The sequence below is a fragment of the Marmota marmota genome, unplaced genomic scaffold, assembly GCF_001458135.2.
Source record: "Marmota marmota marmota unplaced genomic scaffold, marMar, whole genome shotgun sequence".
In the NCBI taxonomy this organism is placed as follows: domain Eukaryota; kingdom Metazoa; phylum Chordata; class Mammalia; order Rodentia; family Sciuridae; genus Marmota; species Marmota marmota.
Window position 1 is genome coordinate 10,280,650 of NW_026000168.1, and position 57,704 is coordinate 10,338,353.

A 57,704-nucleotide genomic window follows, 5' to 3' on the forward strand; every position below is an offset into this window, starting at 1 on the left:
TTCTTTTGCTGAGAAAAAACTTTTTAGTTTGAGTAAGTCCCATTTGTTGATTGTAGTCATTAACTCTTGTGCTGTGGGTGTCCTATTGAGGAATTTGGAGCCCGACCCCACAGTATGTAGATCGTAGCCAACTTTTTCTTGTATCAGATGCCGTGTCTCTGATTTGATATCAAGCTCCTTGATCCATTTTGAGTTAACTTTTGTGCATGGCGAGAGAAGGGGATTCAGTTTCATTTTGTTGCATATGGATTTCCAGTTTTCCCAGCACCATTTGTTGAAGATGCTATCCTTCCTCCTATATATTATTTTAAGAGAATTATCTGCCATGAATGGTGGTACATGCTTATAATCCCAGTGACTTGGGAGCTGAGGCAGGGGAATTTTAAGTTGGAATCCAGTCTGGACAACTTAGCAAGATCTTGTCTCAAAATAAAAGAAAGGCTGGAGATGTGGCTCTTTGATAAAGCACTGCTGGGTTCCATCCACAGTACCAATAAATAAATACAAATACAAACATACATGAATAGAATTATCTCCTTTCCCATGCAGGACTCTATTCCTGAATCTTTCAATGAGGATGCTATGATGATAAGATTTTGAAACTAATAGGTGGTTTGGTTTGGTTTTGGAATTGGAGATTTAACCCAGAGGTGCTATACCACTGAGCTACATCCTTTAGAATATAGTTTCATTTTATTTATTTATTTATTGCCAGTAGAAATTGAACCCAGGGACACTTAACCACTGAAGCACATCCCCAGCCCTTCTTATTTTTTTTATTTTGAGGTAGAGTCTTGCTCAGTTGTTTAGGGTCTCACTAAATTGCTGAGGCTGGCCTCAAATTTGGGATCATCCTGCCTCAGCCTCCAGAGCCACTGAAATTACAGACTTGTACCACCATACCCTGCTGAAAGAAGAGGTTCTTCTCTAAACCTCTAAGAGACCTAAGCAACTGAGCAAGAACCTGACTCAGAGAAAGAAAGAGAGTCCCTGAGTTCAATCCCCACTACTAAAATGAATAAATAAGTAAACCCTTCATAGATAAAGGAAACTGAAACCCAAAGAGAGAACGTTACTTGCTCAAGACAACATAGTTATTTAGTTTTCAAAGACAAGATTTTTTTTTATTTTTTTTTTAGTGCTGGGAATTGACCCAGGGTGTTGCACCTGCTGGGCAAGTTGTCTACTTTCGAATTCAAGGTAAAACTTTTCATTCCTAGCAATATAACTTTTTTCATTCTCAGAGAGCAACCTTTATATAACACACATGTTATCTGTTTTCTACCTTTGGAATTCTCATCTGATTGGTTTTTCTTAAAATGGGGTTGACTAGTTCAGGTTTTAGAGGGAGGATATTGCTTCTAAAGAGAACTGAGCGGGTTGGGGTGTGGCTCCGTGGTGTAGCACTTGGCGAGAGGTCCTGGGTTTAGTCTCCACAGGACAAAAACTGGTATGGTGGCACATGACTTGTAATCCTCCTATCTTAGTCTCTGGAATAGCTGAGGTTACAGGTGTGCACTTCCACACCCAGCCCTGTTTTCTGATAGGTAAAACTTGGATGGTGTTCAGGGATTTATCCAGCTCTGATGCTGTAAAATGTCACAGTTCTTATGTAACAACTGCATATCTCTTGCCCTGTCCTTTGTCATGCTCATTCCCATGGCTCTGGGATTCCCAACTCTTATCCATTCATATCTTGTAAATGGGTCTATGTATCTGAGCACCTGACTTTGAATTCCCATTCTTCCAATTTAAGCCTAGACAAAATTCAAAGGGAATAGTGTCTCTATAGGACTTTGTACACTACTGAAGTGGCTTTAATAGAAAGTGCTTCCTGATAGGAGCAGTGGCATATACCCTTGGGAGACTGTTGGGAGGCTGAGGATCACAAATTCTAGGCTAACTTGAGCAACTTAGTGAGACCCTGTCTCAAAATTAAAAATAAAAAGGGCAAGGGATGTAGCTCAGTGGTAAAGTATCCCTGGGTTTAATCCCCAGTACCTCAAAAAAAATTTTTTTTCAATTAGTGCTCCTAATTGAAAACATCAAATAAGGGTGGCATCCTTATCCCTGTTTTATAGATGAGAAACTGAGCTCCTGAATTGTGCAGTAATTGTCCTGAGTCACTATTTTTCAGAAATAATAGCTAGCATTTAGTGGGTGTTGATGCCTTGCATGGCTCTAAGAGCTTTATGTGGAGTCATTCATTCACTTCTTTGAATAGTCCTATCTTTATAGCACATGAAGGCCTGAGAAACCAAGTACTTGTACAGTTCACCCAGCTGATTGGTAAAGGAGCTGGTATTGGAATCAGTCATCTGACTATGTAGGCTGTACTCAGAAACTGTATCACCTGCCCCTTCTCTTTTGATACTGGGGATTGAACTCAGGGGTGCTCTACTACTGAGCTACATCCCCAGCCCAGCCCTTTTTGTTTTTATTTTGAGACAGGGTCTTGCTAAATTTCTGAGACTGACCTTGTACTTGCAATTCTCTTGCGTCAGCTGCTGGGATTACAGGTGTGCACCACTACATTCAGTTTTGTCTTTATTGTTAATAAAATGTATTTAACTATACATTAATTAATGAAGCTATACAGTAATGTTTGCAAGATGTTCCCACTTTTGTAAATAAAAGAATGCTTAAGAATGGGGTGCATTGGTGTGATCTCAGCTACCTGGGAGGATGAGGGAGGAGGATCACAAATTCCAGGCCAGCCAGGTGGCCAGGGCAACTTAGAGAGATCCTACCTCAAAATAAATAAAAAGGCCTGTAGCTTAGTGGTACAGTCCCTGGTGGGTTCAAGTCCCAGGACCAAAAAGAAAAAAGAACCAAAACTGATCACTTCAGAGGTACAGGGTTAAAAATGCTCAAAGATGGTTTACTTTTGTTTAAATATACTTCTCTATTTATTTATTTATTTATTTAGTATGGGGGACTGACCCCAGAGGCATTTTACCACTGTGCTGTATCCCTAGTCCTTTTTATTCTATTTATTTCATTTATTTTGAGGTAGAATCTGGTTAAACTGCTGAAGGCCTTGCTAAGTTGCCCAGAGTTGCTAGGATTACAGTTGTGCACCGCTGTGCCTGACTGTTTTATTATTATTCTTATAACCCTTTGGTTTTTATGATAAAAAATAGTTTGTAATTTCTTCTTTTTTTTTTTAATGCGAAATCAAATTCCACAGTTGAGCAGTGGATTTTCCATTGGCTAGTGATTTTAGAAGTGGAAAGAATTACAATAACTGTAGATGAATGTTCAATTCCTCATTTTAAAATTAGCTTGGGATGGGGATATAACTCCGTGGTACAGTGCTTGCCTAAAGTGCAGAGCACTGGGTTTTATATCCAGCACCTAAATAAATAAATAAAATGAGCTTTTTTTTTTTTTTTTTCACTTGTTCATTGTCCGTCTCTCCCACTAGAGCAGAAGTTATGTGATAACCAACACCTACATGCTTCCAACAGCCCAGTCCCAGCAACATTCCCTAAAGCAAAGCCATAGCCTGCTTCTGCTCTTGCCCTCTATATTCGTTTGCTAGGGCTGCCATAAGGAAGTGTCGTAAACTGGGCCGCTTAAAACCTCAAATGTCTCACAGTTCTGGAGGCTAGCCATCTGCAATCTCAGGGTCACAGGGCCTTGTTCTCTCTGAAGCCTCCAGGAGAGGAGAATCTGTTTGCTGCCAATCCTTGGTGTTCCTGGGCTTACAGGTGCCACATTTTGATCCCTGCCTTCTTTGACACATGGCCATCTCCCCTCAGCTGTCTGGTCTCTTTTCTTATCAGGACAGGAGTCATAGAGTGTCATATGATTCCAGTAGGATCCTATATTTCCAAAAATGGTCATGTTCCTTTTTTGAGGGGGGATGTGCTGGGAATGGAACATAGGTCCTCTTGCATGCTAGTCAAGAGCTCTAGCACTGAGCTATATCCCCAGTTCTTCTGATTTTGAGACAAGATATCACTACGTTGCTGAGGAGCTCCCTAAAGTTGCTGAGGCAGGCGTTGAAGTTGCGATCATCCTGTTTCATATTCCTGATTTACGGGGATTATAGGTGTGTGGCAACACAACCAGCAAGAGATAGGACTTAAACAAATATATATNAAATCTTTTTGAATGGAGGGGAGGCACATAATTCAACCCATGAACCCATGACACTCTCCCACGTTAATACTCCACAGATCTGCTTCAGTGAACATTTTTTTCCGGGGTGGGTGGGGACTGGGGATTTAACCCAGGGATGCTTAACTACTGAGCTCCACCCCCAGTCCTTTTTATTTTTTATTTTATTTTATTTTTTTTAATTTTAATATTTATTTTTTAGTTATCGGCGGATACAACATCTTCGTTTTGTATGTGGTGCTGAGGATCGAACCCGGGCCGCACGCATGCCAGGCGAGCGCGCTACCGCTTGAGCCACATCCCCAGCCCTATTTTTTTGTTTTGAGACAGGGTTTTACGGAATTGCTGAGCTTGGCCTTGAACTTGCAATCCTCCTGCCCCAGCCTCTCAGGTTTCTGGGTTTACAGGTGTGCACCACCACGCCCGACTTGAATGAACTTTTAAACATATACATTTCATCTCTCTCCTGATTTCTCATTACATGGAACAACATCCAAACTAGAATCCCCGTTCTGTACTCCATCTGGTTCCTGCCTTTTTCTCCACCCACCTCTTTCCAACCTGGTTTTCCTAATCTCTGCCAGGCACATTGTCTTCATATGCCCCTAATGTTTCAGGCTCCTACCCCTTCAGGTCTTTGCTCTTCCTTCTTCCCAGAATGTGCTTCTCCCGGAAATCTGCCTTGTTCTCTTTCTCACTTCCCCTAAGTCTTTCCGCCCAGGGTTCCAGATCTAAAGAATAGAGTTCACTCCTGCCCACTCTCTCTGTTCCTGTTCAGTTTTCTTTTTTTTTTTTTTTACACCAGTGATTGAACCCAGAAGTGCTTAACCAGTGAGACACACCCCCATCCCTTTTTGTATTTTATTTAGGGACAGGGTCTTCATTGATTTGCTCTGGGCCTCACTAAATTGCTGAGGCTGCCTTTGAACTTGCAATCCTCTTGCCTCAGCCTCGGGAGTTGCTGGGATCACAGGCATGTGCTGCTGTGCCTGGCCTGTTCAGTGCTGCGCCTCATTCTATTCCATGTTTGTTTGTTTACTAGACTTTGTCTCCACTGGCAAGTAAATTCCATGAGGGCCACTCACACTGTCTAGCCACTGGAGATCAAGTTCATACATGCTAGGCATACGTTGTACTACCAAGGTACATCCTCAGCCCAGGGGCACCTTTATTCCCTTACTGGAGATTGAACCCAGGAGTGGTCTACCACTGAGCCACGCCCTCAGCCCCTTTTATTTTTTATTTTGAGCCAGGGTTTCCCTAAATTACCCAGGATGACCTGGAACGTTTGATCCTCTTGTCTCAGCCTCCCCAGTCAATAGGATTACAGGTGTGCCACCTCACCCAGCACAAAGGGATTTTTAAGAAATTCAAAATCCTTGCAGATATTTTTAATTAAATTCCTCCTCCTCCTCCTCCTCAATTTGGTCTTGGAAATTAAATCCCAGGGTACTCTAGCACAGAGCTATATCCCCAGCTCTTTTTATTCTTTTTTTTTTTTTTTCTGAGACAGAATCTCACTAAGTTGCTGAGGCCTTAAATTTCGATCCTCCTGCCTTAGCCTTTCAAATAGCTGAGATTACAGGCATGTGCCACCAGCCCAGCTTAAAATACTTTCTTTTTTTTTTTTTTTAGTGCTGGAGATTCAACCCAGGGATGCTTTACTACTGGGTTACATCCACAGCCTTTTTTTATTTTTTATTTTATTTATTAAAAAATTTTTTTAAAAATTTAGTTGTTGATGGACCTTTATTTTTCGTTTATTTATATGCAGTGCTGAGCATCAAACCCAGTGCCTCACACATGCTAGGCAAGCACTCTAGCACTGAGCCACAACCCCAGCCCCCTTTTTTATTTTTTGAGACAGGGTCTCACTAAGTTGCTGAGGCTGTCCTTGAATTTTTGGCCCTCCTGCTTCAGCCTCCCAAATTGTTGGGATTAAAGTTGTGCCCCACTGCACACAGTTTAAATTACATTTTGAACAGGCAACCCACTTAGGTGGCTGAAAAATCAAAATGGTATGAAAAGGTTCCTGGAGAAGTCTAATTTCCATTCCTGTACTCCATGTAGTTCCCTCTACCCCCACAGGAAAATGTTTTTATTATTCTCCCAGGATTTCATTATGCAAATACCACATATTTCCTTATATATTCATATTTTCCTGTCTTATACCAAAAATACCGTATATACATATATTTACATATATATTCTTTTTTCCCCATCTTACACCAAAGATATTATTATATACACAGTCAGAACCTTGAGTTTCTGTTTCTTGAAAGTATTTCCTGGACATCATTCCAATGGTTTAGAACTTTCTTCTTATTTTTCCTTTACAGCTATGGAGTGTCCCCCCAGAAGACACATCATTATTTATTTATTTTATTTTTCAATTTTTGCTAGTGGGGATGGAACACAGGGGTGCTTTACCACTGAGCCACATCTCATCTGAGCCCTTTTTCATTTTTTATTTTGAGACAGGGTCTTGCTAAGTTGTTTAGGGCTTCACTAAATTGCTGAGGCTGACCTTGAGCTTGTGTTCCTCCTGCCTCAGCCTCCTGAATTGCTTGGATTACAGGCATAGACCAACATGCTTAGCCACAGCATAGTTTATTTTACCAGTTCCCCACTGATTTAAACATTTGATGTTTCTCATCTTTTGCTATTACCAAAAATGTGGGTCAGGGTTTTTAATTTATTTTTTATTGTTTTATGTATTTATTTTTTTGGTACCAGGGATTGAACCCAGAGGCACTTAACCACTGAGCCACATCCCCAACACTTTTTTAAAAACATTTTTTTATTTGTTGATGGACATTTATTTTATTCATTTATTTCTATGCACTGCGGAGAATTGAACCCAGTGCCTCACCACATGTGAGACAAGCACTCTACCACTGAGCCACAACCCCAGCCCTCCCCAATCCTTTTTATGTTTTATTTTGAGACAGGGTCTCACTAAGTTGCTTATGGCCTAGTTGCTGAGGCTGTCCTTGAACTTTTGATCCTTCTGCCTCTGCCTCCAGAGTTGCTGAGATTACAGGTGTGTGTCACCACACCCAGCTCAGAGTTTTTTTATTCTATGCTAACTCTCCACTGCTCAGTCTTTTTTCCCCCATATTTTTTTTATTGGTGCAATATAGTTTACATAATGGTGGGATTTTTTGAGATGTATTTGTACATGCACACAGTTACCACCATATAATTTAAGCCCCCACAAATCTTGAAGTCTTCCCGCAGAGTACGTTGTCGACGAACACTCAGAGAAAACTTGAATAAGTGTATAGATGAGTGGGTGAATGCATGAGTGGACGAATGAAGGGCGAATGAACCATCAATGAGCGAGCCAAGGAGGCACGCAGGATGCAGGGCACTGAAAGCAGTTCAGGTGCAGTCGGCCTGTGTGCTGTGCTGCGGCGAGACCCCCGCTAGGTGGCGCTGCAGGCGGCGGGCGCGCCTGGCCAGGCGGGGATGGTCGCTCTTGCCGTGCACGCCGGCTGCGGCGCGGGGCCCAGCGTGGGGGGTAGGGCGAGTCATATGACCAGCTTGGCTTCCTGGCTCCGGCCGCCGCCGCCCGCCCGTGTCCGCCCGTGTCGCGCCGGGGCCCGAAGAGCCGTTGGCGGGGTCCGGGCTGAAGCCCGCTGGTGTGGAAGTCTTCGTCGCCGTTGTCTCCCGCCGTCCCGTCCGCCTTCGCTCAGCGCCGTCATCATGCTGGCGCTCATCTCCCGCCTGCTGGACTGGTTCCGCTCGCTGTTCTGGAAGGAGGAGATGGAGCTGACGCTGGTGGGGCTGCAATACTCGGGCAAGACCACCTTCGTCAATGTCATCGCGGTGAGCGTCCGCCCTGGTTCGGCCGCCCGCGGGTCGGCGGGCTCCTCCCCTAGGGCTGGGGTCAGGTCGCCCCCTCTGGGCGCGGCGGGACGGGCGGGGGCCTGTGACCTGACCGTCCCCGTACCGGGGGTCCGGAGGCGGCTTTTCGCGCGCCGGCGGCCGAGGTCGGCAGCGGCAGGGTTAATCATGCCTTTGAACGCGACCGAGGCCCGGGGACAGGGTCGCCCGGAGCTTGTCACGTTGTTTAAAGTGCTGTTGTTGTGGGGCTGGGAGGGAGTGCGGAGTCTCTCGGTTTGGCTCCGTGTGGAAGCAGCTCAAAGGTTACACTCCAGTCGGTCGCTCTCCCTTTAGGGTGGGATTTGGCGTCGAGTGAGCGTAAAGAAAGAAGAGCCCTTTTTTTCAAGTTGCTGCTTGCGACCAAGTGGCCCATTGTTGAGGCCAGGAGAGCGGTGTGGGCGCCCTACAGAAGAATTCTGAGGGCCGCTTGACCTCTCTCTGAATTCACTTACTGGTTTCCACTGGTCTTCCTAAGGTCGAAGATTCAGCCGATGGCAGAGGGGAGGGACAGTTCCACCGAGTCCACGGTAGTCCTAGTGTTTATGAAGCCAAGGAGTGGGGTGTGGGTGTGTTTTGCAGAGCTAATTGTCTTATTAAACGAATGGGCAAGATGGATCTTCTGCAGTCAGCGTCACGTTAACTGTCTTGCAAAAGGGGATTTGTCTTCTGCGTGTGCTTCTCACTTGAGAAGGGAGTGCCAGGAACCGAACTTATGCCAGGCCCAGGGAATGGGTGTTAGGGCGGGAAATGGCTCTGAGAACTTACATACAATGCGGTGTTTATTCAGCAGTGGTTAAGTAGGATGGTTATTCGGTTGTGCGTTTTTGGGTTGGGGAAGGAATAGGAGTGAAGGATTTCTCCTCTGTCTTTACTTGGAAAGTTGCTGTGATTCAGTGTTGTCTGGTAGGGGCTTGGACTTGCCAGGGATGAGCTTTAGAACTGTTCTGAAGAGAGATTGTGGCAGTTCTTTCGCCTTTTAGATGACTGTTGAAATCTTTAACTGGCCGTCCAACTGGTTTGGTTACAGGAGTGATTCAAACACTTGTTGGAGAAAATACGTAGCTTGTGACTCTTAGTCCTTGCAGTATAGAGCAACAGGGGTGAGTAAGACTTGGAGGAAGCAAGATTAGTAGAAATCAAATGTCTTTTGGAGAATATTTCATATAAGTATAAAGGAAAATTGCCAACTGGTTTTACTCCTTTTGTAATTTATTATTTTTCTTAAAATGACTGTCTTTTAAATATCTGGTGTGACTAATAAGGAAAAACAAACTTTAGGTCATGTATTCATATTAAAACTTTAATATAATATGAAAAAGGTGAGGCTTTAGCCTGAGTGGTCTAAATTTTCTGATATTTACTTAAATCAAACTTTGACAAGGTTGATTTGTGCAATCAACTGCTTCTTGCAGAAAAGTAGTTGTGCATGGAAAATATTAAAAAGTTGAGTGAATATTTGAGAAACTTGTTGATTTAAGTACTTATATCTTCAGTAAACATTATAACTTAATATTATAAGCTTGAACTTTGATGTCAAGGAACCCTGATTTTGAAATCTGGATCTGCCACAGCTTCCTTGAGTCCTTGCTTCTCATCAATTAAAAGCAGATAATAATATGTTTCTTATAGAATTGTTCTGAGGATTAAATGCAGTGGAAAATGTTCAGTGACTAGCAGTATGCCTTCCCATTTAAGGGGTAGCTAAATGGCAACTATTGTTATTATTTGTAGTGTCTCTATCTATTTAATGCAGAAACAATGAAAAATACTGAGAAAGGCACTCAGCTGTGATTGTTTCCTTTGAATCTCAGGTTGTACCTAAATGCCAGCTACAGTAGTAGATTTAAGGCTGTTGTAAAGTAATCACATCATGCTCTCTCCTTTCACATTAGTTTATTTTAGTTAACAACAGCATAACTTTTGCAGAGATGTTGAATTCACAGTGACACAGTGGTTCTAACTATTAATCTTAGATATTCTCTGAGGTAAAATGGTGTGGAGAGGCTTTGTTAAGAAAATCTGTCATCACAAAAATGATTAGGATATATCAATTAACTTGATGTAATCATTCCACATTATATAATTCATAAAACAATTCTGATTCATTAATTTAAAATAATATTAGTTTTAGAAAGGAGTAAAAAACCTGTACTATAATTGACATTGGCCTTCAGAATGCTGAAAGAGGTACCTTATAAACCTTAGACTCTGATTTTTTTAACCTTTATTTTATTAATTTATTTTTATGTTATGCTGAGGATCAAATCCAGTGTCCCACATGTGCTAAGCAAGTGCTCTACCATTGAGCTGTAACCCTGACCCCAATCTGTGATTCTTATAGAATATATTGAGGGTGAAGAAAATGTTAGTGATTTAAAGGATTTTTAGATAAAAATGATGTATCTAAAGCATTAAAACAATCCAGGTGTGGTGGCTCATGTCTGTAATCCCAGCAGCTTGGGACACTGACACAGGAGGACTGCTACTTCAAAGCCAGCCTCAGCAAATGTGAGATGCTAAGCAACTCAGGGAGACCCTGTCTCTAAATAAAATACAAAATAGAGCTAGGGGTGTGGCTCAATGGTCAAGTGCCCCAGAGTTCCATCCCGAAACAACCCCCGCCCCCCCCCAAAAAAAAATTGAGCCTTATTAAAAATATTTTTTGAACAAATTATTAACTAATCAAGTATAGATTCATCAAATTTAAATATCACTGTATCTATCTTAAAAGGTAAGACAGATTTAATAGATATAATTTATCTTACTCAAAAGGTTTGTGAAGCTGAACTACTTAAAAGTAGGGTTTGGTTCAATTCTAAAAGATGAGGCTGTTAAGTTAAAGTTACAGAGATGTTTAGTCTTCAAATACTTANCAAGCACTCTGTCACCCCGCCCAACTCATAGGGTTTTGAAACTGAAACGATACCTCATTTTATCTAATATTTTATGAAGGAACATTTGATTTACATAATGTTCTCTTTTGTTTTGAACATTGTAAAAAGAAACACCTGTGGACTTTAATTTTATGTTTGTTTCAGGGAATGAAATAAAGCCCGTTGTTAACTATTCTGGCAGTTATTGCATAATAAGTCATGTGTGTTTTGTGTGTAGTGAATATTGAGTAATCTTTGGAACTCTTACAGTTTATAGTATAGTTACCTAGAAATAATGAGTATGAATTTGCCAAAACGTTGTACAACAGATTTTTATAAATGGATAAAATGGATATTGTTATGAAAATTTATCTATACTTTAACAGATTTTGCTAATTAGGAAGGTTAGTCCATGGAAATTAATTACTACTGAGAATTAAGAAAAGAAAATGTGTGGGAAGATTGTAGATATCTGAATCCAGAGTCCTTTTTTTGGGAGGGGGTGATACTAGGGATTAAACCTGTGGTGCCAGCCCTTTTTATTTTTTATTTTGAGACTGGGTCTTGTTAAGTTTCTGAGACTGCCCTTGAACCTGTGGTCCTTCTGCTCAGCCTCCCAAGTTGCTAGGGGATGACAGGCATGCATCACTGTGTCCATCTTTAGTGTCTTTTAAAAAAAGAGTTTGTAACAGCCTTCCTTATTCTAACTTTACCCTTATTTCAAAGAGTGGCCAGGAAGTCCAGAGAGGCAAGTGAAATTCCAAAGTCAGCAATGCTAGGAAATAGCAAGGATAGAGTTATAACCCAGGAAAATGCACTTTCTTCTTTTTTTCACGGCCTCTTTGGATCCAGCTGAGGTTAGAACCAGAGAGCTTATAGTTGGAAGATTTTAATTGTTTAAAAATAATTTTCATGCCTGGTGTGGTTGGTTGTGCACGCCTGTATTCCCAGTAGTTCGGGAGGCTGATGCAGGAGGATCAGAGTTCAAAGCCAGCTTTAGCAAAAGCGCTGAGTAACTCAGTGAGACCCTGTCTCTAAATAAAATACAAAATAGTGCTGGCGATGTGGCTCAGTAGTCTAGTGCCCCAGAGTTCAATCCCTGCTACAAAAAAAAAAAAAAAATCATTTTTGTGTGCTGGTGATGTTGGGCAGTGGTAAAGCACTTGATTAAAGTATGTAAGATCTGGGTTTAATCTTCAGCATACACACACACAAACGCAAAAACTCTTCTCACATATAATATGCTCATCTATTTAGCAGAGCTGGGGATCAAACTCAGGTCTTCACACATGCTTTGCAAGTGCTCTACCAATGAGCTATACTTCCAGCCCTCCAAATTTGCATGGCATTTTTATATTCAGGCACTTTTCTTTCCTACCATACTGGGGATTGAACCTCTGGCACCCTGTCACAGAGCTACATCCTCAGCCCTTTTAATTTTGAGACTGAGTCTTGCTAACTTGCCCAGACTGGTCTCCAGCTTGCCTCAGCCACCTATGTACCTGTGCTTACAGGCCTGTGCCACTGTACCTGTCTGCGTTTAGGCATCTTAAGCATGTGTGTTTGCAAACTATTACATGTAAGGACTTGAAGTATTTGTGTGTATTATATATGTTATATATACACTCATGTATATGGACATTAGGGAAAGGAGTGAATGATAATCAGTGGAAAGGAAGAGTAGTGGAAAACTATGTTGACATATTTAAATAACTGGCTAATAGGCATTGTTGAGTTTTTTGTTTTGTTTTGTGCTGGGGATAGAACCCAGGGGAGCTTAACCACTGAGTTACACCCCAGCCCTTTTTAAAAAATATTTTTATTTAGAGACAGGGTCTTGCTGAGTTGCTTATGGCCTTGCTGAGTTGTTAAGACTGGCTTTGAATTATAATCCTCTTGCCCCAGCCTCCTGAGCTGCTAGGATTACAGATGTGTGCCACCACTCCTGACTGGACTACTTTTAATATATGAAGATTAGAAATATATATGTATATATACACATACACACCTACACACACACACATATGTGTGTGTGTGTGTGTGTGTGTGTGTGTGTGTGCTGGAGAGAAAACCCAGTGCCTTGCTTGTGTTGACCAAGTGCTATACATTGAGCTATATCCCAAGCCCTAATTTTGGGTTTTATAACATGATTTGTTTAATTATTTTGGGGATAAGAATGGCAAAAATCATTTTTAAGGAAAATGTGCTATGGTTCAATTTTACATGTTTAATAAATCTGAAACTTTGAAAGCTAATCTTCCCATGATGTGGTCTTCAAATATAGATTCAGAATGTTGGAACATGAGACATCCCACCACAGATGGTCTCTTTAAAGGGTTTTTGTGTGTGTATGTGTGTGTTTGGTGGTGGTGGGGGTTGCATGTGGTAGTGGGAATTGAACCCAGTACCTCGTGTGCTAGGTAAGCCCTCTGCTCCTAAGCTACATCCCTAGCCATTTATTTTTATTTTTTGTTTGGGACAGGGTCTCGCTAGGTTGCCCAGGACTTTGAATTTACAATTATCCTGCTTCAGCCTCCCTGGTAGCTGGAATTACAGGTGTGTGCCACTGTGCCTGGCCATAGTTTATATATTTGGTTATTTCCTCGTTATTGGACATTTGAACATTTTCCAGGATGTTGCTGTTGTACATCATCAATTTGATCTGCATTTCCTGAGGATGAGTTCCAGAGTTGACATCATTAGATTAAAAAATTTAAAAATATTTTGTGTCAAATGGCCAAATTGCTTTCTAGAAAGTATGTACTCCCACTGAGAAGATGTTCTGAACAGTTTTCTTATATAAAGTTGAACATCATCTAAATACTTCATCCTTTGATATCTGTAGGGCAAAACACATTTAGTTTTGTTGATGAGATAAACTAATATTATGGGAGCAGGAGTGCCAGGGATTGAACCCAGGGACACTTATGCACTGAGCCATATCTCCAGCCCTATTTATTTATTTATTTAGAGACAGGGTCTTGCTAAGTTGTTTAGGCCTTTGCTAAGTAGCTGAGGCTGGCCTTGAACTTGTGATCCACCTGCCTCAACCTCCTGAGTGGCTATGATTACAAGTCTGTACCACTATCCCCAGCTTAAACTAGCAGTATTTTTAAACTATTCTGCTAGCTCTGTTTCTGTGTAATACGTGTTTAAAAGTTCCTACTTAATGTTTCAGCAACTTCCAGGACTGAGGCTTGACAATTCTTTTTCCCTTATCTTTTATTGAACTCTATCAGCAAGTCATATGAATGGAAATTCAGCTTATCCTCTTTTCTTGTCACGATACTGAATTTGTTGTAAACTTATTGGTGAATTATATATTCCAGAATTCTGACATGTTTCTTTGTATTTCTCATTAATCCGTTGGACCTATTACATTGGTCCTATTACATTTACCCCCCCCCTTTTCCCTTTTCCTTACAGATTATCTTTTCTGTGTCAGAAGTTTAAGAAAGTTTGCCAAATAGACTACTTTTTTGCCCCCACCCCCTGCCCTGTAGTAGGGATTGAATCTAGATGTGCTCTGTCACTGATCTTTTTCAGTGCTGGGGATCAAACTCAGGGCTGCTAACATTGTTCACTTAGTATTTAAAATCAGGTGATAATTTAAAGCATTTAGTTTTTCTATGATGTGAAAAAGCCAAACTCTTTAATGGAGTAGTTTCTTCAAAGTCAAAACCACAAGCCATACCTTCTATTATGCTATTTTTTTCAGGTTACACTATTTCTTAAATTAGATATGAGTCTTGTATTTGGATCCAATTTCATAGTTTGCTTGGTTTTATATACCAGAATGACATTCTTATTTCCTAAAAGGAACTTTTTCTTCTTTTTTAAAAATTTTACTTTAAATTTATTTATTTATTCTAATTTGTTATACATGACAACAGAATGCATTTCAATTCATAGTACACACATAGAGCACAATTTTTCATGTCTCTGGTTGTTCACAAAGTAGAGTCTCACCACTCCTGTTTTTATACATGTACCTAGGGTAATGATGTCCATCTCGTTCCACCATCTTTCCTACCCCCATGTCCCCTTCCTTCTTATCCTTCCCCTTGGTTCTATCTAAAATTCCTCCATTCCTCCTTTGCTTCTTCCCCCATGCCCATTATGGATCAGCATCCGCATATCAGAGAAAACATTCGGCCTTTGTTTTTTTGCAATTGGCTTATTTCACTTAGGGTAATGTTCTCTACTCCATCCATTTACCTGCTAATGCCATGATTTTAGTCTCTTTTAATGCTGAGTAATATTCCATTGTGTATATATACCAGAGTTTCTTTATCCATTCATCTACTGAAGGGCATCTAGGTTGGTTCTACAATCTAGCTACTGTGAATTGTGCTGCTGTAAAAATCGATGAGGCTGTGTCCCTGTAGTATGCTGTTTTTAAGTCCTTTGGGTATAAACCAAGGAGTGGGATAGCTTGGTCAAATGGTGGTCCCATTCCCAGTTTTCCAAGAAGTCTCCATACTGCTTTCCAGATGGGTTGCACCAATTTGCAGTCCCACCAGCAGTGTATGAGTGTGTCTTTTTCCCTACATCCTCGCGGCTGGGGTTGTAGCTCAGTGGTAGAGTGCTTGCCTAGCATGTATAAGGCACTGGGTTTGATTCTCAGCACCACATTAAAAAAAAATAAAATAATTAAAGATACTGTGTCTGTCTACAGCTAAAAATATTTTTTAAAATTATCAGAGCCAGGTATACTGGTGCATACCTGTAATCCCAGTTGCTCTTGATGCTAAGACATAATTAAAAGTTTGAGGCCAGCCTGGGCACTTAGTGAGACCTATTGCAAAATAAAATATAAAGGGACGGGGACATAGCTCAGTGGTCAAGCGATTGCCTAGCATGTGTAGGGCCCTGTGTTCAACCTCTGTCGTTGTAAAACAAAACAAAAAAACTCAACCAAAATAGTTTAGGACTTATCTCTAAGAATATATATTTCTACAATGATTGTGCTGGCAAAATAAGATTTTAGATATGTAAGAAGTGATATTTAAGTTTGGAAATGGTGATCTTTTCTCCTAAACTGGGTTAGAAAGGTAATTATTTATTGTAAAAAACTTGGATTATAATTGGCAAAATGATACTAATATTTTTTGTATCCATGTACTTTGTAGCAGTTGCTTTAGGATCTACAAAAGTGTTATTATGAGAATATATTTTGAGCCAAAATTTGGTTGGCGTATGAGTGTGATATGTTAATTTGGAGTATGTTCAAATTAAGTGACTATATGTGTTAGAATGGCATAGAGGTTAAGACTTGAGCCAAACTCTGCAAGTTGTGTTATCTTTGTCAAGTTGTTAAACCCCTCAGTGTGTTTCCTTCTGTGTAAAGTAGAAATAAAGTACTATCTATCTTATAGAATTGTTAACAAGTTAATGTGCCTAAAACACTTTGAACATGTTCAAAAAGAGCCCATCAAAAGTGCCTAGCATGTGTAGGGCCCTTAACTGCTAGATTACTATAGTATAATCTTCTTAAGGGTGGGGATTGCTGTCTCTTTCACTGATGGATTCCAAGCACTTGGCACAGTGCCTGGCATGTACTAGATACTCAAATATTTGTTCAAATGGACAAATACTATTCAAAATATAAGAAAAAAATGTATTTGTGAACTCATGTTCATACTGCATCATGCAAAGTATAGCATATTGATAAGAATGGTGTTCTGGATTCCCACAGATTTGAATATTGATATGTCCATATCACTTAAGTAAATATTCTCTGGTTTATTTTTTACTTCCATAAAATGGAGGTCATCACAAAACTGGTCTAGAGTAGTGAGAATTAAATAATTAACATATGAAAGTGTTTAGCACCATGCTAACATATAGAATGAATTCCTCTAAGTTGCTGAGGGTATTGGTAAGTTGCTAAGGCTGGCTTCCAAGTTGAGGTCCTCCTGCCTCAATTTCCTGAGTTTTTATTGCTGGGGGTATGCACCACCACACACAGCTGTCACAAACCAAGATGCACATGTGTATTGTTTTGTTTTCATGGTTTGTTCTGTGGTTCTCACCGAGCTATAACATGGCTTGTGAGACCTGACCAAACTTGCCACACCTGTGTGCTGTGCCTTCTGGGAGGAAGAATCTTCCTTAGAAATTCATGCTTCTTCTACTGAAATGTCCTGCTCCTGAGGGTCTTCCTCATGTTCTAGTCAGTGTCCACAACCTGCACCATGTGCATCAGTGCTGCCATTGCCATAGGTCACATAGGGCAAAGCTGCCTAGGTTAGTGGTTTTATTTATTTTTGCTGGGGGGAGAGAGTACTGGGGATTGAACTCGGGAGCACTAGACCCCTGAGCCACATCCCCAGCCCCATTTTGTATTTTATTTACGGACAGATTCTCACTGAGTTGCTTAGCTGCTCGCTTTTGAACTCAAGATCCTCCTACTTAAGCCTCCTGACCCACTGGGATTACAGGCATTTGCCTCCCCACCCGGCGTAGGCTAGTGATTTTTGATGGACCTAGTTATGTAGTTTTTCCTTTGAAGAGGTGAAGTTGGATCTGATCTATTTCTTGGTTAGAATAAAATTGCAATTTTATTGTAGAAATAATTCTAAACAAGGATCTGGAAATATGACTTGTATTTTTTTTTATCCAACCATTGACTAATGTCAGGAGCCCAGACAACGCATTTAACTTCTGTTCTTCAGTTTTGATGTTTGTAAAGAGTGAATAATCATTCTGAGAACTTCATGTTCTTTGAGAGTGAGTGCTATTAGTTCTTACACCTAGAACTCTTAGGCATATATCAGAGAGTTAAATAAAAGTATAAAGACTCCAGTATTAGATATTGGTTGATGAAATTTCAGTCTCTTGGCAGAAGGAAACAAAAAAGCATCATGCAGCTTTCTGGCAGGGATATGGAAAGGTAGACCCAACAGGAAGAGCAGCGTTTGGCAATAGTATTTGCCCCCTCTAGTGCTCTGTGCAAGTGTGTGCTTAGAGTGTAATTTTAAATTTTAACCAGGATTTAAGATTAGAGTGGGTTTTTTGTTCATGGCTGCAAGTTTGTAAACCCCAGTAGGTATTCTGCTGTGTTTGGGTTAACTCATTCTCTTCTAGGTGAGAAGTGGCTTCAATGGACTGCATGCAGACTTGCCTCCAAGATATAAAGGGATTTAGTGTCATGCAGCTGTTTGCAGGCGCTCTCTCTCTGTCTCTCTCTCCTTCCCAGCTAATGCTTTTTTTTTTTTCTTTACTGTCTTCTTGAAAGCTCATTTTTTCTGTAGATTTTTTTGTTTTATGCCAGTATATGGACTTCATCATTAGTAGTGCTAAAGACTGAACCCAGGCCTCACACATGCTAGACAAGTACTCTACCACTGAGCTATAGCCCCAGCCCAATGGAGACTCATGTTTTCCCTCCATAATTAAGCTGTTTCATTCTAATATTTTTGGACTTCCTTATTTTAATCTCATTTGTTCAGTGACTGAATTAATAAATTAAAAAAAAATGTCTTTCTTAAAAACAATCAGGCTGTGCATGGTGGTGCATGCCTGTAGTTTCAGCGACTTGTGAATCCAAGACAGGAGGACCATGAGTTTGAGATCAAACTGGGCAATTTAGCAAGACCCTATCTCAAAAAGTATAAAGGGCTGTGAGTGTAGTTTGGTGGTAGAGTGCCCCTCACTTTGTAATGCCAAAGGGAGAAAAATCAATTTTGTTTTTGAGAAATAGAAAGTACAGATACACAAAAATCCTTTTAACATGAAGATATATTTATTACTGTTTAGTTGTTTATCCTTTGAGGTTTTTTTGTCTTTTATATTTGCAAATATGTTTTCTTGGTAACAGAATCTTGGTGTACATAGAAAGTAACCTACTTAATTTATTCTCTTTGATAGACAATAAAATTCAATCATATTCAAAATGGAACTCTTGATCCCTTCCCTAATCCAAGGGATCATCATCTGTCTATTTCTTTTTCATTTTTTTTTTTACTTTTCTTTTCTGGTTCCGAGGAATATACCAGGACCTCATACCTGCAAGGAAATACTGTATCACTGAGCTATATTCCCAGTTCCTATTCATTTCTTGAAAATATTAAATCAAATAGATGTGATAGCCCTTAATAAATGAATCTTTTGATTATAGCTATTGTTTTCCACTTGTTAATTTTAGGATGTTGGATTAAATCAGGGCTTCATGCGTGCTAGCTAAGTGTTCTACTACTGACCCAAAACCCCATCCCTTTTTCACTTTTATTTTGAGATTAAGTTACCTAGGTTGACCTCAAACTTTATCCACCTGCCTCAGCTCCCCTGTAACTGGATTTATAATGCTTTGAAGTATTCAGAGATACAGTTCATTTTGGAACATGTAGACATTTACCATAAAACAAGTTAGGAAAACTATCTTTGCTGTGTTATTCTTTGGGATAGCACAGATTGTTCCTAAACATCCTACAATTGCTTAATCATCCTTTCCCCCATACACAGGGAGCATTCAATAAAAATTTCTTCTATTATTTAATTAATGAAGCAATTGACTATTTTATAAAATGTCTTCCTATAACGTGTTTCCCTTAAGTAGGTGTTCATTGGCTTTTTTTAAATTATTTTTTTTAGTTGTAGACAATATCTTTGTTTATTAATTCATTTTTTATATGGTACTGAGGCTTGAACCCAGTGCCTCATATCTGCAAGGCAAGTGCTCTACCACCAAGCCACATCCCCAGCCCATGTTCAGTGGCTTTTGTAAGGTAAAGCTTGGTCAAGTGACACAGTTGTAAATGGTCTGGAGTTCAATTCCAATTCCTAAGAGGTGATAAATCTGAGCTCCATACTTGGAGACAAATCCTTTAGGATCTTGCTTTACAACTTGATAAGTACAACTCTTCCACTAATTGAGACTCGAGACTTGTTTGGAAATTGTATATGACCTCTTAAATGTTCCAGATTCATTTTTAGCTTTCTTTGGCTTTTTGTAGCTAAATGTCACATTAAGTATGCCCTCCTGGCTCTTTAGCACATGCCTCTGCTATCGTTCCAGGAACCCTTATACTTTCAATACTTATTTTGGAAGCTTTTGGAAGAGGGGATTAAATTTGCCAGTGAAAATTAGCAAATGGGTGTGGGGAGAATGGAGGAGGTAGGCATTTGAAATACAAGTTTGACTGATAATGATGAAAAATGGGGCACCTAAAATGCCAAGCCTTTTGCTTTTCTTGGTCTGCTGGTGCTCCTTGCCATTAGATGGCCTACTCCTATTGTTCAGATTCCAGATCTTTGAAGCCCCGCCTCAACTCTTCTAGTCAAAGTTAATTTCTCTTTGCTTTGTTATTTATTTATTTATTTATTTTAGTTATACTTGGACACAATACCTTTATTTTCTTTTTTTTTTAATTTTTTTTAATATTTATTTTTCAGTTTTCAGTGGACACAACATCTTTATTTTATTTTATGTGGTGCTGAGGATCGAACCCAGTGCCCCGTGCATGCCGGGTGAGCGTGTTACCACTTGAGCCACATCTCCAGCCCCCTTTATTTTCCTTATTTATTTTTATGTGGTGCTGAGGATCGAACCCAGGGCCTCGCACGAGCTAGGCAAGCGCTCTACCGTTGAGCCACAACTCCAGCCCCTCTCCTTGCTTTGTTTTTATAGTGCAGGCCCCAAATTGCATTTCTCTGTGCTAATTACCTGAGTTTTGGGGCCCTTTTAGTTTTCTCATTGGTGATATGGAAATAAAAATTGTGGCCCTGTGGGCTTACGATGAGCTAAACAATCAGCACAGGGGTTGGTATAGAATGAAGGCTTTTTAGTTGTCAGTTATCATGGGATGTATTATTTGTGGGGTAAACAGGAACATGTGCTCCACCGATATAAAAGAAAGATAAAATGGAACCCTTTCCCCTCAGGTGAGCTCTGAGTTAGGGACTCAGTTTCAGAGGGTGGGGTTCAGGATAGAGGTATACTGGGCACAAAGGACCATTTCTGATTTCTTGGAATGGACTTTTAAAAAATGTGACACTGGGAATTGAAGTAGGGCCTCCTGAACACTAGACAAGCACTCTACCCCTGAGTTACATCCCCAACCTTTCTAATTTTATTTTGAGATGGGTTTTGCTAACTTTGCCAACCTGGCTTGGTACTTACCATCATCCTGCTTCAGCCTCTTGAGTAGGTGGGATTACAGGTGTGTGCCAGTGTGTCTGGCTGTTTAAAATTACTAATTTTTAATTGACACATTCTATTCATAAACACAGCATAAATTGGTCTCCCACCATGACTTTTCTCTACTGGTCACTTCTGTTTTCATAAGGTCCCTTTTATTTCCTTTTTTTTTTCTCCCTCTCTTGCTACTGCATATGAGACCCTTGATTTTCTAAGTCTGGCTTATCTCACTTAGCATGATATTCTTCAACTCCATTTTCCTGCAAATGCTGTAATCTCATTGTTCCTTATAGTTGAGTAAGATACCATTGTGTGTGTATACCATGTTTTCTTTATCCATTTATCTATTGATGGACACCTAGGTTGATTCCATAACTTGGTTATTGTGAATTATGCTGCTGTAAGCATGGGTATGCATTTACCGCTATGGTATACTGACTTTAATTCTTTAGGATAAATACCAAGGAGTGGCATAACTGGATCGTATGGTGTTTCCATTCCTACTCTTTTGAAGAACCTCTGTACTGATTTCCATAGTGGTTGTACTAATTTACAGTCCAGCCAATAGTGTATGAATGTTCCTTTTTCCAGCATTTATTCTTTGTATTTTAAATTAATAGCTCACGGGCTGAGGTTGTGGCTCAGTGGTAGAGTGCTTGCCTAGCATGTGTGAAGCACTGGGTTTGATCCTCAGCACCACATAAAAATAAATAAAATAAATATATTGTGTCCATCTATAACTAATACATTGTGTCCATCTATAATAAATATTTTTACAAATAAATTAAGAGCTCAGGGTTTTTTGTTTGTTTGTTTGTTTATTTTAAACTGGAGATTGAACTCAGGGGTGCTTTACCACTGGATTGGATTGTTTCCTCAGTTCTTTTTATTTATTATTGTGAGACAGTCTCACTGAGTTGCAGAAGCTGGCCTCTGAACTTGCCCTTCTCCTGCCTAAGCCTCCTGAATAGTTGGGATTACAGGTTTTCGCCACCATGTCTGGCTCATCTCAATTTCTGATTCTTGATGTTTTCTGTCATTCCGAGAAAGAGAGAAACTAAAATAATAGTTCTTTGCCATAACCCATTATAGATGTGCTAGGATGTTAGGGATATCTAGTTGAAAAATTTATTAGTCTGTTTGATTTGTTTTCTTGTTAATAAATTTGGGTTTGGTAGAAGAGTTTGCTTGCTCCAACTTGAATTTTTTTACTAGTCAAAGTAGAAAACTAGCAGTTATCTATTTACAGTCTCTCCATTGACCATTGAGGTTTTTTTGTTTTTGTTGTTGTGGTGGTGGTGGTTGTTCACCTAACATTGACTTCATAACTTCTCTACAACTAGACTCTTGCTTATGTTGTCTGCAGATAATCCTCAAATGCCTTAGGCATTGTACTTAAATAGATTAAGTATCTTTAGGGCTTTTAAGTTTAGCCTTGGATGTAAATTCCAGTTTTGTTCCTATTTTGCTTTGTTTTTGATCTTGATGTCAGGTTTCCTTTTCTGTAAAAGGAGGCCAGGAAAGTGAATAGCATGTTGCTATTGTCATCATTATTATTTTTATTAATAGAGTTAGCCAGTGATAGGTATCCTAGCTGCTAACAGTGATATATTCTTCATGCAGAAATCATGTGTAACTGGAAAACATCATTGTTACCCCATCTTCTCTGCACTTGTAATTCCTTGCTAGACTCCCACCCTAATGGTAGTAAGAGGGATTATAGACAGTTACTGAATAAATAATATTAGTATCTAGAAGAAACTGCAATTTGCAACCTGAGCAGCATGCAGTGACTCAGTATTTCATTTAAGAGCTGAGTTTCATTGTGAAACAATGATGATAACACTGATCGGATTAATGGAGTGGTATTATAGTGCTTAGTGTTTCTTCAGGGACACACAGAGAGAGCTAGACTGTGAAAAAAGAGCATCGAAAGAGAATGTATTTAAGTTCCTGGCTTTTTCTGTTGGCAAATCACATAACTACCAGAGAAACTGTGGATGCAGAGATGACTTAATGAAATATAAACAAAGAAATAGCCAAAGGTTTGGTGCTTTTTAGTTTAGAATATTCTTAGCAAATTAGGAACTGCTATTTAAAAAGTAAATGATGTTACTAAAAAGTTTACAGTGGGGAGAAAACAGAGCTAAACTCATATACTATTAGTGGAGGCAATACCACTGTAAATTCACAGGCAAAAAATAATTTTTAGAAGTAGGCAATAAAGAATTAATCAGTTAAAATCTAGGTGGTTTGTTGATTTTTTTGTTTTTGTTTTTATTACTGGGAATTGAACCCTGGAGGTGCTTTACCACTGAGATATATCTCCAGTCCTTTTTATTTTTAAATTTTGGGACAGGGTTTTAATAAGTTGAGGGCATCACTAAATTTCTAAAATTGGCCTTGAACTTGGAATCCTCCTGCCTTAGCCACCCCAGTGGCTGGGATAACAGGTGTGCAGCACTGTGTCCAACAAAATCCAGGTTTTAATGTACCTTAATAAGTGCTAAGGTTTGCTTCTCTAGAGTCTGATGGGCAAAATAATGTTTCTCAGCATTTTCTTGTTTCTGTTACTGTTGTCAAGAATGCATGTGCAAGCCTGGTGTGGTGTTGCACACCTGAAATTACAGCATTTCAAGAGACTGAGACAGAAGGATCGCAAGTTAAAAATCAGCCTCAGCAACTTGTGAAGCCCTAAGTAATTTATCGAGATCTTATCTTAAGATTTAAAAAGGAGTTGGGGATGTGGCTTAGTGGTTAAGCATCCCTGGATTAAAAAAGAAGAAGAATGCCTGTACTAGTCCATAAAGTTAAAGGGAGGATTGCTTACATGTTTTATAATATACAGAGAGATAGCTAGTAGGGTTTTAGTGGCTTCATTTATCTGTCTTGTAGAAAAAAGAGAACTGACAAGGGACCATGCAGATCCTGTTATCTGGAGTGATATACTATAATTCTTGGTCAGTTTTAGAGGATTTTTTTCATTCTATTTTTTTTTTAATGTGTTACTGGATTGAACCTAGAGTCTCATGTATGCTAGGTAATTGATTACTCATAATACTGAGCTACAACCCCAGCCTGAATTTTTAATAATTATAGGAGATACTATACTTAATTGCTTCAACTTTAGAGATTTTTTTAAAATCTATTTTGGAAGTGGGGGGAATAGGGTCTCCCTATATTGCCCAGGTTGGCCTTGATCTTAGAATCCTCTTGCCTCAGCCTCCCAAGTGGCTCATTTTAATTTTTAAAGATTCTGTGTGTCAGCAGGAATTATGGGCTAAATTGTAACGTAGGAGACTGTTTCTGGGTAACTTCTCAGTAATGTCTCTGACATTTGTTTAATTGCAGACATAAGTAGCCACTAATGGACGTTGCAGTTTCGATAAGCAGTGAAGTTTATTTTCCTGCAAGTAGAATGAGGCAGAATTAGAATATTTGTAAAGTGCTTTTCACTGGCTAAATATCTTCACAACTCAGAACATCTCCCGTATAATTTCCCTTCAAGAAATGGAGCTGAACAGGAAGCAAAAGTAGTTAATGGATGATATTGGACCTGAGAATTCTGAATGAGTCAGTTCAATTCTGCTGTTGTCCTGTCTCAAAGAAATTAGGACAGTATGTGATTCAAGACTTGAAGGGTTCCCAGTGGTCTTTCTAGTTATCTATTTTTCATAGATAGCAATGGCCAGTGTAGCCTCCCTAGGCAAGATATGATTGGTTTGTATTCCTCACTTTGGGGATTATGTGGCCATTTTAAAAAGTAGTGCTTTCTTATTAGTTCATCAAGAATGATCTCCCCCTTGGGGTCTGAGGTTGTAGTTTAGTGGTACAGCACTTGCCTAGCACATGAGGCACTGGTTTTGATTCTTAGCACCCCATGTAGATAAATAAAAACCCATCAACAACTTAAAAAAAAAGAATGAACTCCCCTTTCTGGGGGCGTAGGGGGCTAAGTTCCAGTACATTAATATTATCCCTAATTCTTTATTTAATGAATGTTGGAACAGGTTTCCAGACAGTTTTTCTCTCTGTAATCTGAGCTACTCAGAATCCTAAGGCTGGAGGATCTCTATTTAAAGTCAGACTGAGCAATTTAGTGAGACCCTGTCTGAAAATAAAATTTAAAAAGGACTGGAGATGTAGCTCAGTGGTAGATTGCTTGCCTAGCATGTAAGGCCCTGGGTTCTTTCACCAGTACTGCAGACAACTAAAACCAAACAGCAACAACAAATGGAATCAGGAATATGATCAGAATGGAAACCAAACTCTGAGAGAAGCAATTGTATTTGTGGAGCTGTGGTTTGTCATATCCTGAAAATTCTAGGCTGGAGTAGTGGTTCTGAGAGGTAATGGTTTACCCTCAGTAACTTCCTGTGGGAGGTTGATATATTTTAATACCCCACCAACCTTTTGAGGACAAAATGACAGTGTAGACTGTTCTTTTTCTCTCTCCTTCCCCACCCCTGTTTGTTGTGGGGATCATACATAACTAGGGCCTCACTTGTGCTAGGTAAGTGGTCTTTGCTGAGCTATATCCCCAGTCCTATAACTATCTCTTAATCAAGGGCTGTTGGTCTGTCACACAAACCCATTAGTTTATAGAAGTTTACTGTGAATTGGCATGAATACTATAGCTGTCATGCTATCCCTCTTGCTGTTGTTACTATGTTGTATCTTTGTACATGTTTTAGGAACATGGATCAGTCTTTTGACTACTGTGAACCTGCCTATAATACCCTAAACATGTGCGATCTTGTCTGAATATGTGAACTACTTTTTGGTAGCAGTGTAATGCTGGACTCATAAAATGAATTGGGAAATGTTTCTACCTCTTATTTTGGGGAAAGGTTTATGTAGAATTGGGGTGATTTCTTCTGTATATATTCGGTAGAATCACCAAGGAAACCACCTAGGCTGATTTCTTTTTAAGAAGAGTGGAGATTTTATTAAGTTCATTTCTTTAATAGGAAGGGAACTATTCTTTCTGGGAGTATTTTGGAAGGTTGTGGCTTTGAAGAAATAGGTCTGTTTTGAAGTTGTTGATTTTCTGAGTATCATTTATAGGGTTTTCTTATTCTCTCTTTAATATCGATGGGTCTTAATAATGTCCCTTTTTTCATTGTTGGTATCGGCAATTTTTATCTCCTGCTTTTCATTGTCAGTTTATCAATTTCATTTATCGTTTCAGAGAAACAGTTTTTGTTTTCCTTTATTTGCTTCCATTGTTTTTCTGTTTTCAGCATTACTAATTACTACATTTATTGTTTCCTTCTGTTTTTAGATTTGTTTTGCTCAATTCCTAACTTATTTATTTCTCTTTTTTCTTTTTGCAGTACTGGGTATCAAACCCAGGTCCTTGCACATGCTACGCAAGCAGTGTATCACTGAGCTTCCCACTTTCTTTTACTCTATTTTGGAGAGAGAGTCTCAGTAAGCCCAGTTTGGCTTCGAACTTGCAATCCTCCTGCCTCAGCTTCCCGAGTAGATGGGATTACAAGTGGGAACTTGTTGCCCAGCTGTCCTAACGTCTCTGACCTGAGAGATGAATGAGACCCCTCAGAGTAATTCCATTTACCAGAACTCTGTACTGAAGTGGTGTGGGCATGGAGGGATTACGCTTGTAATCCCAGCAGTTTGAGAATTTGAGACAGGGGGATTATAGTTTGAGGCCAACCTCAGCAGTTTAGCAAGACCCTATGCAATTTAGTGAGACCCTATCTCAAAATAAAAAATAAAAATCTCAAGGTAGCTTAGTGGGTAAGTGCCCCTGCATTCAATCCCAGTATCAAAAATAAATAAATGAATAGTATAATGAAATGTTTACATATTTAACTTTACATTTTTAGAATGGCTTTAAAAACAACTTTCAAATTTTTTATTATTCTAATTCTACCTTACTGTAATAGGTCTTAATGAAGACTAGGCTTTTTTGGGGGGGGGAGAGCTGGAGATGTGGCTCAAGCGGTAGCGCGCTCGCCTGGCATGCGTGTGGCCCGGGTTCGATCCTCAGCACCACATACAAACAAAGATGTTGTGTCCGCTGAGAACTAAAAAATAAATATTAAAAATTCTCTCTCTCTCTCTCTCTCTCTCTCTCAAAAAAAAAAAAAAAGACTAGGCTTTTTAAATTTGTTTTACTGAGTATGAAATTAATTTTACTGTATGTAGGTTAAAAATTTGTAGTTCATACTGAAGCCTTTTCATAGGGGAGTCTTTGTTAAGATTAAAGAATTTATATTACATGTATCATTTACTAATTTGGATCATTGGGGTTGCTCTAGGAATCCCTCTTTTTTTAAGTTCACTAACAAAAGTCTAGGAAGGGATTTGAAAGGAAACTTTATTATTTTTTTTTGTATTTTGTTTTTTTTAAACAGGAAGCATATGAATATGTAGAAAGTCATAACAGTGAAAATAAGTCTACTTCCTACTACCCTAAGTACTCAGTTCTCCCCAGAAGGAAGGAAAGTTTTAAATCAAGTTACTTTAAAACTGATTTTTGTATGTTTTTGTGGTGCTGGAGGTTGAGTGCAAGCCTCCTATATGCTAGGCAGGTGCTGTACCAGTGGAAATATTTGTTAGAAAGAAAAGTAAAATCAGCAAATGTTAGAGAACAACCACTAGAATGACATTTAGGCCTGAAAATGCCAAGCTGAATTGCTGTCTCCCCCCACACCCATGCTTCTGACTTTAGAATCTGTCACATCCTAAATAACAGCAGTTTTTTGTTTTTTGTTTTTTTTTTTTTTAAAGCATGTAAAGATACAGATGCTCAGTAAAGATTTGGTGTACCTTTAATGTTTATGGGAAATATGCCTGTATACTTCAATAATTGACGGGATAACCAGTACTGTATTTGTTAGAGCTCTCTAGCACTGATTTATTTTTTTCTTTTAGTTTTTTTTTTTTTTTGGTATTTGGAATTGAACCCAGGGGCATTTTACCACTAAGCTACACTCCCAACGCCCCCCTCCTTTTTTTGGTACTGGGGAGTGAATTCAGGGGCACTTAACCACTGAGCCACATCCCCAACCCTTTTTTGTATTTTGTTTAGAGACAGGGTCTCACTGAGTTGCTTAGGGCCTTGCTAAATTGCTGAGGCTGGTTGGTTTTGAACTCATGATCCTTCTGTCTAGCCTACGGAGCCACTGGGATTATAGGCGTGTGCCACCATGTCTGGCTCCCAGCTCTTTTTTTCTGATTTTGTTGTTGTTGTTGTTTTGTTTTAACACAGGGTCTCGTCAAGTTGCTAGGCTGGCCTCAAATTTGTGATCCTCCTGCCTTAGCCTCTTGTCACTGGGATTACAGGCCACCATGCCCAGTTTAGTGTCCATTTTTGCATTGTTACTGTTTTAGAGTTTCTGAATACCTATGTGAGTAAAAATGCTTCACTGCCACTTGGTTGCTGGGTGGTTGATTGAGGATGCTCACTAGCAGATTAATTCATAGACTACTAAGTTTTTAAAATTTCCTTCTGGTTTTGGGGCATGGATTTAGTAATATCATTATTAGGGTGCTATTAAAGAAAGGCATAGTAAATATAGGAAATAGTCGCTAAGAGACCTTTTGAAATGAATATTCTTCAGGAGAAGAAGTTAGCAGGAATGAGATTTTTCAGACTTCTAATTGAAATTGCGTTTTGATGAACATTTGAATCCTCAAGAGTTGTCTTTGTAAAGGAGGTTACTTCAAAGTAGCTCCATTGATATTAGCAGGCAGTAAGAATTAATTAGTTATTTCAAATGAGTTAGAATTAGATTGACAATAAAGAATTTAATTAGTTGGGTACTTCCTATACCATTATGTTTTGTTTTGTAGGACCTAGGGCCTCCAGGCAGCTACTGCTATTTTCCTTTTACTTTTTTCCTTGAACTTGGGTTAAGCCCAAAGGTGCTTTACCATTGAGTCACATCCCTAGCCTTTTTTATTTTTTAAGACATGCTTTCAGTAAGTTGCTTAGGGCCTCACTAAGTTACTGAGGCTGACCTTGAATTTGTGATCCTCCTTCATCAGCCTCATGAGTTGCTGCGATTACAGGTGTGCACCTGGCCTACCATTATATTTCATAGAAAAGTTGTTATATAAAGAATTCTTGTCTGTTATATTCATTTTTTAAAAACTTGATTGTGTGTGTGTGATGGTTGCCTGCCTGTGGTCTTACAAAGTTGGTGAGACTGTCCTTGAATTTGTGATCTTCCTGCCTCTCAAGTCATTGGGATTCTAGGTATGCAACACCGTGCCTGGCTGATATATTTAGTTTTTATAGCCAAATGCTAAAGAAAACACAATGAGTTTTTTACTCAGTTTTAATTGCCCTATTCAAAAAGAACTATTTGAGATCCATATTGTTGCTATTTCGAATGTTCTGTATTCTGACAATGTAAGTAAAACTTTACACTTCCAAAATAAACTATCCAGCCTCTGTTTTCCAAGGCAAATCTAACTGCTTGTGAAATTACCATAAACATAATCACATGGAAAAAGCACATCAGCCTGGTACATGCCTCCCAGACTCAGGAGATTGAGGCAGGAGGGTGAAAATTTGAGGCTAGTCCGGGCAATTTAGCAAGACCTTGTTTCCAAATATTGTAAAAGGGACTTGGGATGTAGCTCAGTGCTAGAGCACCCTGGGTTCAATCCTAGTACTGTAAAAGAACAACAGAACACCTCACATTTTTAATGCTAAAACATGGAGACTTGCCTTCTGGAATCTTTAGGTTTCAGGAGTGACCCTCAGACTAGAAGTTTATCAAGAGCTCCCTTTGACTTTGCAGAGAAGCAGTGCTTGAGTGGTTTGTGTGGAACAGCACAATAGTAAAGAGTTAAATATTACATCTCAACAAGTTTGAGTGGGTAAGTTTGTCTCATAGATGAAAGGAGACAAACATTTAGCACTGTTAGGCTAGAATTTTGGGAGCAGAGATTTTTGTCTCTGGTGACTTGGGAAAGAAGAAAAGCAGAGGCAGGTATGGTGGTGCACACCTGTAATCCCAGCTAATGGGGTTGCTGAGACAGGAGCATCACAAGTTCTAGGCCAGCCCAGCAATTTAGCGAGACCTTAAGTAATTAATTAGCAAGACCCTGTTTCAGAATATAAAGGACTGGAGATGTGGCTTTGGTAAAGTGCCTCCAGATTTAATCCTCAGTATAAGAAGAAGAAGAAAAGCAGAGAGAAGAGGATAGTAAACATTTAAGTGTTGAAGGAGATAGATTAGCAATAGGCATTTAAGAGAGGCAGCCAAAAGGAAAGAGGAGAAAGAACACCCTTTCATTCTTAAGATTAACTTGTTAGAGTGCTCTGTTAGTGACATAGCTGAGCAGATACTTGATACCGTGACTCATTTTCAAGCAGCACAATAGGTAGGTAGGTGTTCTTTTTGGAATTGTTTTGTCCTATTTTAAATTTCATTTTAAAAATTATTTTTAACAGATACATATTATGTGTATTTATTATACCCAATAAAATTACAGAATAAATATACATATTTATGGGGTATGATGTCATGATGAATACATGTATGAATTTTGTAATGTTAAATAAGGGTACACCTGTCTCTTTATTTTTTCTTTATGGTGAAAACATTCATTCAAACTCTTCTAGTTTTTTGGGTTTTTTTTTTTTTTTTTTTTTTTTGTTTTTTTTTTGTACAAGGAATGGAACCCAGGGGTGCTTAATCACTGAGCCACATACCCAGCCACTTTTTATATTTTTATTTGGGGACAGGGTCTTGCTAAGTTGCTTAGGGCCTTGCTAAATTGCTGAGGCTGTCATTTGAACTGCTCAGCCACCCGAGCCACTGAGATTACAGGCATGTACCACTGCACCCAGCTTCTTCTAGCTTTTTGAAATATGTAGAACATTATCATTATGTACAGTCACCATACAGATTTTTTTTTTAGCTGTAAATGGACACACTACCTTTATCTGTCTGTCTATTTATGGTGGTGCTGAGGATCAAACCCAGGGTCTTATACATGCTAGGCATGTACCAGGGTCTTATATATGCTAGGCAAGCCGCTCTGCCACTGAGCTACAGCCCCCAGACAGATTTTAAAGTATCTTTAAGGGCTTAAATGTTACTATTTCAGAGAGGCCTTACTAGACACCCAGTCATCACCTGATTGCCTTGTTTTACACAGCAGGTAGTTAATGAACACTATTTTTGATTCTTAATTTCCCTTTCCTTCTGTTGAAAACTGAGATAGTGACTAAGTGAATGTATAAAGGAAGAGTTACAGTAGCCTTATAAGGCCTCTGAGGAAAGAATGAAAAGCAGTAGGTACTTTTACTTTAGGATGTTACAGATTCATCATCTGTGTATGTTGTCACAGGCACACAAAGATAGGGTGTGGATTAGTTGCCAATCATTGCTAGCAGTTTTTAAATTGGTCTCCCTGCCTTGGAGCACCTAGGTGACAATTCATGGATAGTTAGTATGAGTGCCCCAGCTGCTTCTCCTTTGTCTGTGCAGACACCCCAGATGAAAGAACCTATCACTCATTGTGCGGGTTGAAGCCACTGCCACTGGTTTGTGTTGGTAGACTACATGAAACCTGGGCATCCAGACCATAGTCTGCACGAGGGGCCATCTGTGGCAAGAATTTAAAATTGCCTTCACTACCTTTCTGGCTGTTTTTTTTTTTTTTTTTCAAGGAGTTACAAGATTGTTTTTGAGTCCATATTATTGCACATTATTCCGGTTTTGAAAGGATAATGTTGGAATGTTATGACTGTTGCGAAAGTTTTGGTTTGCTTTAGAGAAATACATTTCTGAGTAGATTTCTCTGAAGTAATGGTTATCTCGTGGAGAATCTGAGCCATTCAACGTAAGGAGAGGCCTTAGAGACTGAGGCAGGAGGTTAGCAATTTCAAGACTAGTCTCAGCAACTAAGTGAGACCCTGTCTCAAAATAAAAAGTAAAAAGGGGCTGAGGATGTAGCTTGGTGGTAAAGTGCCCCTGGGTTCAATCCCTAGAACCAAAACAAGACAACAGCAACAACACAAAACAAAACAAACCTAAGGAGGCTTAATTGGTTTATATCCCTTATGACTCAGAAATTATCATTTAAAGTTTTTGCATGCTAGTTAAATCTAAATACTGAGCAGAATTCTTCCTTTGAACAACAGCCCATTAGAATTTTGAGTTGCTCTAGTTTTTTATAAGATTTAACTGTTCAAATGAATTTTTTAACATGCTTTTAAAAACTCTGTTCTGTGGGGAAAAATTATGTCTGCATTTGGTAATAAATCCAGATTTATGCAGAAAATTTGAGAATAGGTCATTGTCTTATGAGGTTTTAAGGTACAGTTGTCCATAGTGTTCTGAAATTAAAAGAAAATGAATGCCATATGATCTTTGAAATGTTATGGTGTAATCGTGTTATTGAAAGATTATGTACATATTTTCTAGCCCCTTAACAAACGCAGTCAGATGTGGTAGTATGTTCCTGTAATCCCAGTGACTTGGAAGGCTGGGGCAGGATCACAAGTTTGTGATCATTCTAGAGCAATTTACCCGAGCAATTTACCAAGACCCTGTCGAAAGTGGTAGAGCAACCTTGGGTTCAATCTCCAGTACTGCAAAAAGAAAAAAAGTGAAGTAAGGGGAATATCACATTTGAATATGAGGTGTATGTTCATAACTATAACTAATGTAAAGAAGAAGAAAATATATTAAAAATTTCCCTGAAACTAAGAGGAGCTTAGTCTTGGGAGAATGTACTCTGTAAAATTCACTTTCTAGTTTATAAATATTAACACATTAAAGTAGCTTATAATCTTTAAGAGGAAAACAAATTATAATTGCAATTTTAAAGCCAAGAGGTCTTTTCCTTATACCAAGTCTTAAGGTTTTCCCCATATTCTAATTCCATATGTACCTGATGTAACATAAGAGATGGTGGTGTTTGATTATTCCAATTTTTACAATTATTCAAAATGTTTTATTTGGAAATTATTGCAAATTTATAGAAAAGTTGTGGGAATAAAAGCATTGTGAGGAACACCAGTATGCCTTTAAAATTTTTTTCATTTTTATTTGTTCTAATTAGTTATACATGACAGTATAATACACTTTGATATATCGTATATAGATGGATTATAATTTCTCATTCTGGTTGTAGAGGATGTAGTGGGTCATATAGTTATATATGTACATAGGGTAATAATGTCTGATTCATTCTTCCATCCTTTCTATACCCATACGCCCACCCCTCCCTTTAATTCCCTCTACTTAATCTAAAGTAACTTTATTCTTCCTTAGCCGTCCCCCGCTTATTGTAAGTTAGCATCCACATATCAGAGAAAACATTTGACCTTTGTTTTTTGGGGATTGTTTTATTTTACTTAGCAAGATATGCTCCAGCTGTATCCGTTTACTGGCACCATAATTTCATTCTTCTTTAAGGCTGAGTAATATTCCAGTGTGTGTGTGTGTGTGTGTGTGTGTGTGTGTGTGTATACACGCCACATTTTCTGTGTCCATTCATCTGTTGAAGGGTACCTAGGGTGATTCCATAGTTTAGCTATTGTGAGTTGAGCCGTTATAAACATTGGTGTGGCTACATCACTGTAATATGCCTTTATCTTATTTTTTAAAAAATATTCATTTTTTAGTTGTAGTTGGACACAACGCCTTTATTTCACTTGTTTATTTTTGTATGTGGTGCTGAGGATCAAACCCAGGGTCTCGCACGTGCGAGGCGAGCACTCTACCGCTGAACCACAACCCCAGCCCCTACTATGCTGATTTTAAGTCCTTTGCATATAACTGAGGAGTGGGCCTTTTACCAAAAATCAAACTACTGTCAACACATTTCACTGTTAGTGTATGTATAACCTGAAATCATTCATATTTGTGAAACATTTGAGGATGAGAAATGTGCACCTTGGCTCTTTATAGCTTAATGTGTATTTTGTAAAATTAGGGATACTCCCTTACATGACTATAGTTTAAGTTGCCAACTTTAGGACATTTAAAAATGCTGTATCACAGTTTTTAAATTTTCTTTAAATTTTGAGACAGTATCTTGCTAAGTTGCTGAGGGTCTTGATAAATTTGCAGTAGATGGCCTTGAACTTGGGATCCTCCTCCTTTAGCCTCCCAAGCCACTGAGATTACAGGCCTGTACCACCACACTCACCTGCTTACCTCTATGATTTTTTCTTCTTGTTTTGTTGGTTGACCCAGTGATTTTATAACATTTTGCCCTGGTGTAGAATCTATTCTAGGGTCAAATACTTCATTTGGTTGTAGTGTCTCTTTAGCTTCCTTTACTGTGAAATATCTTCAGCCTTAAAACAAGACCACTGTACTTGGCACATGAAAAGAAGTTTGTTTTTTTTTTTTTTCAGGCTAAAAGCAGAAATTTAATAAGAGATTTTTGTGGTGTTCCTTATTTCATTCTGTTTTTATAATGCAGCCTGATAACCAGTACCTTAAAAAAAAAATTCTTGGAGAAAAAAAAAACTATTATGAGTTGTTTGTCAGAGAAGGTACTTTTCCACTGTCTTTTAAAGTTTATTATATCATATTTGATTGCTAGTATAGATATACAGGTCAAACAGAGAGAAACTTCTTTTCCCATGTTGTTAATAGCGTGCTTTCTGAATTAGTTCATTTAAAAGAACAATTGTAAAATCTAGTCTAGTCCATTTAGAATGATCCTACTTTAAAAGACTGAAATGTGCTAGGATTTCATTCTGTTCTCAGCAGGGTCAGATATCACAGTTTATAAGTAATCAAAGCACAGCACATCTCTACACTGAAACACAAAGTTGATGCCTCCCCCATCCAGATTGTTTTGAAGTGTCAGAGTGTCTTTGGTGAAATTCTTTAACTAATATAGGTTCATTGTCTCATGTCTTTTGCTTTCCTGGTGTTGACTTTACGTTGGTTTCTCTCTTCCCTTTAATTTTTTTTTTTAACCCTTTTCCATTTGTCTCAGTTCTGAAATCTCTAGTAGTAAATTCTGCATGATGGAGTTGGCATTGTTTTTCCACTGCTGTAGGCATTTATCTGCTTACTTAAATATATTTTAACTGAAAGACCTATGGTAAAACATAAAACCATCAATGTTAAGAACTTTCTGTGACTTTGGAGATAGTATTCCAATTCCTTCTGGATATGGAAGCTGAATTTCAAAGTGGGTCTCATGACTTACTGATTCCCTGACTTTGAGAATGGTCTCTTTACCGTTTTATTTTGCCCAACCACGTTTTTTTGTGCCAACTAGGCAAGTGCTGTACCGATGAGCTTTGTCTCCAGCCCTGTAAGTACTTTATTGATAGAAGAGTTTCAGTATTTTCCTCCTTTGTAGCTTAATAATTCTTAGTGTGTTCAACACATGTTTATGAGAATCTTGCTGAACGCAAGATATTTTGAATAAAAACTCAAGTATACTTGCTTACCTAATTTTCAGTTGTTCCACATTATCAACAGTAACTAAATTATAGGAAAATTATTGTTAGCACCTGCTGTCTGAGAAATAATGAAGAGATGCATACCCCAGTAAACTGCAGCTCTGTACATCATTTTATTATTGTAATGTAGCATTATAACGTTTATAGTCACAAATTTTTACTGCCAGAAGGTACTTGGAAATCTATTTCCTTTTTCTATAAAATGGTAATGATTTGCCTCTTCCTATGTCATGACTTTTTTTTCTTTTTTTTAAATGTGGAAAATAAGGAAAATATCTTAACTTTTTTTTTTCCACTTCACAGTATTAGAACTTGAATCTAGGGTTTGGACCCAGTTCTGTGCTAACCCTGACCTATATTCCTGGCACTTTTTGCTTTGTTTTGTCTTGCTAAGTTGCTCAAGCTAACCTTGAACTTGCCATCCTTTTGCTTCAGCCTCAGTTGCTGGGATTACAGGCGTGTGCCATGGTGCCTGGACCCTTAACCATTTTTAGGTGTGCAGTTCCATAGTATTAAATACATTTTGTGTGACCAACACCACTGTCTATCTCTAGAAGTTTTTTTTTTTAATCTTTGTGTTCACTAAAGGGAGTTCCTCAGTGTCTCTTCCCCCAGCTTCTGGGAACCTTCATTTTGTTTTCTTTTTCCCCAGTGCTGGGATTGAACTCAGGTTTTGCTACATGCTAGGAATGTGTTCAGTCCCCACCATTCTTTCTGTTTCTATGGATTTGGCTCCTTTTAGGCACGTTCTATAAGTGAAATCAGAAAATGTCTTTTTTTATTTTCTTTTTTTTTCTTTTTTTTTTTTTGAGACTGGCTTATTTTCACTTACCATGATGTCTTCATGGTAATCCATGCTGTAGCTATGGAATGTATATATCACATCTTGTTCATTTTTGCTCAAGGACATTTGGGTTGCTTCCACCTTTTGGCTATTGTGAATAACAGTGCTGTAAATATAGGTATACAAAATGTCTTTTTAAGTCTCTGTTTTCAATTCATTGGGATATGTACCCAGAAAAGGAATTGTGGGATCTTATGGTCTAGACTGTTTTCTGTTACTGTAATAAAATACCTGAGGCTGGTAACTTTAACTGTACAAAGTCTGGTTGTGCTGCCATCTTTAGAGAGCCAATAACTTTGAGAGGAAAATGTTTCATTAGCAATAAGCCTACATCAAGGGAGATAGGAGGCTGTTCCCCTGTCTTCCTTACCAGGAACAAAAAAGGTTTATATTGAATCTTTTGTGGAAATGTCTCAAGTCTCAGGTAGGTTGGAGCCATGGTAGTTTGTCTTGAGAGGTGACCAGTTCTGGAATGTGGGTTGTGAGCAACTATCTTGGTCTGGAGGTTACCAGGTGTTACCAAGTGTCCTTATGACCCTAAGAAAATGTGATTGTTCAGTCTTGTGGTTTGAAGGTCTGTGCATCTGGTTTCAGTCACAGACATTCTCTGCTTTATACTTTTCTGACAGTTACCTCTTTGACATTTCTGTAACCTAGGAATGGGGAGTGCCCAGGGAACCTACTGGTAGATTTTAACTAATTGTCCCTGTCCCCTCCCCCAATCCTAGGGATTAAACCAGGGCCTCATGCACATTAGAGTTCTCTACCACTGAGCTACATACCCAGCCCTTTTTATTTTTATTTTGAGACAGGGCCTTGCTGAGGCTGACTTACAACTTCTGATGCTCCTGCCTCAGCCTACTGAGTTCCTGGAATTATAGGAATTTGCCATCTATACCAACCCCTTTTGTTTATATTTTTAGTAGCCATCTTAATGGGTGCTATCTCTTTATGGTTTTGATTTGTGTTTCCCTAATGGTTAGTGACATTGAACATCTTTTCATGTGCTTATTGGCTATTTGTATATCTTCTATTATGATTAGTTTTTTAAATATCTTTATTTTTGTTTTTATGTGGTGCTGAGGATCGAATCCAGTACCTCACACGTGCCAGGCAAGTGCTCTACCACTGAGCCACAACTACAGCCCTATTATGATTAGTTTTGATATATCTAGTTTTGATTCATGAATAGATTGTCACACAGTTCATATATATGAAAGTTCTGAGAATTAATGTCTAATATAAGTGAAATTAATGATTAGTTGTGCTAACATTTTTTCTCAACCAAAACACCACTTAACAGGAGAGAATGAATGAACTTTTGGAGTTCTATAAAATGGGAATTTAGTTTGCTTGGGACTTATAGTGGCTAGCTTAAGTTATACAAAAAATTGGCTAGGGTTAGGGCCTTGAAAATAAAAATTGTCTTATTTATTTAACCAGTCCTTGAAACTAGTCTTATTTGTTTAACCATTTAGGTGTTGAGATACTCATTACTCTTAGTATGCTTACCTAAAAAGGTTAACTCATTAACCTTTTTGCCAAAGCAGCTGGAATATAAATACATAAGTCAGTATTTACTATGGCTCATTAAGATGTCTTTCACAATAGCTGTCAAAGAATATGGCAAGAAATTTGTAAGAAATTATGCCAATTTTGATACTTTTCTGAAAGGTATAAGATTGGAATGACTCAGTAGATAACCACATGCCTGAGACCACATAGTGGTTAGATATTAAGAGTTGATAAAGGACTGTTCTTCTTAAGTTAATGTATTTAGTATAATTCTAGCTGATATATTAAAATTATTAATTTCTACAGTTTACTTGGAAGGTGGGAGATGCAGGAAGGCAATTTGAAAATGCTCCAAATTCTTGATCTACTGTGTACAATAATACATAGAATAAGCTTTGATTAAAAAAAAAAAAAACACAAAAAACCCTAGTGTTTACTCAGGAATAAACAGACTGGTGAAAATTGAGAACCCACCTTTCTTTGTATAGTATTTAGCAGATCACTCTTAATTAGTTGGGCAAAGTGGACCTTTTCTCAGGTTTAATTTAATAAAAATGTTTATCATAAATTGCCCATTTTTCTTTAGGTACATTTTTACAAGGTATGCATGCTTCACCCAAATGGAAAACATAAAATATTATGTCTCAATACCTAGTGATGACTTTAGAATAAATCACTTGCTCTTATTTGTGCTTAATAGGTAGCCTATTCCTCACATCAACCCATAGGAACCCAGGAAAAGTATTTATAAACATATAAAAAAGCTACAATATTTGCTCAGTAGATCAATAAGAAGTTCAGTAATTATTTATACAATGAAGTGGTAAATGTCAGGAAATTCAAGAAGTAAATTGGAAAATTGGATATATCTTTCATCCTTAAATGTTTACATGAAGCACCTAATTTCTATCTTACTAAATGAAAGAGTAGATTTTTAAATTGATGGTGGGATGATTACAGGTTAGTCATTTGGAAATAGAATCTTCCTTTAAGTATATAATCAAGTTCCAAACTGATGAATATTTTAAATGTGAAAAAGTCATATGAATACTATGACAAATATTTAGTTGTAGTCTTATGATATCGAGAATAGAAGCCCAAAAGGACAGTTGATTATGTAAAAGGAAGAACTGCTATATGACAACATTTTATGAGCCTTATTATTAAAAGACTAACTCATAAAAACTATTCAGCAATGAATGTTAACATTTATTGTCACACTAGTTTAATGAAAATTAAAAACAGAAGTTTTTCTTCTGGTTTTCTTCTACTTTGTGAAAATATATGTGTGGGAGAATTTATAAATTTTTATAAGTGTTTGTAATGTAAGATGCCTCGTTTCCAAAGTGTCTTTTTAATGGAAGAATATGCTTTTATATGAGCAAAGTAATGTTCTTCTTTAAGAGCTGGGGCTATGAGGAACATTTTCTTTTTTTTTTTTAAAACATATTTATTTATTTATTTATTTATTGGCAGACACAACATCTTTGTTGGTATGTGGTGCTGAGGATTGAACCTCAGGCCGCATGCATGCCAGACGAGCGTGCTACCACTTGAGCCACATCCCCAGCCCCGGAACATTTTCTTAAAGTAGTTTGTTAGCACCACTAAAATATGAGTTATTTGCTAAAATGGGTACAGACGCAGTGTTGATGCTAGAAGATTATTCTCTTTATAAATACTGATTCATCTAACTCCAGACATTTTGTTTGTTTAGTCAGGTCAATTCAGTGAAGATATGATACCCACAGTGGGCTTCAACATGAGGAAAGTAACTAAAGGTAACGTCACAATAAAGGTACGTCAGTTTTTTTCTGTAATCCATGGTTAGAATACACAGCTTGGAAATTTTCCCTGTTTCTCTGGTTTTGCTTGAGTATTTTGCAGTTCCTAGGTAATGAATGGGCATGTAATCATTTTTGTTTCTTCATAAAGAATGTATAAGAGTTGAAATGTTGGGCTGGGGATGTGGCTCAAGCGGTAGCACGCTCGTCTGGCATGTGGGCAGCCCGGGTTCAATACTCAGCACCATATACATACAAAGATGTTGTGTCCGCTGAAAAAACTAAAAAATAAATATTATAAAAAATAAATATTAAAAAAAGACACATTAAAAAAAAAGAGTTGAAATGTTAAGTGCCATTAAAAATTAGCATATGGATTAGTAGAAGTGATATTTGGGATCTAGGTATTCCCAAGAAATAAAGATCTCATCTTGAGCATGTTTGGATTGTGGCATTACATTGTTTCATGAATAATATTTTATACTGAGAGGGAATTAATTATTTATAATATTGATAATTTGATATTATGTCTTTGGCAACAATACCATCACCCAGTTTTTCTTCTTCTAAGCCTAAAATTGAAACTATAAAATAGGAAAAAGTTAACTAGTTCTTTAACATGATTTTCTTTTCAGAATGAGTTTAATAGGTTTATATCCTGAACCATTGTTAGGGATAATATTTTAGCATTTTCATTGGGTTTTTTTGTTTGTTTGTTTGTTTTGTTTTTTAACAGTTACTAACTGCCTTTTTTTTTTTTTTTAAGTTGTAGATGGACATAATACATTTATTTTATTTATTTACTTTTATGTGGTGCTGAGGATTGAACCCAGTGCTTCAGGCATGCTAGGCAGGCACTTACCACTGAGTCACAACCTCAGCACCTCATTGGGGTTATTTTTGATGCTTTGATTCAATCTTTCATGGACATTTATTTCTAAAAATGGCCTGGACCATAATGACTGTTTTGCCCAGTTCTTGTGATTTGTAGAATCTGTTCATTAAATTCTTTGGCTTTTCTGGATGAAACTCCTTATTTAGTCATGTATATATGTCTCTTTATACATTTTTCTGGTACCTGGCTAAGTTGGAAACCTTGAAAGTAAATACCATGACTTAAGAGTTTTATGTAGCTCAGTGATCAACATGGTTCTGTACAGAATAGGCTTAATAGTTATTATGAAAAACACCTACGTGGGAATGGTGGCTGTATTGTTCATAGGATAACTTAAAAAGATTGGGCATTCAGACAATTGAACTTTACAATAGCTTCTGAACTGTTGTTTTCTATCTTGGGATTGAAATCTGGCTGATTCATGGTTCTGTAGATTTTGAAATTGTTACATTAAAGACATTTTTAGTATTAGAAGTGTATGAGTTAACAGGAAAAGGAAGAAATTATGGCACATGAACCAAGTCTTTGCTCAAGCAGAGTTTTAGATCTAATGTTAGCATATTAAATATGGACATCAAGTTTAGAAGTGCCCCAAAGAATTCCCAGATTAAGAGCTTATTTGAGCTTGAGTTTTTAGGAGCACTTTGACACACTGTGAGATTAAATATGTCTTCCTGATCTCTCTCCCATTCTTCCTTCAGTGAAGTATTTGAAATACCTTTATTGAGAATTGTTTTGTCTTAATTTAAAGATCTGGGACATAGGAGGACAACCCCGATTCCGGAGCATGTGGGAACGGTATTGCAGAGGAGTCAATGCCATCGTGTAAGCTTTGTTAAAAATTTAAATCAATTTAGGCTTCTGAGGAGAAGGTTGTTTTAATACTTCCGAAGTCTAGGTCTTTATGTCAGGCAATAAAAATCTTTCTTTTCTAATTTCTTAGTGTAATTTCATTAACATGAGAGTTTAAAAAAAATCAACTGTAGAATGAAAGCTTTATTTATGTTTGTTTGTGTAGCTAAGAGCTACAGGACATAAATGCTAGCATGTATTAAGTCTCTACAAACACTTGCTGAAAGCGTTTATAAATGCTGAGCTTTTCTTTATCTAGGACTTTTAACAATTTTAATAACATTAAATCTTAAGAAAATTAAAAATCTATGTCCTAGTTGTCATCATCAAGGCACATGGAAAAGGCATATTGATCATTTCTTTTTTTTAAGTTACATGATAGATGCTGCAGATCGTGATAAGATAGAAGCCTCTCGAAATGAACTACATAATCTTCTAGATAAACCACAGTTACAAGGAATTCCTGTAAGTATGGGTTATGTGTTACTTTACATTTATAATTATAGGATAATAGTTGTCACTAAGGATCCACAGAGATCAGTTCTGGGGCCTTCTATGAATATAAAAATGGCCTATTATTATTTATTATTATTATTGATATTTTGGTACCAGGGATTGTACCCAGGGGTGCTTAACCACTAGCCACATCCCCAGCCCTTTTAAATATTTCACTTAGAGACAGGGTCTTGCTAAGTCGCTGGGCTGACTTTGAACTTGCAAGCCTCCTGCGCCGCTGGGATACAGGTGTGCGCCTCTGTGCCTGGAAGTCCTTATGCAAAATGGCGTATTACTTGCATGTACTCTACATACATCCTCCCATGTTGTTTAAGTCATCTCCAGATTACTTATAATACCAATACATTATAAATGCTATATAAGTAGTTAACAGTATTTAGGGTTGACGACTATAAAAAAAGTCTGTACATGTATATTAGTTTCACTTTTTTAAAAAATTAATTTTGATCCTCATTTGTTTGAATCCATGGATGTCAAACCTGTGGATTTAGAGAGCTGATTTCATGTTATGTTTGAAATTAGTAAAATGTCGTCTTTTTAAAGGTCTGAAAGATTTATATTTCCTGAGTTATCTGCCATGTCCTAGGCATTGGCTAAACTCCTAGGCAACAGGGATATGGTGTTGCGTGGAAGTGAGTAAAAATATACTGCATGCGCTCATGGAGCTTGTGGCTTAGTGGGCAAGATACATGGTCTGTAAACAGCTAAATAATGCTTCTCTGATAATTTCTATGATGACATTTAGAGGGGAGGTTTTTATATAGTTTTAGGGTAAGAGGAAGGAGTCTGAGGAGGTGATGTGTGAACTGAGAGCTGAAGGATGTATAGGAGTGTGTGGGGTGTGACAGCTGGAGGGGAAGGACAAGGAAGGCCTTTTGGTGGTAGGAAGTAGGCCCTAGAGCTCAGTTGAGTGGGGAGAATGGGGTAGAGCATGGCCTGCAATGTTGGAGCTGGGACACTAGAGGCCGCACTGAGCAGGACTGTGGGAAATCACTGAAGTATTTGCAAGGATCAGATTTAGTATTTGAATATATCACTCTGATTATAGTTACAAATGAATCGAAGTGGTCAAGAAGGAACTATGAGGAGGACAGATTTAGGAAGCTGTTTTAGTAGCCCTGACAAATTGTAGGATGTTGGATTAGGGTAGTATTGTGAATGACATGGGGAGAAGGAAATAGATTTTAGAGACATGTAGGAGTATAGTCCAACAGATGAAGCAATGAATTAAAAGTGAAGGATAAAGAGGAATTCTGGCTCCTGGCTCTTGCAGTTAGATGGAAGGTGGTGCCATTAGTTGGGCTAAGGAATGCTGGGGAGGACCAGCTTTAGCCTCTCAATAAAATCATGAGGGCCTGATACTTCAGTTACATTACCTCCATTAATCCTCGCAACATACTGAGATTAGTGTTTTTTTCCCCATCTTCGTAGCCGTCATTAGACATTTATCACAAGGCCAGGTTTGAATCTGTTTCGGACTTCAGGTCTTACTCTTTTTCTTCCATATTAAAGACTAATTCTGTATACCATAAATAAAAATCAGTTTTATTTGGTCATCATAAGGATTCTCACTTTCAAGCAGTAGAAAACTGATTTAAGATTGGGTGTGGTGGCCATGCACACCTGTAATCCCAGTGACTCAGGAAGCTCAGACAGGAAGGTCGTAAGTTCAGGACAGCCTGAGGCAACTTAGTGACACCCCTCTTAAAAAGAGGTGGTGGGCTTTTGGGGATGTAGATCAGTGGTAGAGCTACTTGTGCATAGCATGTGTTAGTCCCCAGTACCACAAAGGGAGGAAGACAAAGAAAGAGGGTAGGAATGAATGATTTAAGGGTATTGGGGAAAGTTAGAATGGTAATTGAGAAGGTTGTTTCTGCTTTCTTTTGAAAGCATATTTATATAACAGTCATGATAACAGAGTATATAATTACTGTATTCATCCTGATGCCTACACTTATCCATTGTCTTAGAGTATTCATAAGTGTATAAGTATACACTGTATAAGTATATTCTATAGAATGGACCCTGAAATTCTGTTTTATTATTTATGTAGCTGCTACAGATTACACCCAGGGCCTTGTGCATGATAAGCATGTACTCTATCACTGAGTCAAATCCCCAGCTCCTGGATACTGGTTTACTAAAATTCTGTTTCTATGTTCACATGAAGTATGATTGAGATTAAAAAATGAAAGAAAGAAAGGCTTTCCACCCTTGGTTAAGATATGTTCCTATTTTAGTTTTGGTTTATTAAGAAACAGCAATGTACTTGGGGCTGGAGTTGTGGCTCAGCGGTAGAGTGCTTGCCTACCATGTATGGGGGCACTGGGTTCGGTTCTCAGCACTACGTATATAAATAAGTAAATAAAATAAAGGTCTATCAATAACTAAAACATATTTTTAAAAAAGAGAAATAACAATGTACAACATAAACTTAGAAGGTTTCTTTTTAGAGCTGTGGATTGAACCCAGAGCTTTGTACACATGTGTGAGCTCTACCACTGAGCTACACTTCCAGCCCAAAACTTAGAATGTTTTAAATAGAAGTTGCAGTTGCATACCGAATTAAAGGCATCTATGAGGTAGGCATTAAGTGAATATCAATATGAATAATTGAATGAACGAGATAGGCCACCAGTTATGCAAATATGCTTTAGTATTGAGGTATGTATTTACATTAATTTTAACATCTTCAGATATAAAAATGATATGCTTCTGTGATATTTTTGTATATAAATGTTTATCCTTAATATCTTTTCCTTTTAAAGGTACTAGTACTTGGAAACAAGAGAGATCTTCCAAATGCCTTGGATGAGAAACAGCTAATTGAAAAAATGTATGTCTAAGAATGAGTTATCTTGTTTTAAAAATTTAGTTCTAAATCATACATTATGCCCACTGTGCTGTTTAGCATCATTACATTATCCAGGAATTATTGTAGTCCTGTTTTTTTAGTAAATAAACTTGGCCTACGAGAGAAGTGAATCCCTAAAGTTTTAGTAGTAGTAAAATAATTTCTTCAGTGTACTAATGAAAATAACAAGTAAAATCAAGCAGAGTGCTCAGTGTGACAGCTATTTTAAGCAAACATTTATTCTTTGAACTGTTTCTTACAGGAACCTGTCTGCTATTCAGGATAGAGAAATTTGCTGCTATTCAATTTCTTGCAAAGAAAAGGATAATATAGGTAAGAAATGACTGATATTTTTGGAAGGAATGGGTATCATTGGAAGGAATATTTAATACTTCTTGCTGTTCATTTTCCCCCATTTCTGATTAAGAGGCTTTACAGAGTACTATTGCTTTTGCCTCAAGATAAAGCTTAGACATTATATGTTTTGACAACAAATGTAATATTCTAAATCTTATATACTATTTAAATAAATTCAATAAAGTCATGAGATTAAACATTATGTAATACCAATTTATTGTATTAATTTTCATAGATCCAGTATCCAGCAGTGCTTTACAACAAAATGAGTTTTGAAATAAGACTTTACAAACAGGCATTGTAACAATTTTTCAGTTATTAAGCCAGTATATTACTGTAATGTGTTACCTCTCTACTGGAAGCATAAGCCAAGAATACCCTTTACCTACATAATATCTGTAGTAATTTCTTAGAACTGTCACAACAGAGTACTATACACTTGGTGATTTCTAACAACAGACAATTATTTTCTCATGCCCAGAAGATTAGATGTTGAAAATCACAGCTGTTGGCAGGTTCATGCACTATCTGAAGGCTGGGAAGGATCCAGCCTTGCCTCACTCTAGTTTGTGTTGGATGCCGACTGTGCTCGCCGTTCTTCAGCTTATAGATGCATTGCTCCTGTCTCTGCCTCATGGTCATGCTTCGCATGGCTTTTTCCCATGGTGTGCACATAATATCTTCTTTAAAGGACACAAGTTGTTGGATTAGGGCCCACATAACCAGTATGATCTTATCTTAACTAATTACTCCTACAGAGACCCTGTTTTCAAATAAAGTCACATTCTGAGATTCTAGGTGGACATGAACTTTTAGGAGGACACTGTTCAATTTAGGTCTGTCTTCTCAAGGCCTTACATACCTACCTGCTTACATACCATACGTGCATACATATATAATTACTGCTCACTTCAGTCTCTTAACTAATTTCATGAGGGATTATTGAACAAATATATATTCAAATAAATGTAATAAATAGTATATAAAAGTACATTTAAAAATAATTCTAATGTTTTCCCCCCCTTGGGCTATAATCCAGCATGTGTTGGATCTTATCACACTTAATGTTTTTTCAACTTAATTCCAGTTTGTCCTCCTCTCCCCTACCCCAATCCCCTAACCCCAGTTCCAGACATGTTCTGATGAGCTCTTAGTATTGATAGCTATTCTGACCATTTCCTTTAAAGATAACCTAAAAGCAGTGTAATCCCTGATAGACACAAATTTTCCTTTATTAAGTGGATACAATAAGTGACTTGTTATATCAGGAACATTCAGTTAATTTGAGAACAGACACTACAAAGCCTCTACAAATACTTAGACTATATTTTTTAAAAATTCTGTTATGTGTGAGTGGAGAAAACTCTTGTTAAATTTTAAGGCATGCTCCTAAGGGAGCATTTGTTCTACCCCTGTGTTTGTTGGTGGGGAATTTTCCCCTCAGGAGATGGTTTGTTTGTTTGTTTGGTTTTTTTTTTGGTTGTCACAAATAGGAAAGTGATGCACGCTTTTGAGTAGAGACTGGAGATGTTGATGACTTGATCCAGACCCCACAGCAGAGAATTAACAGCATAAAACATCAATAGTTGCAAGGGTGAGAAACCTTGCTCTATAGTAACTGTAATTTTTAGTACATCACACTATTCTATAAAGATATTACTCCCTTTTATTTTCTTAAGTGTTTCCTAAAATAGAAAACAACAAGAACTTTGAAGGGAGACAAATGATCTTTTATTTTACTAATGTCATAAAATAACTAAATTTCCTGTGGAGGGGGAGGGGTCTCTTGAACCCAGTTATGCAGGAGATACAGCAGAGCTGGTGAGAACTTATGCTGTTTGAGGCTAGATGGGTCAGTAGTCATCATGTTTGTAATTTCAAAACTGTTGATTCACTTAAAGTGTTACCAAGTCTGTGTTACCAAGTCTAAGGAAACTAGAATCAAAGTGAGTAGTTTGTAAATCAGAATGTCTGTTTTTTGTTTTGAACAAGAAATAAAACTAACAGTCACATTAGATATTTGTGTTGCACATGAAATACCTCAGTTTCATTCAGATCACATGGGGGACAGATTACCTCTAGGAAGATGATCTTTGCAAGGACCCTTTATACTGTGACTTTTTTTTTTTTTTTCTTACAAGATGAGTCTCCATCTGTATAGAGCACTTCTTTTCTGCATTTTAACCTGGCCTCAATGATTCATCTGTCTATAGAGCATTATTGCCTGTCCAGTGTCCACAGAGGTTTTTGTTTGTTTTTTAATGAATTTCTTAAACATGTATACTTGGTTGTTCACTTCAGAGTCACTTTTCCTCCTTATTACTGCCTCAGTAGGGATGTGAAGGACCTGTTTTAACAGTTGTGTTAAGTCCTATTCCCGTGAGCAGGTCATATTTGTTCATATCTCAGATCTAGACTCTTCTTTATAGTGTGCTGCTTACATTTTCTCTAATGCATGTTAGTTGGGAAACTGGAAGATCAAATTTATACTTTTCTTTTAGGCTTGGGGCCTAAGAGAATATAATTACTTCTAATAGTTTCTCACATCCTTTAGGTGGGCGACACCCCCCTTTATTCTTTATTTATTTTTGTGGTGCTAGGGATTGAACTTAGGGATTCACACTTGCCAGGAAAGTGCTTTACATTGAGCTCTCTCATACCTAGGCCCCTGCTCCTTTACTATGTTACTTTGAGGGAAAGCCTTGCTAAGTTACCCAGGCTGGCATTGAACTTTTTTTTTTTTTTTTGGTAGATGAGCACAATACCTTTATTTATTTATTTGATTGCTTGTCTATGTATTTATTTTGTAGTTGTTGATAGACCTTTATTTATTTATATGTGGTGCTGAGAATTGAACCCAGTGCCTCACACATGCCAGGCAAGTGTGCTACCACTGAGCCACAACCCTAGCCCCTTTATTTATTTTTATGCGGTGCTGAGGATGAAACCCAGTGCCTCACACATGCTAGGCAACTGCTCTACCATTGAGCTACAGCCTTAACCCTGGCCTTGAACTTTTGATCTTCTTGCTGCAGTCTTGGGAGAACACAGAACAGTAATTCAGCATCCTAACTTACTGCCTTTTCTCCTCAGTCTGTGTTCTTTTTCTCATTGATGTGAACTGCAGTAGCTTTATCTGCCACCTATGTGATGAGAAGACCTTGCTAGTCCCCATGTCTTCTCTTACCTGCGGAGCTACCTCACCTGCTAGACACCTTGGCATGTGGTTCCCCACATTGTAATGTGTCCGCAGCTGCATTCTTTGTCTTTTTCCCTCAGAGCTGTTTTTGAGCTACTGCCTTACTTAGCAGGGACATGACAGGTATTCATTCAGGCCAGAAGATTCTTTCTCACTTAATACCTATAGTCACTTACCAGCTCTTGTCAGTTCTTTGTCTCAACCTGTTCCTTATTCCACTCCATCCATACAGTGCTTGGCTTCCTCCAGGCCTTTATATCTTTCCTGTTCCGGTTGGAATACTCAGCCTCCATCTTGGCAAACCTCCACATTGTCCTTTTGTTGATATTGCTAGCTTACTAAATAAAGTAAACTGATAGACCTTCTCTGCTGATAACTTTCCAGTGATTTCCTGTTGACCTGAGACTACAATCTTGATTTGTTAGCACATAAGACTGGAGTACAGAGTTATCTGTCCCCCTCTAGTCTAGTGGTTTTCAACACAGGATGATTTTGCTCCCCAGAAGACATTTGGCAATGTCTGGAGATGTTTTTGGTTGTCACAGTGCATGTGGGGTGATAAGGGAATTGTAGTGGTTAAGCCCACAGATGCTGCAAAATATTCTACAGAGCACAGGAAAGGCTCACCCTGCAACACAGGAAAGTGTTAATGCAGCTCAGAGTGTGAAAAGGGCAAGGCTGTGGAACCCTTGCTGTGGCCCGTGCTGTAGTGACAGCCCCTCCTCCAGACCTGTGCTTTAGCCACACTTGTCACTCACAGTCCATCCTAGTTGCACACTGGTTTGTGCCCTTTTTGATTCTTTGGCTTTTGCAGTCTCTTGGCTGACATTCTATAAGGTACCACAAACCCAAATGATTACTTGTGTCTTTTTATCATACTTAAAAGTCTTGGGATACAGGAGGCTCTCCCATATCTTTGCATTTCTGTCAATTTACATGCAATAATTGATGTTATAGGCAGTGAGTAAAAGATGGCTTCAGTTATTCTTTACACAATTTCATTTTTAAATGAGCAGACTCTCCATCTCCAGTCTCTGATAATTTCTCATATTATCCTCATGAAGCTCAGGAAATGGAGTACAGCTACAGTGAAGCAGAAGAGACCGCCACGTGCCTTGAAATGGCTGCATGTTAAGTATTATCTGTTTGACATTTAGTTTCTTAATTTTGGTATCTTGACACTTTCATTTTTCCTTCTGTCTCTAGATATCACACTTCAGTGGCTTATTCAACATTCAAAATCTAGAAGAAGCTGAAACATCTCCTGAAGTCTTCCAGTCCTTCTTGGCTATAATCCTAGAATTATTGTCCGTTCCTCTGAAGTACTTCCCAGAATACGGTCCTTCTTAAACCCAAGAAATTGCCTTTTTCAGAGTTTATTTCTCATGTGCACTGCTGAAGATGTGTATCCCTAATCCTTCATAAAGAATCAGCTAGAGTTGTCATGATAAAGTCGGCATACATGAAAAGGCTTCTCACACATAATTGTCTTAAACAGTGTGTAGAGCTTTTTAAACACACACACACACACACACACACACACACACACACGACCATCTTAAATCAAGAAAATCGCATATTTCCCAGACTGGTCTTTCTGGGCCAGTGTTTTATATTGGTTTTCAGTAAATATCTATAATATTTCATTATAGAGTCCAGTAGCTTAATATTGATATGGACTTGATACAGCATGAAATTTCTAGTGCCACACACAGTATTTAGAAAACTTTTAAGCCTGACTCATGTGAGATATAAACATAATGTTTATCTTGTCTCACAAATGCATGTGAAATGTATAATTACACCTTAGGAATTAAAAAATGGTCTGCAAAGCAGAGGCACCAGATCAATGTTGGTTCTTTATACTGGAGACATCCTACCTGGTGAATTTTAAGAATGTTCTGCTTTCTGAGAATCTTATCAGCAGATGGCAGTGGGGACGTGGGAAGAAATGAGCATGCTGTTTTGTATCTGTCCAGATCATTGCTATTTTTTTTCCTTTGAACACACTTTTTTAAGGGGTTGGGAATTGAAGATTTTCTCAAGCTTTCGTGAATTTAGAGCATTCCAACCAATATAATAAAATCTGTTAAGAATGTCAGACTTGTTCAAACACCTGTTTGTTCTCCTGTCTCCAGTCATTGACTCAGTGCTGCTGCGTGACACTGTGACTCCTGATGTTTCATATCCAGTCACAACGTTGACTTTCAGCACAAGAGATGCTTATAAACAAATAAAATTCCTATTTTTCTCCTACCAATATAAGGTTCGGCACTCTTTTGTCTGGTGCCATTAGACATCTTGATTATTGTGACAACTCTAGACCTGCCTGCTTTATCTAATGTAATCATGCGCAATGTCTACAGGTTGTTTAATAATCATACAGAACTGAGGAACTGAGGCTGTCTTTTGTTTGCTTCTATGATACAGAAACGTATAAAAACTGAAAATGAACATGTTTTGTAGCTTAGTGATCTCCATATACATAAAGGGACATATTAATACTGGTTAACTTGTAAATCGTTACTCTGATATTGTGTACTGGATAAAGCTCTGCGCTACACCTGCTTCTGTGTTGCCTCACACCGTGTGTGACTTTTGTTTCTTCTGTTAAGCAGCACTTACATACACAGTGCATTTCCAGATGTGTTGAGCACGCAGAGTGTAGTCAATAGTCAGTTCTTTAAGTTTTAATTTATAGACTGCCATGGCCTTAAGAAAATTCTGTACAAAATACTGCACTGTGTTGCACACACGCTATTTGTTTTTCTACATTCACATTTTAAATGAGGAGAATTTGTGCTTTCAAAGTTCTCTTATTCTTTGAGGCATGTGGCATACTTCCAAGAAGGGATGGGTGGTTCTGTAAACAAAGGGACAAACTTGCTACTGTAGTTGGACATCATTAATGGTCACTGTGAACCATTTCAATATGACAACTTGCTTGTGCCTAAAAGGAGGAATTGGAACTAGAATGTGTGACTCCGCGGGAACTGCGTAGGTTTGTTAATGGACCTATAGCTAACCCTTAACCTGTTTGTGTGTCTGTTCATTGCTTTTAGCATTTCAAGACATCGAAAGACTACTACCAACATTTTCCTGTGCGTAACCTCTGCATGTGAAAACTTAACAGTTACCGAACTTTGTAAATACAGAATTTTTTTATTTAGGTGGATGCATTTTTCGTCTGTTTACTCCTCTTCTCAGCTTTATTCAATAAATTTGCATTTTGAGGGTTGTATTGGCAATTTCACCATAAAATGTGCATAATGATGAAAGGTGCGTTTTGGAAGGAGGCGGAAAGAAAATGACCATCAAGAGGGTCCACGGACCATGTGCTAGAAAGAAATCAACTCAGCCCTCAAAAAGTTGGGTCTGTGGGCTAGTTAAAATAGAAATAAACTTTTAAAATATTCACAATGTTGATTTTGTGACTTTTTTGTTGGGGGGATTTGCTACATCTTGTAAACTGTCATGACAGAGAAGATTTAGGACTTTTAAAAGGCAGGAGCTAGAAAAGCATTTTCTAACAGTTTTTAAAAAATCAAAGGAAAATACTTATAAACTAAAATTGGTAAACATGCCTATTTACCAAATTCTGTTGAGATTGAAGATATTTTAAATACCAAACTTGATTTTCCCACAAAGGCACCTTTTCAGAGTAAAACATTTGGCCCCTTTGCCAGTATATTATTGTCTGCACTATAAAACAAAACAAGTTAATACTTCTCTCATGACAGTTATTGGAGAAATGAGAGAAGACATGTCCCCAAGGGTTGGGAGTTCTTATAAAAGGGAACTTGACTCAGACCAGTACAGTTCTTGGCATTCCTGGAGGAACAGAATTCCAGCTCCCACGAAGACATAGACCTATGTTCATTTAGGAAAGTAGTTACATATTCTAGGGATAATGGTGGCAATATCAAGAAATGCCTTTGGAATAAAGTAACCAGAACCCCAAATGTGGACAGGCCATCTCCTGAAGGAGAGTCAGCAGCCTGTTGGTGTGGGGCACTATTTATAGAGGAAGCTTGCTAGGCTTGGACTAGATGTGGGGCCAGAATGGAGTTGCACAGTTTCACATCAGTTTTCCCTGCACTTACTCATTGTCCTCAGTTAAAAGAGTATGGGCCAAGGGTGCAGGGCTAAGGCCTTGCTGCTCAGGAGTTGGAATTGTTTATGGGTGTTCTTGCTTCCCCAGTGTTGAAGAATAACACCAGAGAAGCACGCCGAGGCAAGGTCAGAGTGGAAAATTAGAAGTTTATTAAAGGGCAGCAGAAAAGACTTCTCCCTGAGGAAGAAGGGGACCCAAGAGATGGAATCCATGGAATTGCGGTTGTTTCCCCTTTTTATAGTTCTTTCAGTGATGGAATGTAGGTTGGAATGCCCGAGGGGTGGGACACCGGTGGGCCAAAGAAGTAATCTGGGCAGGAAGGATTCATTAACACTTCTTGGGATGGGCTATCTTCAAATCTGCTGGGGCTGTTCATTAACATTTCTTTGGGATGGGCTTTGGGCCTAGGGTTTTTCTTGGGACTTCATTAACATTTCAAGAGTTGCTCAACTTTTCCGGAAATCCATTCTCAACATGGCCTCCATTTTAGATTTCACTGGATATTAGACCCGATTTACCTAACTACACTGACTGCCTAATTTTAAATCTGGCTTCATTCTCAGCGTTTCAGTGGTTTATGGGCGCTTACTTTGATACTCGGTATTTCTCCCTTTATTCCCAGATTCCTATCTTAGTTTTATACTCAGTAGATGTCATATGGTTTTCAGTTTTCATACTTGAATTTATAAAGCCATCCCTTACTGGCTAACTTGATGTGTGATTGAGCATTTCCATCCTTAGGAATTTGAATTGGTAGATCCATGTAGTCAAACAGTTTGTTTCCCTCTCATTATTCTACTCAAGGAATAGTGTGCATGGGGAGATGGCTTTTCTACGATAGCTATTTAGCATCATTCTAAGTTTTTACCTACTTTCAAAAACAGACCTAAAAATATCTATAGTTAGTTTCCTAGATTCTGTCAAGTAAATTAGGTGTTTTAGGTGTTCTGGCTACCTTACTGCACTTGTTTATTTTTTAACTGAGAGACTAATTGCCTTGTCTGTTGTGTCTGTGGAATTCAGTTCCACTGGAGTTGGTGGGTTTGATAATTCCAACCTCTCAAAGGATGTGGCTGGTGGAGAGCTAGATTAGAAATTTAAATGCAGTTTAGCAGACCCCAGACTGTAACATCCCGCTGGGCAAATGCTTTACTCTGGAAGTGTACCACTGTGGGGAAACTCGAGGGGTGTTTAAGACATTTCCATTTTATTACAAACTTTTAAGGTCATGCCCTCACAACGCATTTGACAGTAAAGAGACTTGAAAAGGAAGACTGTCAGGCAAATAGTGGCCTTACTTCCTGTACCTTTGCTGTTGTAAAAGTTTGCAGCTGACTGCAGGTGTTTCCTGTTGGTTGGTAAATATTTGCCTGTCACAATTTCTGCTTAAAATTTAGCTATTAGTAAAAATGGGTACTTTTGTCACTGTTGCCTCTCGGGTGTTCTTAGGGAAACAGATGCAGGTCACTGGCAGGCTAGATGGATTGCAATGGGTAGCTTCTTAATTTAAGCAAATGCAGTAGTCATTCATTATTCCATCTCCTTAACAAGCCCTCTCTTTAGTAAGGTAATTCTATTTTAAAATCTCAAAAGACAGCTGGCATTTAGATGTGCAGATTTCCCAGCAGGGATCAGGAGTGGGGAAAGATACCTTAGCCTCCTTTCTCTGGGAATTGCAGTTCTTGCATTCATCAAAAGAAGGGCTGTGTTAGAATCATTTAAAGTGCTAATGTAGTGTGGTCCTGTGGAGTGCTGGATTGTCACTTGGCAGAATGGGTTCTTTTCTTTGCCATTAAGGATGGTGTGACTAGTGAAATGCTGAAACCCTGGTGGCACCTTAGTTTCAGATCTGTAAAATGAGAGGATTTCTGTAACAATTTCTCTCCATGACAGGCTATGATTGAAGCAGCCTAGAGATCTCCATGGTGGTTAAAGAAAGCGGAGAAGAGAGAAAAAGGGCTGGGATTGTAGCTCAGTGGCAGAACACTTGCCTCGAATGTGTGAGGCACTGGGTTCGAACCTCAGCACCACATAAAAATAAATAAATTAATAAATAATAAAGGTATTGTGTCCAACTACAACTAAAAAATATTAAAAAAATAAAAAATAAATAAATGCCCATTGGTCCTACTGAATGTGTTATTTCATGATCCTTCTATTTGAAAATAATCCAAAAATACAAAAATATATATTTTTTAAAAACTTTCAATTTTAATTTAGGAGCTGGGCATCACAGACATTTACAGAATGATATAATAATTTAGATTTCATTTGAAGGAAATGTTGTAAACATGCAGGCTTATATTTTGAAAGGCACTTACATATTTTAACATTTTTTTCTTCAGGCCACAGAAAAAAACGTTAACTCTGGTATACACTGAGGAAAAATACCTACTACCAATTTGGGGTTAAATTGTTTAGAGCTAATGCTTAACAGTTTGTAACTGTTCTGTTGCTAGGTTCTGCTAGAATTTATTTAGAGCTTTGAAGAAACCTGGAACAGTTAGAACATTCTGGCTTTCAAAGTAAAAAAGGGGGAAGGGAAACAACAAAACCACTGTGTTCCCCTGTGAACATGGACAGAATTTTAACCAGTTGTTATCTAGTATCTCCTTCACCCAGCCTTTTTATTTATTTTTGGTACCAGGGTTTGAACCCAGAGGCGCTTAAGCACTGAGCCAAATCCCCCACATCTCCACCCCCTTTTTATTTTTTATTTTGAGGCATGGGTCTCACAAAGTTGTTTAGGGCCTAAGTTGCTATTTTTTTCTAAGTTCTGTTTAGAAGAACTTGGGATCCTCCTGCCTCAGCCTCTTGAGCTGCTGGGATTACAGTTGTGTACCACCACACCTGCTTCCACCTGGCTCTTCTACAACTTTGGCTTTTCCTCAGTGTGTTCTGTCTACATCAGGCAAAGTGCTATCTTGTTTTAAAAGTTTGACATTTCTTTTTTCTTTTTTGGTTCTAGGGTTTGGACCCTGGGCTTGGCCTGTGCTAGGCCAAGAAGCATACTACCTCTTCAGTTACATCCCTAGACCATTTATTATTATTATTATTATTATTTTAAAGCAGGGTATCCCTAACATACCCAGACTGACTTCAAATTTGAGATCACTCTGCTTCAGCCTCCTGCCTGTTTCAGTGCCCCTACTGGTGAGAATCTGTCATTTCTTCTATTACCCAATGGGTTCATTTGGTAACTTTAAAAAACGTGTTATGTATTATTTTGTAGGGAAAATTCAATGTTATTTATCAAACCATTAGCTCATTTATGAAAGCATTAGCCCTCCTCACATTTCGCAGAAGTGGTAAGAGTTTATGTAATTTCTTCTTTCTGTGGAAGTATCAGTAATCTCCACAGCAGCTGGGGAGAGTCATATATATATATATAATATATATTATATTAGATATATTTAGTTGTAGATGGACACGATATCTTAATTTTATTTATTTATCTTTATGTGGTGCTGAGGATTAAAACCACTGCCTCACATATGCTAGGCAAGCGCTCTGCCACTGAGCCACAACCCTAGTCTGCAGTGTCATTTCTTGATGCATAGCCACTGCATCTGTTTAAGTGGGTTAGTAGTTGGAATAGGTGGAAAGGAAGCTCACTGCTATTTTTTTCTAAGTTCTATTTTTTAAATATGTTAACGTGTAATAGGTAATGCACATGATTGAGAAGTTAAAAACTCACAAAAAGACATTGTCCTGATCCCACCCATGCCTTAAGAACCCCCACCCCCCAGCCTGGCTTTTACAGGTAACACCTATATCAGTTTCTTATTTATTTTTCTAGGAATTCCTTTTATACAAAATGCAAAAATCAAATAGAAATTTGGATCCTTTAAAAATCTTTTTATTCATTTAACGTACATAGAGGGTAGTGTACTGATTTGGACATGGCTTTTTCTATTTACTATGGCCTGGCTCTCTTAATACATAATAAATTCCTCATTCTCGTGCTGGGGATGTGGCTCAGTGGCAGAGTGCTTGCCTAGCATGTGTGAGGCACTGGGTTCGATTCTCGGCACCACATAAAAATAAATAAAGGTACTGTGTCCATCTACAACTAAAAAAAAAAAGGTTTCTCTTTTGCAGCGCCATGGTTGCTATTTAATTGTGTGGTTTTCTTTTCTTTTTTTCTTTTGGTACCGGGGATTGAACTCAGGGGCACTCAACCACTGAGCCACACCCCAGCCCTATTTTGTATTTTGTTTAGAGACAGGGTCTCACTGAGTTGCTTAGTGCCTTACTGTTGATGAAGCTGGCTTTGAACTCGTGATTCTCCTGCCTCAGCCTCCTGAGTGCTGGAGTGAAAAACCAGCCTCTCCACAGAGCAAAGCCTGTCCCAGGAAGGGACATGACCTTTGTCCTTGGAAAGACCCACAGAGCACTCCTAGGCAAATTCCTACCCTGCTAAGTTGTTTATCTACAAATAACAGAAGAGATCTGCTGCGCCAGGTGTCCCTGACTCAGGCTAGGTGGGGATCCATAGCAACCCCCTAGCAGCCACTAATCAGCATGAGATAGGGAAATACCTGGGATGCCAGATGACCCTCCCAGTAGTTTATGGTGGTTGATAACCTGTTGGGAAAGCTTGTAGTTCAGCACGTACACCCCTCTTGGCTTAAACCAATCAGTTCAAACAAATCCCCCTCTTGTAGTAACCAATCACCCCTACCCAACTTGTTCCCGCCAGTGAATGTGCTAATCATGTTTTAGAGTTGTTATTTGATTTTCCCTCGGTGTGTGATGATTTGCTAAGAGATGCTATGATGTATGTGGGGGTTCCTGCCTTCTCCAAAGAATATATAAAACTGCTGCAAACCCTGGGCTCAGGGCCTCTCAGCGTCACCAGTTGCTGTGTGTACGCGCGGAGGACCGAGGTAGCTCTCAATAAACACCTCTTTGTTGTTTACATGGATCTTGTTCTCTGGTGGTCTTTTGGGGGTTCCGAATTCGAGCATAACAGGAGCACCCCACTAATTATGTGGTTTTCATTGTGTGAGGACTCCACAGCTTATCTAACTGGTCTCCTGTTGATAGACATTTGGGTTCATAACATTTTGGCTTTTCTAAAAACTAGTGTAGTGAATCATTTTGTACATGTGTAGAAACTCAGAAATATCTGGGTCAACTGGTAAATGTGTTTATTCTTATGCTAAGAATTGCCCTTCAGAGGGGATATACTAGTTTTTATTTCTGCTAATTTGTCCCCTGTGTCTTGCTAACAGTACATTTGCAAACTAACATTTCTGTCCACCAAAGAAGTGGGAACTATAATTATATACTATTTAATTTTTAAAAATTGTGAAATTT

General features: G+C 38.3%; 1 protein-coding gene across 1 annotated transcript; it reads left to right on the forward strand.

Moving 5' to 3' along the window:
* The first annotated feature begins 7,623 nt into the window (after window positions 1-7,623).
* Window positions 7,624-51,685, forward strand: Arl8b (ADP ribosylation factor like GTPase 8B). Its single transcript, XM_015494951.2, has 7 exons — window positions 7,624-7,956; window positions 39,529-39,609; window positions 41,242-41,315; window positions 41,714-41,807; window positions 44,627-44,694; window positions 44,975-45,045; window positions 49,475-51,685. The coding sequence occupies exons 1-7, from the start codon at window positions 7,663-7,665 to the stop codon at window positions 49,522-49,524; spliced, it is 732 nt and encodes a 243-aa protein (XP_015350437.1). The 5' UTR covers window positions 7,624-7,662; the 3' UTR covers window positions 49,525-51,685.
* The last annotated feature ends 6,019 nt before the right edge of the window (window positions 51,686-57,704 follow it).

Coding starts and splice junctions, on each gene's coding strand:
- Arl8b (XM_015494951.2), top strand. CDS start 7,663: ATGACCAGCTTGGCTTCCTGGCTCCGGCCGCCGCCGCCCGCCCGTGTC. Junction 39,610..41,241: donor AAGGTAACGTCACAATAAAG/GTACGTCAGTTT, acceptor CTTAATTTAAAG/ATCTGGGACATAGGAGGACA. Junction 44,695..44,974: donor AAACAGCTAATTGAAAAAAT/GTATGTCTAAGA, acceptor TGTTTCTTACAG/GAACCTGTCTGCTATTCAGG.